General features: G+C 37.1%; 1 protein-coding gene across 1 annotated transcript; it reads left to right on the forward strand.

Annotated features, from left to right (window-relative positions):
• Positions 1-4,665: 4,665 nt before the first annotated feature.
• LOC149075446 (uncharacterized) lies at positions 4,666-38,397 on the forward strand. Its single transcript, XM_089245415.1, has 9 exons — positions 4,666-4,779; positions 11,834-11,877; positions 19,062-19,143; positions 28,184-28,282; positions 29,698-29,970; positions 32,802-33,044; positions 36,606-36,797; positions 37,506-37,757; positions 37,847-38,397. Exons 3-9 carry the CDS (start codon positions 19,083-19,085, stop codon positions 38,395-38,397), a joined length of 1,671 nt encoding a protein of 556 aa, XP_089101541.1. The 5' UTR covers positions 4,666-4,779; positions 11,834-11,877; positions 19,062-19,082.
• Positions 38,398-72,089: the final 33,692 nt, after the last annotated feature.

Here is a 72,089-nt window from a genome sequence, read left to right on the forward strand (position 1 = left end):
ATAAAACTGGTTAAATTAGTGATATTTCCGTATGATTTCTTTTCATATTTATGAAACTCATGAACTTCATTTGAAATTACCCCTTTCAGAACCAGTACCAAGAAACGGAAGGGACAGGCTAACACCAGCTAAAGCACCGGGCCCTGCAACTTGGGCAGGCCCGTAACTATTCTGAGGTGACTTGGGCGGTGCAACGAGCCGAATGGAGGGGGGGGGGGCGCTTGTAACTCTTCCTTTTTCTGAGCATAACCATTTCAAGGAGACTCCAAGAAAAGACTGCCCCCGAGAAAGCATGCTACGGCCCTGGGGAAGGGGCCGTATTATGCACTGCCCATCGGTTATTTTCGTTTCGAAAAATAACTAATATTATAAACACTCAAATCTTTGTTTTTTTTTTAATTCATCTCGGTCATTTTTTTCATATATGTTTTACAATTTTTTTATAAATACGTATCTTAAAGATATTTTTCTAGTAATGTATATTTAACGCGTTTCGGCGCCCCTTTTCATTTGGCGCCCGGTGCTGTTGCACCGGTCGCACTGCCCTAAGACCACCCCTGGATGTAACTATCAACGAAAACGTGAAAAAGACCCCAGAAACAGTTGCCTACAATAACGAAATTAAATAAGGAGTCGACATCGTGGATCAAATGGTGCGATTATACACCAATAAGAATGGAAGTCGTCGCTGGCCAATGCATGTTTTCGGAAAAAATTACGAACCTCAACAGATCCTTTTTCATGAGAGCGAAAGGGGAAACGTTTCCGGGAATAAATGACGAAAATTCTGTGAAATTTTAATGCGACGAAATTGTAATATTTAATACCGCCCCTCAATAGATCCTTTTTTCACGAGAGCGAAAGGGAAACGTTTCCGGGAATAAATGACGAAAATTCTGTGAAATTTTAATGCGACGAAATTGTAATATTTTATACCGCCCCTCAACAGATCCTTTTTCACGAGAGCGAAAGGGAAACGTTTCCGGGAATAAATGACGAAAATTCTGTGAAATTTTAATTCGATGAAATTGTAATATTTTATACCGCCCCTAAATAGATCCTTTTTCACGAGAGCGAAAGGGAAACGTTTCCGGGAATAAATGACGAAAATTCTGTGAAATTTTAATTCGATGAAATTGTAATATTTTATACCGCCCCTAAATAGATCCTTTTTCACGAGAGCGAAAGGGAAACGTTTCCGGGAATAAATGACGAAAATTCTGTGAAATTTTAATTCGATGAAATTGTAATATTTTATACCGCCCCTAAACAGATCCTTTTTCACGAGAGCGAAAGGGAAACGTTTCCGGGAATAAATGACGAAAATTCTGTGAAATTTTAATTCGATGAAATTGTAATATTTTATACCGCCCCTAAATAGATCCTTTTTCACGAGAGCGAAAGGGGAAAAGTTTCCGGGAAAAAATGACGAAAATTCTGCGAAATTTTAATTTTATGTAATATTTTATACCGCCCCTAAAGAGATTTGTTGGAAGAAGATATTTCATACTTTGCCTGGATTGTGTTTAGGCATTCTATAGAATGACTAGTCATTCTATAGAATGCCTAGGCAAAGTATAGAATAAAACCGGTATTTCATACTTTGCCTGAAACGACCAGGCATTGTATAGAATGCCTAGGCATTCTATACAATGCCTGGATTTCATACTTTGCCGGTAACATATACAAAATAGAAGTATTGTGTGGGGGGAATACATACAATTAGGGAGCACCCGTGGCATCTCGCTTAGCACCTTATTCGGTGAGCAACATGAATCCGACAATATGAGTACGCACGTGTGTTTTGGACATGAAATGCATGGACAACTTGAATGGAGGAAAGAGAAATACGCACATAGAGCTGCAACAACATAGAAATTGAAAATGCTTAAATAAAAAATATGTAGAAGTTATTTGCATATGCGGTATGTACATATGTGCGGATATTTTTCTTTTGTAAATGAATATGTATTAAGAAATAGGAAATATGTATACCTTTTAAAAACGTATCTGCTTTTTTTTGCATTTTGATTTTTTTAATTGAGTATTTTATCATTTTTGGTGCATATTTCGGAATTTTTAACTTTTCCAAACAATTTTTGTGCATATTTTGGGATTTTTTATTTGGATTTCATTTGTAACATGAACCGTCAACTCCGTCACCACCGCATTGCCTTTTATGGGCCTTGGCCAAGCAATATTGAATAAATTAATGGACAAATATTTTGGACATTTCAACTCCATGTTTGCATATCTTTAGAGCATATTTTGCCCCTTCGTTAGTTCGTGTGTAAGAATCACGTGTGTAATCATTGGGCGGTCGATAGTATCCCAACCTGTATAGAAAAAGTATAAAGCCAGGGATTTAATCTAAATCATAAAAAAACCACGCGGAATGAACATGCAAAATATAAAAATCATGCATGATTGACGGAATCAAAATGAATACAGCCAACGCGATTCGATCATATGTCTGAATAAATCACGGAAAACTTAATGCATGTCTGAGTCTGATTACACTGAGATGGAGTTTCGACGGATAGCAGGGACATAAATATATTCGTGAATTTGATTCGTGAAGTTTTGAATATCAAATAACAGAGATTGGAGATGATGTGCTCGACACCATCCTCAAAAATCTATCGCGAATGTCAAAAGTTTCAAAATGTAGGATCGATATCATGTTGTAAGAGAGAGGAAAAGATGAAAAAAAATAATAATAATAACTGCGCGTATGGTGCTCGTTGTACCGAGTTCATACAGCATGAATAATGAAAAAATAAATAAAATTACATTTTTTTTTTGGGATCACATTAATGCAAATTAGTAAAACGACACGTGCTAGGGAAATGGCGGATAAGCAAATATACAATACCGTACGAAATCACGCGAATTTTTTTTTTTTTTTTACCTGTCATCTTGCCAAAATTTTCTTATTTTTCTTTGGTGGATGCAAGAGGAAAAATAATGAAAATAATATTACATATGCGTACTAGGACCACCATACACACACACACAACTCGAATTATACATGTATATGTCCATAATGGAATACATGTAGTATGCATAAAAAGTTCGTCTACTTCATCGTGATTTTCGTCGTTTCGTACGACGAAATGAATTATTAATGATGAACGACCATAGTAACTTACGATATTTTTTTTTCATTTTTTTCAACGTTTTTTCCCATGAGAATCCTCCTCACGTACGACGTTTATGGCTGGATAGGAGAAAAAAAAAGGCACTAGTGTACATCTCTCGGGTTTTTTTTTACTGTTACGCTTCGTAGAGTTCCAGGTTTCGGAGGATATAAAACATTCGAAATGTTCTTCATGTTATTTAAGTTTCTTAAAGAAAATTCAGTTTTCCGAGAAAAAAATAAAAATAAAATCTACTAATTGAAGAGACGCTTTAAAAAATTTTTTCCAGGTAATAATTACCTCGTAACTTTTCTTTTTTTCAGGATAGCTCAGCATGATGAGCACCGGTACGTCACGCCATTACGCACTAAATTGGAATTTTCTCTTGTCTTTTTCTTCTTAATGTAGTCACGAGGCTGTGTATGCGAAAAACAACCATTTAAGACATTATCATGAACGCGTGTTTGGCTCCATTACCTGGAATTTGCTAGTGGTTATTGGATTTTACTCAGTCAATGATTGAAAATTTCTCGAAAAAAATATATAAAATTTTATAATACTTTTTCTTTTTCAACGTTAGGTGTAAAATAAAGATGAATATATTCTATGGATGTGATTAGCCCTAATGTTAGGAATTTTTCGTTGGAAACGTCATTATATCCGAGGTGCAGAGTCGGCCTTAGGAGTGTGCGACAAGTGAAGTTGCACCGTGTCCCGCGTTTTGGATGATTGAGAAACCGTAAATGCGGTTTCTCAATAATTTCTTTCATAAATTTTGAATTTTCATCAATTCTGGAATTTTGAATTTTCATCAATTCTGGAATTCTGAACTCTTCCATCAATTCTGAATTTTCACCAGTTCTGAAACCCTTTCTTTCATTTTTATTCGGAATTTTCATGGGTGCTGGAATTATTTCTTGCATTTATTCTGAATTTCCATGATTTTCATTTTCTGAATTTTTGATTCCCCCTTCATAGAAAAGAAAAATCGGGGATAAGGAGCCCCGTGTCTGCTAAGGGCAGTACTGTCGAGGTGGTTGCTTTTCATCGACGTTATAAGAAAAGTTCATTAACATTAATTTCTCTATGGGAATCAATCCGGAACACCAATTATTGACGTTATAGCCGAGGTGTCGTTACAGGCAAGGTCGTTATGACCAATTTTCACTGTGCCTTGGGAGTAAAGGAACTACCCAATGAAATTTTACGTGGATACAGCTTACCCTTACATTTCCCTACCCCGTTTATTCTACTGCTACCATATTCTGTCGTATCCAAAAATCTGATCAGAACTTAATCCCACCGTCAGTGAAACATCAGGATTTACTGCACGACATGCATGCATAAGAGCACAGGTTGCCAACCACAAAATAAAAAATAAATGAAAACCAACCCCAAGGACACCTGCGTGATGTATTTGACTTGTTATTATGCCCATGAAAATGACATAGGGATATACATACACGTGTATTTTTTATGTATTCTGTAGAGGAGGCAGGGCATTACAGAACCGTGTTTTCACGTAAGAAAATACTGCGTTGTCCTCTATCGATGCATACGTAATAACGGGGCACTTTAAGTCCGTAATTAAGTACAGAGTACGGCCGGAGCTGAATACTTGATTGGATCAGTTACTTTGGTACACGTGAGACAAAAATCAATTTCTCTTTTTAATAACCGACGCTTTGTTTTTGTGTAACAGTAGCATAAAAATTATTTTTATGAAACGACACGCAATTCGAAAACATTCGCTATTATTTGCATTGCACATTTAAATATCGATAAGTACAGTAAAAGTTCGTTATAAGGTATGGATCATAACTATAATCACGCTATAAAAAGTGATTTACAAGTGATTATCAAATAGCTAATGTTAAAGATTCAAAAATATTCGGTTATAGCGAGTTGAAAATTAGGAAGCATTCCCTATAATGTCCAAAAATTTAAAAAAACAAAAAGCCAGTTTTTCCTTCTCTTCCCCCTTCAAGAATTGAACATGATAACTTTGCGCACATTTAAGCATGTGTCCCTCGTAAAAATCACTCTGAGGTAATTGGAATAAAGAATGGACGCAGAAAAGCATAGGAGGAGATACACACGTGTGATATGGGATAATTTTATTCGACTTCAGTCTCTTTCAGTTACAAAGAGACCAAGGGACCAGAACGTGCAGTTTAAAGTCGTTCTGACATGTACCTATTTGTTGGAAATTCCTCAGAGGAACGAGGTGCATGTTCGGTTAAGTAGTAGTAGTAGTAGTAAATATTGGAGACCATACCTACAGAGGGACATAGACTTGGTTGAAGGGGTACAGAGAAGAGCTACGCGTGCCCTTATTGGCACACAGGGCTTGAGTTATGATGAGAGACTTCATTTTTTGAATATGTTTTCATTGGATGAACGCAGGTGTCGAGGAGATATGATCGAAGTGTTCAAAATTTTCAATGGGATGGATAGGATGGACCATGAACTTTTAGCACACCACCAATCGACTGCTTTTACAAGGGGACACCAGTATCGATTGGTGAGGGACAATGCAAGGTTATACAAACAAATACAACGCCACAACAGGCAAAATGCCCAACGAGGTGGCTGAGAAAAGGATGCCCATTATGGTGTCGCAGGGAATTTTTCTCTAATAGGGTTGTTAATAAATGGAATAGCTTATCCCCGGAGGTAGTCAATTGTAACACAATTGACACGTTTAAAAAGAAATACGATAAACATGATGGGGTAAATCGAGAAGCTACCCATTCTTTGAATAAGACAACCATAAGTATTCTTTATGGGCATTGTATAATATTTTATCATGTGTATATATTGTTTATAATTTGTGTTAATTGCATTTTTAATTGGGTTGCTGTATTTTTGAAATATATGACATCCATATGGGCATCTTTTTATCAGCCACCTCGTTGGGCATTTCGCCTGTTGTGGCGTTGTTTTTGTATTTGTATTCGTATTTGTAGTTTACAGTCGTTTCCGAATGACCGAAAAAATCGTGCTAAAAAAATTTTCCCATCAGTGAAAAGATGTATCCATACAGTCATGGCAGTTTGCAATAAAACTATGAGCAGCGATTGCTGAGACTTTTGATTGTTCAGTTGGTGGACTAAATCGCTTTGATAGTGCCGCCAAAATATCTTAGAGAGGAGCGTGTCTCAACACTTTCTAAACCCAAGGACCAGTAAAATATCTGAAACAATTCCACGGACCCACTCGTGTCCCGTATTATAGGACATTCCAGTATTTACAGTTGTTACGAATCGTTTTATACATTTGTCCAGTTTTTCAAAGATGCTCATTTAAACTTGTAATGTTTACTAAAATGGGGAATAAACAACGTTTTCATAATTATTATGATAATTATGGCTATAAATATATAAGTGTGATCAGCACGTATATATTCATTTTACGTATTTGTCAGGTGTTCAACGTTTTTTACTCAATTTTTGACCGATTTGAACTACATTTAAGGATTTTGCGGACTTATGGCAACGTCTCTGATGACAGTATCTTATTTTACAGTATTTAAGATCCCAGTTTCCCTTATTTGTCTTAATGAAATATGGTCATCTATTCATTTAAATGTTTTTTTCGTCAAATACATTTTTGTTTAACGTGATTTGCAGTCGCCCCCACTTATTCCCCCCCCCCCTTCATCCATTTTTTGCAGTAATTAGCAAATTCGCCATAAATTACATTTTTTGGCTACAATCAGTGATATCCCGTATTCATGATCGCAATTTTTTCCCGCATTTCCCTTGATGAGGTATGGTTAACCTAAGTATGAAGGTGCAATTTTTTATTTGAATTATCAAGTCTGCCAGCTGACAACCTATGCCATCGTCGTGGACCACTCGGACCATAGGTTGAGTAACCTAATCAACTACTATGAGACCAAAAATTCAATTTCATAACAAGAGTTCTGTTCATTCATTTATATTAGAACGAAACGATGTGAAAGACATTTCAATGCAGATAAAGTAGCAATTTTCTACAATTTTATAACCTGACATAGCAAACTATGGTGATTAGCTTAAAACGAGAAGTTCCTTATAAAACGACAATTTTCCTCGCGATCGTGAACTCTTAGTATAACGGACTTTTACTGCATATAGTAAATTGAAAATACCAAGTGAAAAAAATATTATTCTCTTAATATTATTTTGAATTACAATATTGTTGTCGTAAATAATAAGTTTACTTACATCAAAACAATTTCGTCCTGTTATGATATGGAATTTTTCTGAAGGAAAACTCATTTTATGTAAAACGCCACGTGTGTGTCTGTGTCAGAGTTCATTTCCCTAAAAACGGAGAGAAAAATATATTCATTTTTTAAAGCTAAAAGTACACAGAAACGGAAGAGAAAAATTCAATTTTGGTAATTCAGTTTCTCTGTTTCTGGTTTATTTTAATTTTTATCCGAGCGAGGAAAAATTTTCTTGTACAAGATGGGAAAATATTTCAGATTAATATTTAGAAAGGGAAGCTTCTAAAGCTTTCTTTTTTTTTTATAAAGCAAAAAAGAACTTATGTATACAGTAATATTTTGAAAAATGAATGTCCCGAGAGGAGGAAACCGGGGAAGCTGCTCATTATGGTTTCATAGAAAGGAGATAGAAAGAGATGACACAGTTAATAAAGGTGTGTTTACGAAATTGAATTTCGCTACGAATAACATGGAGTTCCAAAGAATATTCAGTATATAAATTTGATTATTTATCTGAAAAACGTGAGAAGATACGAATGATGCCTTACAGAATCTTGCACATCTAGAATACAAGTTTATTACTGTAATATTATATTTTTATAATGTATCTTTTTTTTTATCATTCATTTAAATTTTTGAAAATCTAAAGATATTTCAAGCAAAAATTTCTTGTTCAGTAATTTTTTTCCCGTTTTTCAAAATTATTATTTTCCGAAAGAAAATTAAAATTTTAAATATTTATGACAGATTCTCAAAAGTGGCCTAGGTTGCCAAGAGATATTTTGAACATTAAATTCAACGTACAAATACATATACGAGGCCACAACAGGCAAAATGATCGACTAGGTGGCTGCAAAAATATGACTCCACCAAATATGGATGTAATATATTTCTAAAATACAGGGTGTCCCATCAAGACCGCCAAAACTCTGCACAGCCAGATTCCTCGCTTGGAATACACAAAAAATGCTCGAAGAACTGTACCTGTAAGACCCATAGTTTTCGAGAAAAATTCGAAAGAAAAGTGCATCGTCATATCCTGTGCAAGGGAGAAAAAGCTTTATCGGGAACATAAATATCAGTATTTTCATATGTTTACATAGGAAGATATTCAAAATATCCATCGCGCATATCGAGACATGCATGCGCGCGCTGTGGAATGGCTGAAAAGTTTTTTTTTCCGTGCACCGGATATGACGTCATATTTTTATTTCGCATTTTTCTCGAAAACTATGGGTCGTACAGTTCTTTGGGCCTTTTTTATGTATTCCAAGCGAGGAATCTGGCTGTGAATAGTTTGTGCGGTATTGATGGCACACCCCATACAGCAACCCCCTAATTGAATGCAATTATAAAAACTATGTAATACACATGATAAAATATAATACACTGCCGTCACTGGCAGCCATATTTTGTCCCTCCATGTGCAAATAATCGGCATTATCTGAGAATTTACTCTGTTGACATCATAGGCGGAAAATTGCAGTATGGCATAAATAACCGGAGTTGGTAGGCGGTAAAGTAGTATGAAAGTGAGATTTCTCTTTGAACCTATAGCCTATTTAAACATATGGATACTGCTAATTGCAATAGATGAATAAGTTTTCATTCAGTTGGAGTTAAACCATCAGTTTAAATTAAAAATTACCATAGGTTGAGAAAAACTGGTATGCACCACCAAGCCTGCATGTTAAAGTGTCACATAAATGTCTTGAGATCTGGCAGGGGGTTTACTCGGAGATATTTTGAATATTTTAGAGAATTATAGAAATATCGGAAATAGAATGAATGTAAGTAATATCGGAAATAGAATGAATGTAAGTAATATCGGAAATAGAATGAATGTAAGTAATATCGGAAATAGAATGAATGTAAGTAATATCGGAAATAGAATGAATGTAAGTAATATCGGAAATAGAATGAATGTAATATCGGAATAGAATGAATGAATATAATGAATTTCGCCATTATGAACATTTTACTTATTTTAAATGATATCATTCGTTGCAGGTTTTCAATTTTCCAAAATAAATGCATGCCATCTACTCATATGGATTTCTTTCAAATAATTTATTTAATTTTTTTTGACAATATTATAGTTTGTTTTATATGCAGTGAATAAAAGTGATTCGAAATATATATATTTTTTTATATCTCATGAAAAATAAAAGTTGCTCAAAGCGAAGATACGGTGAAAAGGAAAACTAACGGAATTGGTCCTGAATAAATTGATTTCTTGAATCCGTACTCATGCGTCTAGAATTTAAGTCAGAATTTTTATTTTTATTTTCATATGCCAGAAATATCATTGAGACTTTATTTTGGACGTGTGTTTAATCCCAAAGGTAACTTAAATTTTAAAAAGTTCAAAATTTATTTGTCGAATAAAGTACTTCCAATATAACATATTCCGAATTTCAAAATTGATGAACATCCCACATTAAAACATTTAAAAAACAAAACTGAAATATCAAATTACTCAAACATACACAGAAATTTAATTGGTTACCTGATAAGAATGTGAAATAAACATTTATTTAAGCACGGGAAAAGATAGATATTTCTCGAAGGAGAACAACAAACAAAGGAAAAATTCTCCTTAAAAATAAAATGGAAAGGGTAAAACAATCAAAATCCAGTAGAAATTTATCATGAAAATTGTTTTTCAAACTAAAATAATCGGATAACTGAACGCATGAATAATTTAATCTAAAAATGGGAGAACAAATTTCGAATGTACATTCACTAAAACGCCTAAAATTTGAATCAATTCAAGATGGATTCAAACGGTTTAAAATTTACAAAAAGAAAAAAAATTTGAAACTCATTCATTTTATGAGCTGGAAATATGCTCAAGGGTCTCTTCAAATTTGAATTAAATTTTTTTTTTCAAATGTACCAGCGAAGGAATAACACGGTGTTCGTATCAAATGAGCAAATGTTTTTAATGAGAAAATTATTTACCGAGAGGAAAAAGATCGCTTGAAATGCGATGGAAACGTTCAATGTCCCATTTTCTTTTCGAATTTTTTTTTTTTCTCAGTTTAAAAGAAAATTATTTTTCTTTCTGGAATTCATCATTAAGTCGTTAAAACGTTTCAGGGAAAGACGATGTAATCAAAGGAGAAGAAAAAAAAAATTATATAAAAGAACATAAAAATAAATTGGATTTTTGGAATTCTTTGAAAATTTTTTCCTTTACCAACGCCTTTATATACCCCTTTAAGGAATTCTTTTGTACGTTTTACTCAGTTTAGAAATATAATAAATTTATGAGTAGGATGTATTTTTATGGGTTCCGTTTATTATACATATATTTTCTCTGTCGTTTACGTTCCTCTTCCATTTTTTTTTGTTCGAAATTTGGATGTTCATAAAAGGCATCAAATTATGGTGATTAGATAAAGTTTGTAGAAAAGCTTGTCAGGTCTTAACAAGGAGAGATGTTATTTCAGTTTTTCTTTCCAACTTATTTATCATTAAAAAAAAAGAAGATATTTCTCCCTCGCTACAAAAATCTGATTTTTTTTTTGCTTGAAATTCCAATGATGTTTTTTTTCTTGAAATTCCAATGATGTTTTTTTTCTTTAAATTAATGTGTGATATTATATCCAGTGTATTAAGAGACGCATTTACTGCTTAAGCTAATATAAGTTGGTCTTAGAACGGAAATTTCGGTTCTGACATTTCGCCTGCCCCGACCATGTGAGTGAGTGCGTGACCAAGTGAGTGACTGTATGAGTGACCAAGTAAGTGACTTTATGAGTGAATGACCTTTAGACTGAGCAAGTGAGTGGTGAGTGACCGTATTAGTGACGAAATTAAGGGGTGAGTGACCATATGAGTGACCAAATGCAGGGTTGAGTGACCATATGAGTGACCAAATGCAGGGTTGAGTGACCATATGAGTGACCAAATGCAGGGTTGAGTGACCATATGAGTGACCAAATGAAGGGGTGAGTGACCGTATAATTGATCACACACACTTGGTCACTAATACGGTCACTAACTTAATTACGAAAATGATCATTCACTTGGTCGCTACCTTGATTACTAATACGGTCACTCATGAAACGAATATTTGGTGATTTGTCTCCTCCGGGAACAAATCACTGTTCTTCCCAAATAGTCGTTTAACACCCAGAAAATTCAATTTCTCAGCATATTTCAGGCCGAAAAAAACAATCTCTTAAAACAATAGCATGGTTATTATTTGTCGATGGTTTAGTGCGCAAATATTTTAAGTGATATTTTTAGTTTGTTAGAACCTTTGTTCCAGATATTGTAATGCACAAATGTAGTAAGTGGTAAATAGATAGGTAAGCTCAGTTTCAGCATTCACTGATGTCTGCTATGTGAATGTATTTTTATGCAAAACTAAACTTTGAAAATGCTCTCCTGAAAAATCAGGAAAATGTCACTTGCACATGTGTTTTATAATATATAATCCAATGGTGTTTCTTTTTCTTTTACATAGAAGTGAAACATAAGAGAGACGAAACAAACTTGGTTAAACACTCGGTATGCATTGGTGTTTCATTAGAATTTTGAGATATTTTTAACGATTTTTTAAAAATCTCCCTGAAAACGTTGTAAACAGGGAAAGTTCTTTAAACGGGAAATCCCAATGTGTATTAATAGCAGTTGGGCCCACAGAATTAAATCGCACTAAGCGGGAAAACGTTATATGCTTGAACGTTATAAGCGGGATCCTCTGTAGCAGTAGCAGTCTAGAAGTCCAGGATCAGAGCGGCAGATATGTAGCGTAGCAGAGGATTTTGATGCAGAAAAAAAAAAATCGAAGAATATTCAAAATTGACCACTTGGAATTAAGCAGATATTCCAAATATTCCTAAAAATACGGAAATCCACTGATGCCAATTTCATTATTTTGAAGAAAAAAAACCCGCATATCGTATGATCCGCATATGCAACTTACATTCATCGATAACAAAAACTTAAGGAATGAAACGAGTTTTGGTTTGTTAAACCCATTATCTACATTGTGAAAAAATTAAATAATTATCATGCAATTTTTTTTTTATATTAAAGCCTAAAAACAAAAAAAGCAATAATTTTTTTCAAACTTTTCAAAAAAATCGGGAACGATTAATTTACCTAGTACTTTAAAGTACTGTCTGCACTTACAATAAAAAAAAATAACCAATTCATACACATGTATGAATATTTATTTATTTTACCACCAAAGGAAACCATAATTAGCATTCATTATATATTTGGTTAGGTAAAACTTTGTAGGGTGCAATGTTTTACTGCATCACACAAGGTATGACGAATGTCACTTTTACAGGGGCGAAACATCTATTTGAATTTTATTAATCACCATATTTAAAAAGCTAGTTGTCCCACACTTCTGCTGTCATCTGGTAATCGTAAAGTAGTTATGTAGCCTTTATATTTCAAAATACAAAAACTCAACAACGCAATGTAAGGGATGTTACGGTTGCCAAGAAGATAGTTTTACCTTTGAGTACCTTCTGATTAAGTTTATTGAAATCAAAGGGTAAAGGAATAGAAGGTCATGTTTTTGTAGAAAAAAATATTCGCTTTTATTCCTACTCACACTCCACACATATACGCCTTCTACGTGTAGATTTAAAAATATATAAACCTATCATAAGACCTGTAGATAATATGAAGCATATAATCTACATTCAGAAAAGAACAATGTTTTATTTAACGTATAATACGCGGATTATACGCAGGAAAATACGGGGATCTTAGAGAAAACTTTATGGATAAATATTTAGTCTGTGACATGCAAATGGTAGGAAACAAGATGAAACCAATTTCAAGGCTAATGGGTTTAACGTCCACTCTACTCACGAAACTTCTGCGGAAAATTATTCGCTGATGTACATGCTGTCATCAGCTACATAACAGATGACTTTTTTTTGGTCTTAAATTTAGAAATTCCTTCGAAAAATTAATTAAAATTGTTTAGAAAAATAGGGAATAAGAATGAAGTCTTGGTCTATATTTTCTTTGCTCGATAATTTACGAGGCAAACGCCAAGAGTTTTCGGGATTTCCGAATAACACTTTGAGGTCGAGTACAAACATCGGTCTAAATTGGTGTGGAATATATTTATTATAAATCTTTTTGTCATTAACATCTTGTCCAAATACACATCTATCTATCCCTCGATAAATACACGCGTGTATGAATGAATGATGAAAATTTTGACATGACAGTGATGAAAAGTAACGATACACAAATATGAGATTTTATTGGCTTTTTTCTAATACAATTAGTTCAACTGATGAAAACCCTCGTTAATACGTACAATGTCTTCTAATTAGTTATCTGTTACAAAGCTAAGAATCATACACACGTGATATTGAGTGCTGGATGATTGATGACGTGCTCGTGGTTAGTAACAACCGGCTATTATGCAATGAGTAAGAGAGGCTCATTCTTCCCGTTTAATTTTTACCGTTTTTCGCCTTCTCATTGTGAATGGACAGGATGGAAATTGCGTGTAATGAAACGGGACTATCTTTTCGCACCACGCAAAAGGATTAATGTTTTTTTATTGATTTCTGTCCGAAACTCAAAACGCAAAGAACCGAAAACTCGTGCGTTAAAGTTGAAAAGAAGATGCGGCTGGTGCCACCCACCAATGCTTTATCCAGTATTCCCAGCAAGTGAAACGGCCAAGTTTTGTGTCCAAAGCTGAAGTTGGTCGGGGGAAATGGGCATTGGATGATCTTCGTTGAAGCTCTTGACAGTGATTAATGGCTTCCATATCCAATGGGTGTGTTCCACCACTCTCCCCTTTTTGCTGGTTCTCTGTTAAATGCAGAAACTTAGTTAGCCTTAATGTAATAGCTCCGCAACAAGCGTGTGCAAGAGATAAACGACTTATACTGTGGAAACTGCCTGATCTCTCTCCACAACATGTTCTCCTAGTTTGTTATATATATATATGACTGCCACTTACACGAAAGTGTTTCTGGAACAAGGCTTTTACCCCGTCATCGTGTTCCTGTGTTCCTGGCAGGTTTTCACTTGGAATCGCAATCTCTGGCCATGGGTTCCGCGAACATCTCAAAGTCCCTTGGCATTTCAAATTCTTTCAGCATGGGATGCAGAAAGCGGCGATTCGTCGAACACTTGTCATTTCGGGATAAATCCCGAGGTTAACGAGAACTCATTAGCTTGGAAGAGTTTAATGAGCCTTGTATAATCTAATCAAGCCGGGGATTGATATTCATGAAATACAATCATTAGGCCTACATCATTGATGATGTTTCTCGAGTTTTGTAGTTGAGGATGTCTTTTTATGGTTACCCTTAAACGTGCTGCTCAGCCGTGTTCATCATCACATTGGAAAAATGCCACTCTAAGGCTAGAATCTGTTTCTTAGCAGCTCAACGAAGGGACTCAATTATTTGTCTATATGGTTTGCACTGGCTTCCTATCAACTATGGAAATTTTGGGACTTAAGTAGGTATAATCCGGAACTCGTTTGGTAAAAAAGGATAAAACTGATCACACAGTATGATCATCAATCGTCAGCATGACGATAACAGTAGTGTTTTATGACCGGGGTGCATTATGGTTTTATGCCCGCGGGCCGAATGCGACCCGCCAAAGGGTTCTATTCGGCCCACGAGAGATATTCTGGTAGGAAAGTATCAATACACAAAACATAAGGTAAATGCCTATGCATTTATTTTATACAAATCAATTTGTTCATAAATTATTTAATCCACACATGAAATATCGTCAACTACCCCTAAAAAATTGGCAAAGACAAATAAAGTTGCCAATTAGAGCAAAAAAATTGTCAGATGCAAGTAATGGTGCCAAACAAAATTCACAAAGACTAAAATTATTACCGCTAAAATTGTTGCAAAATCGCTAATGACAATAAATAGAGGGCTGCTAGAAGTCGCAATGGGTAAAAATGTAATTAATCAGAAAAAAGATGTGGCAAATATGAGATTAATATATTTTTATTACCATAATTAATCGTGACAGTCGTAATTATCATAATATAATTCATAAATCATGAAAAAAAATCTTAATTCCTTGATTTGAAAAACTCAAGTTCCCGTCATTGAAAATAAGCGAAAAAAGAGACACTTCACAAAGTCGGGAAGGCCAAAATTACGAGAATGTCCCGTAAAATACAGGTCTTATGATAACGCTATGTACAAGTTTTTGGCCCAGGTGCGGCAGAAACGCCGCATATCTGACCCGTAAACTGGAAAGGCTGAGCACCCCTGGTTTATGTCATAAAACAGTGAATTAGCCGGATGGCAGGGAGACAGGGAGAGCTGGATAATTGTCACCAGGACATCGCTGACTTGGCAACCAAGGAAATGGGATTATGAGTTTACATACAGGGTGGACGAGAAGTCCCAAACACCTTTTAAAAACTGACAACATACCAACCAATAAAAAGGCGCAGTTTGAACTAAAATACTTATTATGGCGTATAAAGTTTTCTTCTTTTTTTTATATACTTAAAAAAAAGAGTTCAAATTTCATTCACAGGTAGCGCTGTAAAACGAAAAACTCTACATAGCACATAAAATGCAACACAAATAGTGCGTAATTAATGTTTAGGACAACTTGCGTGGCATAAAACGACCATATTTCACCATAGCTTTTCTTAATACCCCCTTTTCAACCATTTAGATGTAGCCCAAGCTAATAAAAGGCACTCATATTAAAACATGATAGTCAATAAACATAAATATATAGGGGCATAAACAATTATTATACACTGTTTGTGTTGCATTTTATATGTTATGCCCAGTTCTTCGTTTCACAGCGCTACCCGTGAGTGAAAACTGAACTCTTTTTTTTTTAATTATTAAAAAAAACACACGCACACACTACGCCATGATAAGTATTTTAGTTCCTCGCCTTGTCATATCAATTGGTTGATTTGTCGTTCATTTTCAAAATGTTTCCAGGATTTCTCGTCCACTCTGTATATTTCGGCGAGGAATCGCTGTATTTGGCATAGGCTCCTGATCGTAAGTTCAGTTTAAGAAAACAAAGCCAGAATCTAGCTTGAATCAGTTTGACAAAAGGACTCAAATAATGATTGGTGTAAATGAGTCCCACACTGGCTCTATCAGTTGTAGAAATTTGTAGCTAAATCGGAGAAAAGGTTTGCAAAATTTGAATGATGTGACCAAAATTCCGCAATAGGGTGACATTAGTGAGCAAATACTCATTATTTAGCTAACTCGATTTTTATTATGTTCGCCAAATTCCGTCGCGATTTACCACAATGGTGATAGATAATAGCAGTCTTTCTTGTGTACAAATTGATAATAGTTTTTCATTTACATTAGCCGACAAAAACTGTAGACTTCAACGCACGCGCAAGCCATTACCAAGGCCCTACCTTCAAATTCCACCAAAATTTATATATTCTAACTTGCAAAAGAAAAAATTACATTTAACACGAAGTGGCAACAGAGAAATTCTTCAAAAAAATAACGAGCTTCGAACAATTTTCTGGCATTAATGGTAAAAATTGCTGACAGTTGTCACTGCTTAACTCGTAGAAGGTAGTTTAAAGTAAATACTAAAAATCCTTGGAAATTGAATCCCCGTTGTATGTGTTTACTATATATTTCCCTTCTACTAAACCGTCTCCTGTAAAAATGTTTGTAAGTTCCATTTCCTTATTTTCTTACCTCTCCAGTTTATACGCGAGCGTATTTCATGTTCTTATCCGTGAATACATTTCATGAAATGTATAAATAGCGGTTTCTTCTGCCTTTAAAGACATCGTATCAATAAATACGCTATACTATCATACATTTATGCCGTAATCGCTTAATATAAAGCCGTAACTAAACCAGATTCGTAGTATGGACGTGTATCCCCGATTTTTGGGCATTTGAAAAACCTCCCTGGGTCACTTGAGACAGTCCGGTGCAAATTCCACACTTGAAGGGAATTAAAGTAAAAGTAGTGTATGTCAATAATCCTCATTTTGAGAAAAAGAAGATTTTACTGAATTGTTGTTATAGAGTCCCATGTTAAGAATTTTATAATTTCACTATCTAGTGGAGAATTATTGAAGCTGAGACTTGGTTCATTTCTTCTTTCTATAGATCAGCACTTCTAGATTGCATTTCTAAACTTAAGTCAGAATTGTTGAGAATTGACTTACACCACTCTGACTTCAACTCCCTAATTTAGTACGCTATCAGTGTACAAGATGTTCAAGAGTTTGCGTACAATTAAACTGCTGAAATACTCTCCTGGATGACTACCTTCAGGAAAAACGGACCTTCGAGAAGAGTAGTCCCTTAATATAATAGATGAAATAATTTGTATGTGAGCAAAAAATTGGTCCCTATTACGTAGGTGGATCAAATATAATCTCGATTTTCGTCCTGAAGGGTGTTAGTGGGTATTATTGGCAGGTGGTTTAGATGTCTATAGTGTCTCGCTTCTTTTTTTTACTGCAGCAACTCGTGTTTGCGCTATGAAACACGAAGAGCGAGCAAAAGGTTCATACGTCCGGTGCGCAACTCATAATTATAACATTTCTGGCTAAAAAGAAGGTATAAAACCTTCTGACAAACTCCCTAAATTTTGAAAGGGCTCTGTACACAGTTTAGGAAAGAAACACTCCAAAACTCGAGTGTATAATTGACATAAAATTTGTTAGCAAGACGGGTGTTCGGAAACGAGCCCTATCATGGACGAGCATCACTGCAGAAAACATTCGCGCTCATCGAAGCAGATGACCACAAGAAAAAAAAAATCAGAAATGGCATCAACAATTACTTAAATATTAGCTATGAGAGCCTCAATTCATCATTGAAAATAGCCTGGAGCAGTTTTCTGGGTACGCCTATGCACTGCTATATATATGCAACTGGAGAAGCTGACGAAACCGCAAGACGCCCAGGCTCTGTCGCATAAAGCAACGTAAGCACTTTGGCTCCCGGAGGGGGGGGGGGGGCATCTCCGGCAGAACCAAAAGTTATTGAAATATATATATGCAACTGGAAAACTGAAGGCGGTTCATTGGACAGCTCCGAAACGCCCTACCCACAGTCCAGATTTTTTCGCCTGCGACTGCATTACTTGAATCACTTGGAGATTACAGTGATTTAATGACGATGCAGGGATAGGGTAGCTTTTGCGCAATTGCTGCTCACCTCACCCCCTTCTTCGAGGCATTGATTAAAAAAATTTCAATTCTTTGGGAATAGCTAATGTGTTTCAATTTCTAAAGATTTTGTAACAAATATATAATGGTGCTTTTTTAATTCTTTGAATTATATATTATTGTAAAATAATTCCGATTTATACCTTATTTACACTCGTAAAAAGCGGCCTCTTTATACAGGTTTGTCCTTCGAAAAGTTTCACAAACAAAGTATCTATTCACAAAAGAAACTGGGTATATGGTCTGTAGACTAATAGAACATTTCACAATGCAGTGTGACATGTGATTTCTTACAAATGATAATCATAATCAACTATAAACCGAAAGGAACATCACTTGATTTACCCCCGCTCCCATTTAAATTGGGTTCATTACACGAAGGTAGCGAAGCGACTACGATTGTTACCGACTCAAAATAATTATCATCGTCATCTTCTCTTTCGTTAAAATATAATATTACACAGGTTGCATATTATATATGAACATTACACGATACAAAAAAAAATGTTTGTTTCTTCTCCGACAGCGACGTGGTTTACCAGAATGGATGAAAGAGAAGTTGGGTCTGGTCGAATACTACAAAAATTGTCCCCGTGACAACCTAAAAAGTGAGTTTTTTTTCCCCATATGCATACTGTAATATTTCAAAATGTAAAATCTTCAAAATAGTTTTTCCAAGTCAGGGGACGCAATTAACAGTAAGTTTAATTAGAATTTGATTTCGAGTCCGTTTCTGTGCCTATTGTGTAAATAAAGCATTGCGGTCCAGTGGGGGACACCCGCTCAGGTGAAGTGATGCCAACAGAACACCGCGTGCTGTTGGCATCACTTCGCCCGAGTGGCATGGGGGTAAGATGCTCGTCTACCATCGTGAATGTTGTTGTCAGGGTCCCGGGCTCGAACCCAAGGGAGGATATAAATAAGATATTTTCCCTAACGAACTCGAGGCGACCACCGATAGACAGTGCCTTCACTTCCAACCCATCTCACTAATGACAATAAATTGCAATATAGCGATATGGCCAGAGTTGGTGTTTGGTGAAGTAGTGGGGGACAGACGCTCATTATTGTAAGTCACACCACCATTACAAAAGTTGTGATGCTGCTTTTTTGCAATGGGTACATAGTGTTCTTGCCTGCAAAGTGTAGTAGAGGTATCTTTTCAACGCAACCAACAACACTCAATGCAACTCTCTTCCTGATCAACTGATTGTCTCAAACGGTAGAAGCCAAAATTTTGAGGAAATCGTGAATTTGTTAATATTTCAATTTATATAAACTATGTTTATATAAAACTTTCATTATCAGATTTTTAACCTGCTGGCGATAATGGAAAATGCTCTTACTAAGAGACTGTAATTTCAAGGTTTAAACAACTTGCAGTTCAGAAATACCTTGAATGTGATTTTGTCTTATCCAGAAATCCAGAAATACATGTCTGGCGTGACAAATCGTGTTTAGAAGGACCTATACGTTTCTGAATGGTTTCACGTGGATAGGGTTTCACGTGATTCAATATGCAAATACTATATTACCATAAAGAATTTTTTTTATAATATTCACCAAGGGTATATGCATGCAGGGCTGTCTTAAGGGCATCATAAGCCCCCGGGCTGAGTGATTTTTGTGAGGCCTCCTGCTTAGTAGAAATATCAACCTTTCAATTTGCATAAGTTATCCTGATTGATACAGATATGATTATTACTAGGCCCCCAGAACTGGGTGGGCTCATGCGTTAAGACGGCAGTGAGATCTACTTATATTTTCGTCAGAATTATATATTTTTTTCATTGAAGAGATGAAGTTATACAATCACCGGCTAAAGTTTTTGATCAGACACCCTACAAAATTCGACTGCCACAACACACTTCGGCGGTTTGGACAATGTATTTAAGCTTTTGATCTGGTTTGGTTAGAGAATTAATTTTTAGGTTTGTTTTAATTTGTGCTTCGAGATACTTGAAAGTTATCTGTAGCTGGTGTGCGCCTTTGGTTTATTTCGACAGGTCTATTTGCCTCTACACGGTTTTGAAGGTGGTCATTGCTGTAGTCTGCATAACTACGATTTCTTGGCTATCGTTTGCATTTATAAGCCATCTTCTTAGTCTGGAAACAAAAACATGGAATAGTATAGACATTCAAAAAAATGAACATAATTAGTCAATGCATAATATTTTTTAATAATGTGATCAGCACGTATTCCCAAGATACCTTTGACCTTTGAAGACCGGATACACCCCGCTTCCCATCTCAGAGAGATATCGAAGCGTTCCCGAAGGATGGGTGTATCCGGAAAGTTTTATTAAAAACAACGTACATGACCACCTCAGACGAAGGCAGCAAAATAAAATAATTTACATAAAAATTGATCGCCAACTTCTGAAGTCATATAACAAATAAATAAAATCTAAACAATCAACGCCAATGGGCAATCAAAATTATAAACGGGATTATAAGATGCTTGTGTATAGCCGTCCATCCCATAAGAATCCAGTAATCGTCAATTGATCGAATGATTGCCGATAATCTTGGTATATAAAATTTCGAATCACTGTGAATTAGCCGCAGATCATCATCGTCTAAGCCGCCAGTCGTTTCCCGAATCGTCACCGGGTGAACTGAGATCAGCACAATTCACTATATAGCCGAGTAAATAACACTTAATTCGTCCTTGCCATCGATGACTTGATTCGTCTCCTTGCATGTGAACTTGCTTCTGTTTTCCATTTATCGGTTACTTTTGTTGACGCCGACGTGGTCGAAGATCATATTTCCTCTTAAGATCAATCGCTGGGGCTCTTGCCGGTTTGAACTCGTCATCGCTCCCACCGCTCAGACGCGCACTTCCAGTCTTCTTAGTATGTATGCGATGTAAGTTGCTATCGAGGAACAATATAATCCACCGCACCCGAGCAAGGCCCATAGGGCTCTTCAAAACTCTTTTTTTGAAACACAGTCGACCGTTTTCGGGAATAGCACCAAAATGAAATTTTTTTGTATATGGGCAAGATGTCAGGTAATGCCATAAAGATCCAATCTCACCACACGCGCACATGGCGTTGTCCGACTTCTTGAAACGTTCTAGATACGTCGGTAATGGGCCGTGCTCAGTTATCATGATCACTTTCTCTCTAGACCAAATGGAACTATTCCAACGGACGTGTTTCTGTATCTTATAGGCATCTTTATGTGCATTCTTGTCCCATAGCTGTTGCCACTTTTGTAACAGGTCACTTTTTAGCACGTGTTTGATGTGACTGCGTGGTAGCAAGAGTTGTTCTTCCGTTGGGAGATTAAGAGCATCTTTGGCCAATCTGTCCGCAATTTCATTCCCCGCTATTCCTGCATGGCCTTTGACCCATTTGATACTGATAGACGGATGGTCGTATAAATGCTTGCGTATTCGCCGAGTATTTTCATGTGGAGTGCGCTGATCACGAATCGCATTAATACTAGACGCGCTGTCAGTATATATCGTCGTCTGCTGATTTTGCTTAATCGCCCATTCTACTGCAGCTAGTATGGCCAGAACCTCCGCCTGAAAGATACTGTTCCCTTGACGCAACCGTCGACTCCAAGCCTCTTCAACAGATCCTTCTGCATTCATAACTACGTATGCACAGGCAGTGGATGTCTCTGTTTTTGAGCCGTCCGTGAATATACTAATAGCTTCATCCGATGAGCATTGTTCCGTACCAGGCAGCGGAACTTGATTCTGGAACAAGTCCACACTGGGATGATGAAGCCAACTCCTATTGTTCCCTTCGTAGGCATCAGGTGTTATAAGAATTCCGTCCATCCAGACCTCCTTACCCAAATGCAGGATTGTAGATCGACGAGCGTCATATTCAACATATAGGCTGAGCGGAGGGTTTCCCGTAGCAGTATACAGAACATCATTGGCCGTAGTTCTGTATGCACCAGTTACATACAATAAGAACGGGCGTTGGGCAACATCTAGTAATTTACGGAGTCTCTGTGTCGGGTTTTTATACCAGATGGCGCTTGCGTATGAAATCTGCCGTTGTACAACCGATCTGTACAAAATGTTCCTAAATTTTTGGCGTATACCCCACTTTGGACCTGCTATGCGTCTCAATTTTTGCATGGTGTCTTGAGCCTTATCAATTTGTTTCGCCACATGCGTCGTGAATTTGAACTGATGGTCAATATGCACTCCAAGATATTTCATGCATTTAGATATTTGCAGTCGAACACCATTGATTCTTATGCAGGGACGTTTTTTCTTGGGGTGTGGCCATAGTAATTTAGTTTTAGTCACCTCCATGCTGAGACGATTATCGTCTAGCCATTTTGACAGTTCGTCAAACGCGGCATCCGCAGTGCTGCCAATGTCGTTGGGAGTTCTCGCCGAGATCACAAACACCAGATCATCGGCGAAAGCTTGGACATAGACATCCGGTCCCCAATTCTTTTTCAGCAGTGAGTCAAGCACGATAGACCATAGTAGCGGACCGCTGCATGAGCCTTGAGGACAGCCCATGGCCTGATGCTTTTCCGCGTCTCCTCCATCAGTTGGCATCACAACCGTTCGATCTTTTAGCATGTTCTCCACTATACAAATGAGATTGTAAGGAATTGGTAATTTTCGTACAGTATTGATTATTATCTCATGGCGGACCGAATCAAAAGCACCGCGAATGTCTATGGATACTATGGCCGTTACTTGACCTCGTCGATGTCTAGTCGTGATCTCTTCCATCAGTGATGCTATTGCTTTTTCTGCCGAGCCACCTGTACGAAATCCGAACTGTCTTGGGCTAAGCCAGTCTGCCTTCTCTAGATAGTAGGTGATCCGTTGCACCACCAATTTTTCTAGGACTTTACCCATTGTAGAGAGTAAACAGATGGGGCGATACGACTGCAGCACCCCTGGATCCCTATCTTTCTTCAGGAAAAGCAAGACCTTACCACGTTTGAAACACTTTGGGAACACCGACAACTTGACTAAACTATTGAAGATATCTGAGATAACATGACCATGGGCTGCGACTAGGGTTTTCAAAAGAGGAATATTTATGTTATCAATACCCGGAGCTCGTTTATTGTTCAGTCTTCTGACTATTTGATTGATCTCCGTATGAGTGAATGGTGGGTCCGTCATAATCATAGATGGCGTGTATGGAGTCAAATTTATAGTATCCGGGAGGTTCGGAAAAATCTCCTCCAATTGTGCTTGGGCCGCTTCCAGCATCGTGGCACCAGTATGTGGACCGTTGGACATCATTACCTGTGGTGGTAGACGCTTCGTTTTGAACATAGATTTGTATGCTTGTCCAAATGGGCGGCTTTCCTCTGTGCAAAAGGCAATCCAACTAGTCGTTTTTGCCTTGTTTACGGCCTTAATATGCCCTGCTCTGAATTTTCTAAACTCCATCCTCGCCTGTACTCTATCATCACCCTTGGCCTTAATGAAACGACGCTCTAGTTTACGAAGTTGCCTGCGTGAAGCTGCTAACTCATCAGTCCACCATTTCAAAGAAGCGGTAAGACGCGGTTGTGCATAGCCCAACACCTGGATACATCGTTCTTTCAGCCGCTGCATTGAGGCGTCAAAGCATGCATTAACCTGATCCTCGTCCAAAACCATATGAAGTTGTTCTTGGAGGTCCATGAAGATCTGCTCTGTAGCAGGCCTGATCTTTGCTAATCGTCTTGCGGTAGTTCTATACTTCGTAGGTTTTTGATATCTAGGCGTAATATTGAGTTGTAGATGGATATATTTGTGCGCACTATACGAATCTTCCGTACCTACTGACCAATCGGGACGCCTGTAAATATTTTCTGACGTTGTAAAAGTAAGATCTGGCCATCCTTTTGCGTCATAAAATTCGTAGGTAGGTCTTGTCCGTCTAGAATTAAACAGAAACAAGTTCCTGCCGGTGAGAAATTCCTGCATCGCGCGCCCTCTTGGATCCGTCTCTCGATAGCCCCACCACGAAGAATGACAATTTGCGTCCGCACAGAAGATAATGTCGATACCTGGTGCTGACTCGCAAAGATCATCCATCTCCTCTATGGCTTCGTCTACTTCTTCGTACGGAGAAATGTATACACTAGCAATTATAAGTTCACGTCCCGGCAGACTTATCTGAACAGCTACCAGGTGGCGGCCGATCTTGTACGTGGCCGGTCTAATATGAGTCGATGGGACCAATATAGCACTTTTGCATAGTTGCGCCGTCCACGACTGCCATGATTAAGTAAAAGACCTCTATTTTGCCATGGTTCTTGAAGTAGAACCACATCTACTGATTGTGCTCTTACGAAAGCCTCCATATGTTCGATACAGATCTTAGCTTTGTCTGCATTTAATTGAAGGAGACGAAGTCCGTGTCTTACTTGGTTGTTTTTTGCCGAATGTGACGTCATCAGTTTCGTGTTAATTCACTGCCTAGATTCAGGCCCATAGTTAGTAACTTACTGTTACACCTTTCTTTTCGACCATCACGCCTTACCAATCTCTGCGTCGCTGATTAAATAACTGGCGAGTCGACTGCAGACCTATTGTGAGGAGAAAACTGGGACATTCTCTGCTCCTCGACCTGTGGTCCGTGTTAAAGCGGAGGTCTTGCGCCATGTTCATGAGCACACAGTCAACACATCTGCCCGTTCTGTCCACATGAGTGTTGATCGGTTGAGTATACCCGGTCATCTGCATTCGTCTCGTCGATACGCCTCGTATATTTTGCCAGTTTCGATGGCGATGGCGTCCGAGTTCACGTGTGTCAACATATACCCGCCTTTCCTCACGTACTACTCCTTGTGAGAGATGGTATTTTCTTCGTCGTTGGTCTTGTCGAAAGTGTTCTCTCGCTGTACCCAGTGTGCTGTCCCTATAGTCGGAAGTCGGTCAGACGTAATGTGTTTCCGTCGGTGTGGTGGATAACTGTCACGCCCATGAGGATCATAATCAGACCTCCTGACATTTCTTTCAGCATCAAAATTGGGAGGGTTTGTGGCCTTCCTACTTGACGGCTGAGCCAACTGCTCTTCTGCGTGTTGTACCTGACTACGTCTATATACCTTGAAAGAGTCTAATTTCGCCGCACCGCTGCTAGTGTTGGTTAGGTAGCTCATTCGCTGGTGACGAGCCTGGGGGGTTTCTGTTGCGTAAGTGTTTTTGCCATGCCGACTATTTTTACTGCCCTGAAGTTCTTCTCTCAGTTGCTTACGGCTATGTGTTGTTGTTACGGTATCAGTCCCTTTTATAGTTCGGTCATAGTCTTCACATCGTTCAGCCCAGGAGAGTGGGTTGGATTGTCTCTTTTCGTTCACGTCATGCGATGAAATTACCTCGGCTTGTACATCTGATTCCACTGGGTTTGACAAGTGTAGCGAGGAGATGTCCACGCCCTTAGTCCTTTCAGGTGCAAGCCGCCTGCCCGATAATATTTGATATTTGGACCACTTTTGGCCACTGTCCACCATTTTTACAACTTCTGCCCACGTTCTCTTTAATCCGAGGGAGGAAGGTGACAACACTTTTTCAGCTGGAAGCGCAGTGCTATTCTTCAGTTGCTTATTCGAATGCAGTTGTGGCCAGGCGTCCACCTTTTCAATTTCTATCGAAGGACTGTTCGTTTGCCTAGACCTGTCAATTTTGGCTTTACGTTGTCTCTGAGGTTTGGGAGGTTCCCAAGGTAAAGTGGTTTCGTTGTTCCAGCTATCCTCAACGTAAAATATCGAGGTTGGCAGTTGAGAGGATACTGTCGTCGTTGGGCTAACACAGGCGTTCCTCTCTCGTGGGGCGTCTGGTCCCGTACCATTATATTCTGTATCACTTTGGGAAGCTACAACAAATTGAAAGTTCTGTTGCCGCTCGTCGGTGAGAAAATGATGAAAATGAAATGAAAATGATGAATATGAAAATGATTTCGTGATATTTTTTTTGAACATGATTATTTCGCATCTGAAAACCAAATTTTTATTTGTCATTTTTTTGCTTATAATGTTTTCAATATCTAATATGTTATTCACTACACCAGTGGATTCAAATCTCTTGAGTATTCCCTGGAAATGTGTGTAGAAAGATCGCGTATTCCCCGATATGAGCAAGAATCATGCGTTACGTACCTCATAACTCCCATGTAATCAACTGAAATACACGAGAGGCTCTTTCTCTTAGAAATACGTTGGTGCATAGAAAGCTTGCGGTCCCTAAAAATACGTTGGGGGCCAGCTTGCTCCTAACATGCATATCTATTAAAATGTATGAAAATCATGGATACCCCTTGAAATATGTATAAGTCTTCCCCTTACCCCTTTTAATGCGTCGCGTCTGAGGCTTGCACAACATTAGAAATACGAGGAAGGTGTGCATATCTTTACAAATACAAATACAACGCCACAACAGCCAAACTGCCCAGCGAGGTGGCTGACTTAAGAACAACATGGATCCCCGAGAATTTTTTTTTTTTTTTGAAGGCCCTACCTACTACTGCTATACCACACATGCACCCCGCCCACACACCCCTCCCCTCCCGCGGAACCCCCCAACGAATCGGTACATGCGGGAATGTGCGTGTAGTGAAACCTGACGTGAAGATTTTTGTTTCTCTGTAGTGCTTGTTATCAGTAGTACTGCCATCTGCCACCAGTTTTTCAAACTATGAGTGAAGTGTTATGATTGAATGATTTATCGTTGTAGGACTGTTGCTCTATGTGGCGAGACTTTTTAACGGGGAGATCGACTCGCATTTGCGCCTTGAAGTTGGGAACCACAGAAAACCAACTTCAGCCGACCACCACTGTGGGGTTCGAACCCGGATCCTCGCATCGCGAGTCCGTCACTATAACCACTCGACCACCACAGCGGCTGCCAATGCATGAGATGCTTGTTGAGCCCCAGAATTACACAGATGACATGCATACTCCTTGAGATGCATTAGAGGCTTTATTACCCAAATAGACGTACGCAGAATTTTTTCGGGGAGGGGGGGGGTTCAAAATTGTTTTCCTCTGGAGGGCGTGCATGTTTTCTCCTGCCAAATTACACAGTGACTGGAAGGGGCTGAAATTTCAGCTCGGGGGGGGGGGTGGTCTGTGCACGCCAATGATTACCTATAGAAATGCGTTAAAGGCATGACCACTTGAAGATGAATACAAGGCTACCCCCTGAGAATGTACGAAAGGCATACGCCCCATCTCATTTATTAGTTTCATAATTAATGTTTTGGAATTTTTTTATTACAATATTTCTTTTTTCCCCCGCTATTGCCAATTATGCTTTCTATCCCACTGAATTTCCTCGTCATATACCTCCAGAGATAACGAGTGTCCTGGCTTAGGAACCACTGTATTACACGACAGAAAACTGCACGAGCACTTATAAAAAAAGAGCATAGATTTTGCAAACTGTCCCAGTACCACCCAGTACCAAACCAATACAGTACACACTGGGCTGTAAATAGAGGGAGGCAAGTGGGGGTGGGGCAACTGCCCCGGATGTCAAAATTTAGGGGAGGGGCAATTTTAGTTGGGAACGAAAACACCGTTATAAAATTATCGAATTTTAAAGTTGCGGGGGCGGCAAAAATCCTGGTTATGGCCTTGAGTACACTCGCATACATTTTACATTCTTTCCACTAATGCTGATTAATTTGAGGCTGAAATTTTACTTTTCAGTGATCGAGAGACAAGCCGATTCGCATTACATCGAACCCCGTGGAACGATCAGGTCACCACCGGAGGTCGATAAAAATCATGTTGTCAATCAGCATCAAGGTAATTTTTAATGAATCATGTTTAATACTTTCAATGTGCCTAAAAAAAAACATACTTGACATGTAAAATAAAATTATTTTCCCAATGAAATATAATTCAAGCGTATTTGAAGAAAATATTTACAGAAATTGTCACGCTAAAAATCCACAAAGAAAATTGGTCAACATTTCGAAATTGAATTTTTCAAAAATTTCTAATAGAAATATTTGCGCAGGAAAACTTTTTCAGACAAGATCGTTACGGACGAACGGAAAAATAAATGGAGTTTGCCAGATAAAACTCGTTTTCCGCTTAAAGTTTTCCTAGAGAGCAAATACAGCTTTGGAGAGCTTTTATTAAAAGCAAACAGTCTTTTTTCCCATATTTTGAAGTAGAAATGCAGCGGAACCAGAGGAATCTTCCAATTGTAGCATTTGAAGCTTTGTTATGTATATTTTATCGTCATTTTAACAACTAAACTGAAGATATAATTCATTTGAGTATTCACCTTACCGATTCTCTTTGTTGGCATAATATAATAATATTTTCAATATGTATTAAATAAATAAATATATATATATATTAAATATTTTCAATACATATTGAAAATATTAAACATTTATATATATTAAATATTTTCAGTTATGAGTACAGAATTATATACAGCGTGTCTACATAATTGATTTTTACCTGTTCTGAGTCATCTGCAGCCGTAACTTTTCATGCAGCGAGCTATAAAACTCTGAGACCGTTTTAACCCTTTAAGCGGTTTTTAAAATTTTCCCGATCCGCATTATAACTGCCACAGTAGAAATCACTAAATCCTTTAGAAACTTCCTCCTATTTTCAAGAAGAATATTTTAGAATAGAAGGGCACAGAATGAATCAAACGAAATCGATGTTCTCTCTCAGCACCTGAGCATGAAACGGTACCATCACGCAGAAAGAATTGAAACGGGACAGAATTAATCGTGAGACATCTTGTTTAGGTATCCTGGCAGGACAGATTGAGGCCGAAGTCTTCAAAAATGAGCGTGTTTACTACTATTTAAACAAATAAACGTTTGCCAAAAAAGTTCGAAAATAATATTTTCTTCTAGATTCTTTTGTCATCTTTTACTTAAGTTGTTTCTAAAGCCGGGATTATACTATAAAAGTTTTGGAAAAGTTATAAAACTTGTTATAACTTAAAAAGTTATAAACCATAAAAGTTTATAAAACTTGAAAAATGCAGCCAATAAGCGCATCCGCTGCAACTCAGTGGGTTTTTTTTTTCTCAAGTTTTGTTAAAGGTCTTTTATCAGAGTAATCCCCTCCTAAGAGTCTATGCATTCCAAATGAATAGTTAGGTTATATGCTTGACTGTATATGAACATAGAACCCATATGCATTGAACCTGTATATTCATTCGATATTACTGTACAACTCGTATACAGTTGCTCCGACACCAGAACGTAAGAGTCTCGCGAACGAAAGCGTAGCTGCTGGTATAATAGCATTGCCATCGTGCGATAATTCTCCGACCGCATCAGAACACCCCCACCAGGAACAGGATCACCGCCGCGAGCAACAAGATCACCGGCAGTCGTCCATCGTTAACGTTACCGATGCTGGTCTCGATGCAAGTCGTTCGACGGTAGCTCAAAATAAAGATAGTGACGACGTCAGCAAACAACAGCAGCGGCAAGTTTTGAAAAACGATGACGAAGGTATTTTTTTTACTTCCATTCTACATCAGATGCCGGATAATTTAGGATGTATAGTTTATTCGAACAAACTCATCGAAAAAATAATATTTTAAAAGTTTTCTCGTGAATTTCGATTCAATAAGTTTCGCTTCAGATTCGAGGTGTTTTTTTTTTGTCAGATTTCAAGGAAACGGATATTTTCTGGATATCATGCTGAAGTGAACTCGGAAAGGGAAGTCATCTCGTCTCCGCCGGGACTCGAACCCTAAATTAGGAGGGCAGGGTCGTGTCTCCAGTGGTGTAGATGGTAGGAAGATTGTCCGGTATGCAAGAGGGCTTGGGCTGGAGTCCCGGTGGAAACAAGATGACTCTTCTTTCCGACTTCACCTCAGCGCATTATATCCAGAAAATATCTGTTCTCTAGATATCTTGGGCTGAGGAAAAAGCCGTCTATCTCACTGGTCTTTCAGATTGTTCATGTATGAATGACTAAACCCCTTTACGAAGCCATTGGAATAAATTCAATCTAGTTCTCTGTGTTTTCTTTGCTATCTCTTCGTCATCGCAAACCTTTTATCGTAACCCTATTGCCCCGTTCACATGAGAAATAAAAAAAAACTGGTTTAAAATCCGCTTCAAGACAAAGGGAAAAAAGTCGTCAAGCGGGTGCTAGAACTCCCAATGCTACCACAATATTTGCACATGTGAACGGGGGTTGTGAACCGAAGTTGTTCGCTATGAAAATCGCCACTCTTACGATGTGTCTGATACATGAAATGAATAGGATATCTGGATAATTATTCCGAGATGAACTTGGAAGAAAATTTTTCTCCACATCGGGAACTTATTAACTTCATGTATCTTTAGCCGCGCAAAAAAATCATCTATCTCTACTGATGCCGCCTGGAAGCCATTAACTGAGTTCAAGAGAAGCTGCAATGTCCCCTCCCCCCTATTCAGCAAGTCACGCTACTGTGTGTGGGTTTTTTTTCTTTTATTCAATTTAAAACAGCACACATAAATACATGAATACAAAATAAAATAAAGGCAACAGAACAAAAGACAAAACATACACTATGCAGCTCTTAGGGACCCATTTGGTCCGTCCTAGAGCAAGAAAATAGGTTATGAAGAAAAAAAGGATCGTCTCTCTATGGCAGGGGTTCTTAACCTATGAATCGCTGAGTCTTCCAAGATGGGTCGTTCAAATCCACTTGCAACCAGGAATTCTTCAGCTATGTGTTACGATCCAAACTTGATTCTCACGGGGCTTCCGAGAGAGGTAATTTAAATTCACTTGCAGCCATTGATTCTTGAGCTGTCTCAAGACCCAAACTTGATTCGCAGAAGCTTCCAAGAGAGGTCGCAGAATTACAGTCACTGCCAGAGATTCTTAAGTTATGAGCCACGGCCTAAACTTCACTCGCAGGGGGTGCTTCCTAAATGAGTCTTAAAGCTTTATTTATTTATTTACAATAACCCCAGAAGGCATGAAATGCACTTATACTGGAAGAAAAAAAAAAAAAAATAATAGTCAGTACGGGAAGCACTTCGCATACGGAGCCAGGTCGAAATCCCCAATAGTGGAAGCAAATCTTGCGTAGGAGGCACATACAAGTTCTGATGGAAGACTGTTCCATATTCTTGCCACACGGCATCTATATCCGTGGAAAAAGCAATCCCTTCTAGAAATTGGTATTCTTATTTGGAAGCGATGCCTACGTAGGTTAACTCGCCTGTCTATGATCTCAAAGAAAGGCTCTCTCGATGGTAGATAAACAATTTGGTGGACTAGTTTGTAGCACATCTTCAGATCTGCAGCGATTCTACGCCATTCAACCCAGTGTGTGTAAACCCAGAAATTGAAGTCTCTGGCAATAAGATAGACCGCTCATGCCAAGTATTCGTTTAGTAAACGACCTCTGTGGCTTTTCGAGGAGCTGTATGTCCTTGATTTTGTAAGGGCTCCATACTTGCGAACAGAACTCCAGAGTCGGGCGAACGTACACACAGAAAGCATATGACAACGTGTGCGCATCACACTTACGGTATGCCGTACGTAACATATATGAAATTCTATTAGCTTTGCAGACTATGGCATGATAATAATCAGTGAAATCCAGAATGCGGCTCATTGCAATACCTAAATCCACGCATGTATCCAATTGCTGTAACGTTTCATTACCTAGTTGGTAATATTCAGGATCGGTGCGTCTACCTAAATGCATTGATCCACTTTTTGATGATGAAATAGGTCAACTTCATTTACGGTCCAGTTATAAATGCACCTATTGGATCACTGGTCTCAGTAATTTCGAAAAACAAATAGTCCCATGGGTCGCGAAGCTGGTTCTATTGTTGATTTCGGGTCTCGGCTAGAAAAAGGTTAATAACCCCCAGCTCTCAATAGTATAATGGTCAGTGCGTTTGCCCAGTATGCAAGAAGTACTGGATTCGTTTCCCGTTGAAGGGAGAGACAAGTTCACCTCGACATGATATCCAGATATCCTATTGATTTCAACATCAACAAATTTTTCGACTTAAATTCTAGCAATTTTCATATCAGAGTTAATCGAATTTCCTCAGTTCAGACTTTCTTACTTTCTCTTATTTGTAGTCTTGATTGTTTGAGCACCAAGTGGTAAAAAACTGACTGACCCGTGTCATGCCAGTAGGAATGCAAATTTTGCACCATTGCCCCAATCTCGAAAACGCCATCTAAAGACGTCGTAGCCGCTAAATTATGTTAGTGATAAAATGAATATATATAATCTGAAATACCTCTGTGAAAAATATGTGTAACTGAATTTACTATATATATATAAATAATTCCTTAAATTTTCTACTTGCAGCCCAAAAAGTTAAGAACGTCTCGATGACGGTTCGCGGAGCAACTCAAGAAGGCGATCCTCGGCCATTTCTGGATATGCCTGCGTACGACGTACCCGATGAATCGGTGGATGATATCAGGATTTGCCAGTGCGGTTGCGTCATTAGGAGGAATCATATCTCCCGCAGGGATCCGGCAGTCGAACGACCAGGGTTTTACGTGTACTGCAGAGATGCTACTTATGGCGATTCCGCCTTTCGAAATGGTAAAATTTCTCCTTCACAATGATAATTTTGTCATTTCCCTAAAAGAAAAAAAAAATTATTATATGAGTGATATCTTATCAAACAAATCTTCAAATATTTCAAGAGTTAACTGTTTCACTGTCTGAAGAAATATGATAGATACTAGTTTTTTTTTTCAACCCTTTGCTGCGAGAATAGTCGGAGAAACGCTTCTATCTATGCGGGAGCGAATTTTTTTTTAATTTTTTAAAAAGATGACAATGAAACGCAGACGTTACAAAGTGAGTACAATTGAAAAAAGAAAAGTGGTGATACAATCACGGAAACTAAGATCGAACCCACTGTCATCCACACGTTAGTAATTGTAGGAAGACACTTCACCGCTGCACCAGCCCTTGTAAACTCATTCTTTACAATACAAGCAAGCCTGCCAAAAAATAGAAAAATTCAAACAAAAAGAAAAAAAAAACCCTAAAACGTACAATGATGTTCAAAAGTTTATAGCATATGTATGGTTTGTGTATAGATCACAGTTCCTCAAACTTTTTTTATTCATCACCTCCCCACCACCAGAAATTTTTTTCTCTCATCGCCTCTCTCCCTTTTTCTGAGCCATATCCTACATTGTGTCCGTAACTACACTGGCTCTAAATTAAGAGCATTTGCAGATTTGGTCGATTATCTCTAGAACTACTGTACCGATTTTAATGAAATTTGATATGTACATACATTGATACAATACAAAACAAATAACCATTCAATAATTGTAATACACACGCATGATCGGGCGTAACACTCGTTGGAGTCGGAAGGTATGAAACAGCAGCTGCAGAATAAACAAAAAAATGGGTTAATAGGGGGTATGGTCCCCTCTTACAGATATACAGGTCTCGCAGCGTGATTTCATACTTGAAATAAGGCAGTTTATCATTTCCTGAGGCAATTGGTCCCACTCGTTCAGCAACGCTGTTTTCATTCCCTGGATAACCATCCAGGTTCCCGGAGGGGGGTTGCGAGTTGCAATTGCCCTCCCCAGAGCGTCCCAGACATGCTCTATAGGGTAAAGGTCTGGAGATCTGACTGGCCAATCCATCCGGCGAATATCCTCAGTCTCTAGAAAATCGTCGAGCAGAAGAGTTCTATGTGGCCTCGCGTTATCGTCCATTAAAATGAACTCAGGGCCAACTGCACCCCTGAAAAGGCGAACATAGTGCTCCAAGACCTCATCCCTATACCTCACACCAGTCGCAGTGTCTCTTTCAAAGACATGGAGAGGTGTGCGGCCATCCAACATGATGTCTGCCCAGACCATTAAACCTCCTCCGCCATAATGGTCGATTTCGCGGACATTGGAGGGTAGGTAGCGGGTCCCTGGTTCTTTCCATATGAATATACGTCGAGAATCGGTGCTTAGACTGAACCGGGACTCATCAGTGAAGAGAACGGTCGCCCATGGATCCATACTCCAATCTCTATGCTCTCTGCACCATGATAAACGGATTCTCCTGTCCGTAGAAGTGAGCGGGTCTTTTTGCAAACAACCCGCTCTAATGAAGTCTTTTGGAAACAGCCACCCTTGATACACGGGTTCCTGTGGCTGCATACAAGTCACGAGAGAGCTGAGAAGCTGTAGCACTCCTGTTACGCCTCGCTATAATCAACAAATGGCGATCTTCTCTGGCCATTTGTCGTGGCTCTTGGACGACCTTGCCCAGGCTTTCTTTCGATGGATCCGGTATCCCGGAACTGTTTCCATAAGTTACACACGACGCTGGGCGTTAAATTGAACTCTCTACAAATCTGGACTTGAGATTGGCCTGCTTCTAGCCTCCCCACAATTCGCCACCTCATTCCATCATCTAAACGTTGGTGGTTACTCATTTTTACTGTTACAATTTGAAATTAACCGATTGCTGCAAAATAACACCTAGAAATTCGCCGAGGTGTGCTAGCGAACGAAATGCGTCTTAACTTACGCGCGCTTATAAAGCCTGTTTCTCTACTGGCTCCGCCTACACACACGTGTACGCTTACGTATTTTACAAGATTTGCATTTTTGTCTAGAAGCAGTGGTTTTACATTCAGTTCAGTTCTTTTCATGAAATTCGATAAAATATGCAAATTCTCTTAATTTATTTCACCAGTGTATTATCCTGACGCAGAGTGCGTTATTGCTCACTTTTGGAAACACTGGTGTAGATAAAGTGTTTTTGGTGATTTCCTGTCTGAATTGGTGATGGCGTGGCCATAGGGTATTCAGGAAGGGACATAAACAGGGGAATGTGCTCCTCCCCAATGCGATCAAAAATTGAAGAAATTTTTGAATAGTTTTGTGAAAGAAATTTTGAGATATCAACGGAAAACACCTCTGCATGCCATTTTCATCAATTTCTGTTGATTTAAATAATTTTTAAAATGGTTTGTAACTCAAAATTTCTCAGGAAGAGATATTTTTTTGCTCACCCTCCCCAGATCTTGCGTGTCTCCATACCAGAAAGTCGATCCTGCGTATGCCTCTAGACGTGATGGTTTGTGCATTATGCTTAACTTTTGGAACTCAAAGTATATACACATGTTATCTATACTTTGATTTTAGGAACTTGATCTTCAAAATAAATCATTTCAAATCATCACAGGATGATTGAGCAGGCTACTACGCTCGTGATCTGTGGATGGTGAGAGCTCTTTAAAGAAAGGTTCAGGGGAAAACGAATTGAGTTCGACAAGGTGACTCTAAATTGATGGGACAAACCGAAACTATTGATATGACACATGAAAAAAAAACATTTTTGATCATAGAACGTACGGTCGAATCACAGTAGCAGTAGTGCGTGATTTTTAGAGATTGCGTAATAGCACTTCACGAAACAAAAATATCATATTTTTCCGACGGATTTGCTGCAATAAATGCTATTAACCATTCAAGAGTACATATGTATCTTCGGACTGGATCAGAATTTGTTTTTACAGTCGAATCCCGTGATAACGAACGCCAAGAGACCGGAGGAATCACTTCGATAAAACGAAATTTCGTTATAAAGGAATTAAAGGTTACCTAGCATTTTTCCTATGTAAACTTATTTGAAAGATTAGAAAAGTGTCCATTAAAACGAGATTTTCACTATAGCGGTATTCGTTAAAACGGGATTCGACTGTATTATTGGTGCAAGAACAATCAAGCTTATGCTGCGCCAAACAATGATCAAGCGGTATAATGACTTGTGGTAGAATTTTCATTACCCAGGTTTAACCATGAGTAGGCCAACCTCATCACAACTTCCCCCCTCCCCCTTCCCATCCTGCACCCTCGAACGAATGATTGCACTTATTGCAGCAAATCCATCAGAAAAATAAAATATTTGCTTTTGGTGAAGTGACGTTGTGCACTCTCTAAAAACATCCTCTACCGCTTTTGCTGTTGTGATTCGATCACACATTCCAGGACTAAAAATCATTATTTCGGTGTTTTGTATCATCTCTTGAAGTTTGTCCCATGAATTTAGAATCATCCTGTATAACAGACAGTGAAACTCGCGACATATTATGCGATTGTAAGAAAAATAGCTTTGATGTTTTTTCAGCGAGTATGAGTTCTGACCTACGAGACCTTGAGTGCATGGACAGGACGGATACTGATGACCACTGTAAGCAGAGGCATTCTTTCAACGTGCATGATCGACCCCTGATCGAAACTCATGAGAGGTACGGAGGTGAAAGACTACATTTCAGCAGACACAAAAGAACCCGAAGCCTCAACCACCACGTTGGAAACGGTAAGAGAGTCTTCTTCGTGAAGTTTTCTTCTATCTCTTGGACACATCGTTTTCTGACCCTGTTGAATATCGCTTTTGTTGGCTACTTAATTTACACTACCAGAGAAGATTGCGAGACTCACACATTGATGAATAACATACTCATCTCGTACCGCTTACTCATTTCATATACACGTGTGTGTGTAATGCTGATGTTCAGTATGTTGTTAGCACATCAATGTGTGAATAAGAAATCGTCTCACAGTCCGCGGAATAGTGCCGCTGTGGTGGTCGAGTGGTCATATTGATGGGCTCGCAATACGAGGATCCCACCGTCTCTACAGTGGTGGTCGGCTGAAGTTGGTTTGCGTGGTTCCAAACTTCGAGGCGCAAATGCGAGCCCCGATGTCCGTTAAAATTTCTCGCCACAGAGAGCGACAGGCCTACAACGATACAATTATTCAATCATTACTCATAGCTAGAAAAATTGATGGCGGATGGCAGCACTACACATAACAAGCATCACACAGAAACAAACTTCACCTCAGGTTCACTACACCCACATTCGAAGATGGACCAATTCGTTGGATGTTCCTCAGAGGAATATGGACGAGGTGCGTGTGTGTTTTAGTAGTTGTTGTCCACGGAATAGTGAGCCCTTGTGTCACTCTTGAATTGTATACATATACACAGTCCGAAACATACTTATGATGATTTGTTCAATTCTAGGAGACGTGTTCTTCGAAAGAAGGTTCGAAGGCTCAAACTACGATTCTGAATCTATTTTCTCGGGCATCGGGAGAGTTTCTTGCTCTAACGTGACACATCAGCGTCCACAACAAAAGTACAGAAGCATGGATAACCTGGCGATGAACCATTCTTACAGTGAAGAGCTGAATAGAAGTATTAGGCGTCCCAAATACGACCGTGATTATGAAACTAATTGTTATGAAAAGCCTTCCTGGATACCGAGTGCACCAGGCAAGAAAAATTACATAACTAACGGCCGTAATCTAATGATTTTACGAACTACAGTATAAGTTAGGTAAATTTCTCTGGGTATATTTCAGATTCCACATACCGAAGGTCCGGAGTGGTGAAAAAGACGCCAGTGAGAACATCCAAGCAGGTATTCTCGACGCCATCGTTCAGAGAACGGGACGCATCAGCGGAGAAGCTTCGCCTGTCCGAATCAGACAGCGACTACCGCAAGTACGCCTTCCAGAAATACCGGCGTTACAGGAAAGAGGTCAACACGTCCAACAGAAGGAGGTTCGAAGGACGGTTCCAGAGCGTGGAAGAGCGCCGGCAATGCATCACGGCCCTCGTCCGGTTCGAGGAGAAATTCAAATTGTTCGCCAAGTCCAGGAGCCGGGACGCGGTCGGTCTGACGATATCCCTGCATAGCCATCTGTGCTGGCTCCGACTCGCTGGCATCTGCAACGACGACTTGTTCGAGGCCGTAGCGAGGCTCGCCTTCAAGAAAGAAGCCGGCGTCAAGACTGTGATAACCGTGCACAGTTACAAGGTGGTTCTGGCGGAAATGGCCAAGCTCTTGCACATCGATTACTATAGCATGTTAGTGAGGCTTTCGGAATACGTACAATCAGTGGAAAAATGATTCGATTTTATGTACATTATTTCTCAATTCTTTTTTTCGTTGTTATCTTCCTTCGACAGACTTGATATTCCTGTCGTTTCTAGATTTGGAAACACGAAAAGTAACAGTAATTTGGGAATGTAATAAAACCTCTGATATATATTGATTATGAACACAATCTTTTCTTTTCTTTCTCTGTACAGTCGACGCTCATTTCAACGACCTTGCATTATCGGGAGCTTTCCATTGTAACGACCGAGTTCGAGAAGTCTCTCGAATATCTTCCATATTCATCCCATGTTATTTTTCGTCTATTGCATGCAGGGCCGCAACTAGAAACGTAAATCAATTCTGTCGCTCCGAGCCGGTATTCATTCTGGCATTCAGCCTTCTCCTCATGCCCGTAATTTGCGATGTGGAAAGAGCAGAGGCCGATTTAAATTTTTTCCGCCTGTGGGATACTCGAATTTTACCGCCCTTCTCCATTCTAGTCTAATTTTCTTGACTACTCCTTCTTCAAATTTTCTGTCCTCGGCTAAAGTTCACTTGGTTTTGCCCCCTTTTTTTAAATATACGCCGCTGTCTGCAAGTCTCCTCATTCCTCCTAATTCACCGATCTGTTCTATTACCCACTTGCCCCCTCCCAGTTACATGCCTGTATTTCTAAGCCTCTCTTTTGGTAGCTCACTGACCCGTTACCTTGTTCTCTAGGTCACTCTTTTGGTCAGTTCTATGCTCACATCCGCTCTATATCAGATTTGATTGATTATTCGCCATACACCCCAGGTCACTTTTGATTATTCCCATACGCTCTTGGTCAGTGCTTTGGCCATTCACATGATTGCACAGGCTCTATAGGTCACTCTTTTGCTGATTCGTCACGTGCATGCACTCTTTTGTACACTCAAATGCTTGCAAACTCTCTAGATCCCTCACTGACCTATCTCTCGCTCTCTGACAAAGGTGAATTTATGATGGGCTAGAAAAAATTTGCCGCCCCCGAACTTGCTACCTTGGGCTATGGCACGCCAAGTCCCCCCTAAATACGCCACTGGAAAAGAGTAAACTCAACGCCCTTCCTCGCCCAACACCCGGGGCAAGAGACCTTCCTGCCCTCCCTTAGTAGAGGACATGAATGCATGTACAGTCGACGCTTGTAATTACGACCGCGCCATCGTTACACGAATACGTACTTTGAATCGAAAGTTTAAGAAAAAGCGTAAGATTCTTAAGAGAATTCCACATTTGAAAAAAAACAAATGGTAGTCATTTTGTTATACGTGTTACTGTCAAAGCCCGAAATCTACCAGTTTGCGGAATGACCGATTTCGTTGAATATTGACCGGCTAATTTCCGAATTTCGGTCTTTGGCCAAGCAGTTCGCGAGGGCCGGAGATCCCTGGCTGAAATTAGATAACAAAAGACATGATTCGAGGTGATCGCCAAATTGGCGTATTTTTTCGTGATAAACATGCCTACGTTAGCTATGGCAACTCACCAAAACGCAGTCATGATGCGGTTATAATTTTATTTTCAAAATTTGACAGAAAAAAATGTCTTTTTTAAATAAATAGTATTTCTCTCAAATTTTTCTTTTTTCTCTTTCGCCACATGGAGTTAATCCAATACTATATGTAGCTCTGTGTCACACGTTGGCAATGAATAAAAAATGGATATGGCGCCGATAGGACCGTCTTACATCAGCACATCGAACTTCAGTAATGATCTACGGCCACTCCTCGGGCTTTCGCCGAATTGGCCAACCAAAGTCCGAATCATTTCTGAAAATCAGACGTTGGTTAAACTTCTCGGCTAGTTCGCGAATCGAACGCACTTTGGGCTTTGGCAGCAACATGTATAATGTAAGCAGTTGTAATGAAAATGTATCAGAGTTTTTACGATATACTGTAATAATAAAATTAATAATTCTTTCAACAATTTCATACACGCATAAAATAAGTTAATTTCTATCTCATTTTTTCAGTACAGTGACTATTCATACACATGTAATTCAATGTACAATGGCATTGCTATTGTTTCAGACAGCCCCGTTGGAATAAATTTAAACAAGAAAGTGCTGGTTTTTCGCATGAAAACATAAGTCCTCTTGTCTGTCTTCGTTTATCTGAAAGAAAGTGGTACATTATGAATGCCTAACGGACGGCATGTCCTGATGCCGTGGCCAGGACCATCCATACCCTTTCTTCTTCGATACGGATTCTGAGAAACCCCCGACCTCGAGAAATTTCGCGGCCTGTCATGAAACAGTCACACGCAGGTACTTATCAGACACCCTATCGTATCTTTCGCCATTATGAAAAGATTACATCAGAATCTATAATATAAGAGTCCCTTCTAGTCTATTTCTCTACGAAACAGGGCAGGATAGAGTTCGGATACCATGTGGATAAAAACCACATGGTAAGTAAAAAAGTTGGGACTTGTACAGGTCGTTGAAAAAATGGAACGACAGCAATGATGCATGGTCATTACAACAAGCGTCGACTGTATGATAACCCTGAAGATAATTTAATCCAATACCACAATAATTCATTTTTTATCGCCCCCTGGCGAAGTTAACTCGTATCATCTTATGTTGTATCTGTAGCGCTTCTACCACCCGAGATCGTTCCAGCGTTTTTTTTAAAGGTTTTTTTTAAGAATGAAAATTCACAATCAGTGGAGCTCTTTCACATGCTGTCGAAATTCCTGAACGAGTTCGTCGTGATGTTTAGCACGTTTAGCACGCCATTTTCACTGCACCCAATTTTCTAAAGTGAATTTATGAAAAATACCGAAGATAACCCATAACTTGGATAATAGGGGGCCCTGCTATACTACAATTTTATTATTATTATTTTCTAGCGTGACACATTTTCATTGTAACTGTCTATATTAGGCTATTGCATGAAAAAGTGAATAATACTTTTTATTCAATGTAAATGTGAAATTCTCTTAACCCTTACAGTGTCGATCCCGAGATATCTCGTCTATCTTGATCCGCTTTTATTTCGGTAATCTTGAAATATCTCTGGTTCTTAAAACGCTCTCATTTCAGCGTTGACGAGGCCAGCTAGCTCGGCATAACAGTCTCTCCCTGATAATATGTTTTCCTTCCTCCCAGTCCTGTCGATCAGCGGGCAGTGGGCAGAGTCAGCTTTTATTCAAAGTCTGGTAACCCTTGTTTTTCTAATTATTATTTTCGGTGTTGGGGGGGGGCATTTATCAGCTCAAGGCCAATTGAAAAAAAATTTCTTCTTGAAAATAGGTGGTGATTTCTAGAAGGTTTAGTGTTTTTTACTGTGGCAGTTATAATTTGAATCATTTTTAATTTTAAAGCGGAAAATTATAGACATCGCTTAATTTTCGAAGCAAATTTTTTATCTCGCTTCTTTCGATATAATAACTTCCCAATATTACGTCCGTGCTCCGTGGGACGATGAGAATCGTTATAACGAGTGTCGACTGTAATAAAGTTGAACCTCGATAGCTCGACGTCCCAAAAAGTATCGATAAACATGTAGATTTGAGCGGATGCCAAGTTAGTGGCGTTTCATTTAATCTTGTCCTCACGATTTTTAAATATCAGTCATGGATTCACATGTACTTATTTACAGGTGAACAGTTATGTTCCATAATCTTCAAATCAACACAAAAAAAATTCTGTAGTTTTCTGGGAAATGATTCTGAATAATGACGAATTTGAGTAGAAAAATCTTTTCGTGCCGAAATATCTGTTACTTGTAAATGAGCTGGGCAAATTTTGAAAATAAGGAAAAATTTCCATCTGGCTTTCTCGACAATCCCTCACTGAAAAATTGCACGCACACACACACAGGTATCATTCACACCCATATGTGATTTTTGTAATCCCGGGATTGAGTTTTCCGGATCCAATGGGTAGTGACACTATCCAAAGATGTGAGGGAGAATCTTCATTAACGAAAAATATGAAACGAAATATTGCTGAAATACACGTCATCAGGAACAAACAAAAATTTATTAACTGACTAACGCCTGAGCAATTTCGAAAATCTGAGTTGTGATAAACACAGTGTGAATCGTAGTCGACTTAAGATGGATTTAGCCATCTCGTGTTGGGTTAAAATGAGATCACCGGTTGCATTTGCTCGAATTCGCTTATTGGTTGATTTTTTAAAGTTTTATAAAAGATATTTTATTAAACTTTCATAGTGTACTTACTCTATTATACTATAAAATTTTGATAACAGTTCGTTTACAAAACTTGGAAAATGCAACCAATAGGTGGATCAGTTAATTTCGCTCGAATGTAACAGATGTAATTACTGGTTACATTTTTCCAGTTTTATAAAAGAATTTTTATCAAACTTCTATAATACACTATAAAAGTTTGATAATAGCTCTTTTATAAAACTTCAAAAATCCAACCAATAAGCATATTGGTTACATTCGAGCAAATGTAACCAATGATCTTATTGGTTGCATTTTTCAAGTTTTATAAAAGAACTTTTCTAAAACTTTTATAGTGTTATGCCGGCCTTAAACAGGTTTCTTCCCATTGAATTCAGTATTATGTCAACCAGGAGAATTATAAATATCAAGTTACCGAGGTTACCTACCCGCATATGAAGGTTCGAATGTGATTCTTTTTATAACCTACAAATATCTATCTCAAAGTCATAACATTTCAATAAGAAACACATGACCTTTATTATTTTACTAGCTATAATACCCGGCGCTGCCCGGGTTTTCTTCCATGAGGCTGTTTGGATCACGTGATATCTCCCTCTTTCTTTGAGGGACATGCAAACCGTGTCTAAGTTAACCAATATGACGACTTCCTGAGCGACTTCATGAAATAAACAAATCTAGATTTAAAGAAACATAGAAACGAATATATTTTTTCCCCTTTTTTAAGGGGCGCTAGGTATTTCGATCCCCCCCCCCCCTGAACTTTAATTTATCCATCTGCCTGTTTCAGCTTTCAAAAATGCTTAATTGAAGCTGTGAAATTTCTTCGATGTATTTTATGGGCCCATAATTAGTTTTAAAACATCCTAAACTATATGAATTTATGCAGTTGAATATTAATAGACAATACGGAGATATTAATTTTCATGCTTCAGAAGACATAAATAAATGGTTGAAATCAATGTTATTGCATGAATGTCTAACTCAAAAGTAGGTCCGGGGCTAATTACTTCATTTTTAATCTCCTGGGCTTCGTATATCTCTAAGCGACCTCAATATTTCAAAAATTGAGAATTCAATACAATTTTTAAAATTATTGATGGGGCGGAAAATCCTACTAATTTCCGCATTTCTACAGTAAAATCGACAATTTTAGCACCGATTTCTATGAAAATCACCCTTTTCCTGACTTTCAAAGCGATGCTGATGATGATTATGACGTCTATTCAAAAAGCCTCATTACTGAGAGTATTGAAAATGTGGCAAACCATTATAAAGGCATAAACTATTATACATATACTAACAGGATTAAAGAAGTGACAAACCGTTGTAAAGGCATATACACGTCTGAAACGCATTGCTAGGGAACCACGGTAACCAAAGTAAACGTTTGGAAAGTGATTGTTGAGGCCCAAAAACCATTGTTGCCGGACAGTTTTTTTGCCCATTTGGGGCATTTGCCCTGGTCTGACGAAATTTTAAAGTAGCCTATCGTTCAAGTCGGGTCCCATTTGGTGCATATGCAAAATTTGGTGACGATCGATCTAAAATTGTAGATTTGTATAGAGAACATACACACACACACAGAAAATCAATTTTATATATATAGATAGATTAAATCAGTTTCCCAAACTTTTTGTTCCACCGCTCTTTCAATCTAAAAATATTTTCTCTCATCGCCCCCCAACTCAAGTGCACCCATAGGATCCCACGTTAAATCCGTAGCTTCCATCGCCCACCAGGGGGCGATATTGCCCACTTTGGGAAACACTATTAAACGAAGAAACAATATTCTTTTTGCAGCTACTATTAATTAATCAAGACTTTTTTTTTCAATGTGCGTGGGTGTTTCGACGAGTGACACATTCCGACTGAATTTCCAAATAATCATGCTCGAACGTGTGACTTTTTTTTCGTTTGATAAAAAGTTAATCTGTGTGTGGCTCTAGGAAGTGAAAATGATAAGGTTGGCCGCGCTGTACGTTTACACAGCTGACACGTGCGTAAACACATGAGCTGTGTTTTTTAAGATGAACGCGAGTTGAAGTGATTTTTTATTATTATTATTATTAAATTTTGACAACTGATTTTGAATTTCATTTTGACAGAAGTTGCTTATCCCTCATATTTGTGCTGAATGTAAACTGAGGAAACTAACTCATCTGTCTGTGAGATTATGCAGAAAAAAATATCAAAACAAAAATGATGAAAAATTGTGCAAGTTTGGAAGCCCAAAATATGGGATAGATAGCAAATTTACATTAATATGGAGAGAGTAATTTTTTTTCAGTTAAACTCTCTTTCACATAAATTGTGCGAATAAATCTTCGGGAAAAATGGATCAAAGAGAGAAGAAATGCATGTTGAACTTGAAATAAGGTGGCGTAATAAAAAATTTGATGCTATAATTAATAGTACGTAATGTGTTCAACTAAGAATACACACCGTCAAACCAAAAGATACCCAAGCCACACCGTCATATGGCAATATCGGCTCATTGTCGTCACGGACTGAATTACCACTGGCAATTTATTCATCAAAAAAAACGTTTTTTTACATTACAAAATATACATAACAATCTTAACAACTATAAAATCATAATCTGAATATAAAATATAATCCGAGTATAAAATCAGTTGGGAGATCACACAATCTACGTATACAATCGGAAATCAAGCATATAATCCTATATTCCATATTAAATCTTAATTCGAATATAAAATCCTAAATCGCATATTGAAATCGATAATAAATCAGATAAAATTCATAATCGATTTCATCCTCAATTTAAATCGTTCGATTTCCACGGCATTATACTGTTCTTGTGCTGCCAGACAGTCTTCTTTATAGTTGATTAGTTTCGTTTTTCTTTGTGAACGGTGAGAAGAATACACACCCGAAAATTTTACAGTACGGTGTTTGCTTTCTCCAATACCAGATTTCACTTCATTTCAACAGGGAATACTCGCATCACCGTTATGTGCTACGTACCGTTATCGTAGTCGCCCGTGTATTGTTTTTTTTTTAATCGCTCATAGATAATAACACTCAGATAGAGTTGAATTCTGGCGTCACCGTACTGTTTGGCTGAGAATGTAATTCATAATAAATAAAACCTTGAAAGTTTACGAACAATTTTCCATCCACAAAAAAATTAAGATTCCTTTGCAGAAAAAAAATTAAATATTGTGGGAAAATCTAATTTTTTATGTCATAAGTTGGGGGACATTAAGGGTGTTATCCATAAATTAAGGATGTTATCCATAATGTCGGTTTTCAATTCAAAGCACCGGTTTTAACTCTGTGTTGAAATGTATTAATGAACAACTTGGTTATAACGAAACGATGAACCTCTCCGCTAATTGTACATATAGAAAAATCTTCCCAGTTATCTTCGCTTGGTATCCAGCCATCTGTACTACGGGTTGATGTAGTTTATATATGTATTCAACATCCATATTTTTTATGGGTATCTTTTTCCAGCCACCTTGTTGGGCATTTTGTCTGTTGTGGCCTTTGCATTTGTATATTTACTTCCTTCGTAATTTGGTTATAGTCATTTTTACTTGACCTGCGGCCAACAGCAAAAAATTGCCCGTGTACTCTTATACATATATACCCACCTTTCGCCTACAATAAATATAAATACAACAAACCATTATAATTATTGTAGAACTGAATAGCTGTTGTGTTAATAAATGTCAAAAATGCATACTTGAAATTATTTCTGGTTTATTAGAAGATGCCGTAAAAATTTTCTTCGATGCAAAATGCTGTCTATAATCTCATATTTCGATCATGTTTGTCACATAACAGTCATTTGATGCACATGAGGGCTGAATTAGATCAAGAACTAGAAAATACACACAAGCTAATTCGAAACGTTTCCTCTACGGTTGGTACAATAACCCCTCGCAGAATGAAGACAAGACTACATATGACTTGTAACATTCACATACTTCAGAGGTCACGTTGGTGTCATCTTTTGCGATAAGTGTAAGTCTGTTTGATAGTGATTTGTACTGGGGTTAAACAGATTCATGTCATGGGCAGTAGCACCTTTGAATGTCCGTTAGTCTTATCGACCTAAGCTTTCTCTGACCAATGCTGTGATCAAATACAAAGTGATGGACACAACAGGAAAATCTTTAAAAAAATTGAAGAAAAAAATGGAAAACTGAAAATAAAAAGGGATAATGTTCATAAAAAATGTGGTTGTTATAATTTAAGAAACGATCATTTCTAAATCCTTTTATTTTAACAATGACAGACAAGCCCAGATATTTCGTGAAGCTAATTTCTCAATAAAACACACTTTCTTATCCCCCCCTTACATTGCACCTGCTGAAGAAAGTGCAACTTCATTAAAGGAATATATGACATGACATTAGATTATATGATCATGCCAAAAAATTATGACATTTTACAGGAGGTTTTGCTGTACCGGTTAAAACGTGTCAATCGTGGTAGAATTCACGACAACCAAGAGTAAGCTACACCAGTGGTTCTCAACCGGGAGCCATATGACCCCCTAGGGATACTGGGATACTTCAAAGGGCCCACGGAAGAAAATGGAGAAAGGGGCCACGACAGGTGGTTTGGAGGGCTGCAGAGAGCTGAGAAGAAAAATTAAGGTGTGCAGAAATAAAGCTTTTATATTAGTGAATATACACTTGCAGAATCCAACAAAACCACCCATAAAACCAGGACCGTCTTAGGGCATGGAACCACCCGGGCCTCACCGCCTACATTTTGCAACAAGTTCCGTAGGATGGGGTTTTTCGCAATCCCTTGCTAGATTTTTCACAGACCCTTTTCTATATTAAATTTATAATGTGAAAAACAAAAAATGATGAAAACCATATCGTGCCCCAGGCTGCAGCTCTGTTAATCCCACTCTTGTGAGGGGTCATGCCCGGGGGGGGGGGGGACTCATGTCAATCAGTGACCCCACCTTATGATATTTTGTATAGTCCAATTAATTTTGAAAATAAATAGGAAATATGTAGTCTATTTATTTCCAGCTGAGTAAGGGACTACCATAGTATCTTTTTGCCTGGGGACCGCATGTTGTTGAGACGGTCCTGATAGAACTCGGAGTAGCGAGGAGATCAATAAATTCTGGGCCAGTGGTCTGGAGGCCAATTTTCGTTCAGTATAAATTCACTGAAAAAAACCATTTCAATACGTATAAAGGATTTTGCTTCTAGATGAGAGTTGAAGACTCTAGGTAAGACAGCGGAGCCACGAGAAAAAAAAATGGTTCAAAGGGGGAAACGGGCAAAGAAAAAGTTAAGAAATACTGAGTTACACTATTTACTGAAACCCTGTTTAAAAAAAAAAACTCCCTGCTACATCATAACCCGGAATTGACCCTCACCAATCTGATCAATCAACTCATAAACTACAAATGTAGAAAGATTAAAAAATTTTAAGTGATAGAAAAAACAATTTTTTTTGGACTAAATTCAATTTAAAAAATATATATAATTCTTCCGAAAATTTTCGAAGAAAAACAGATAAGAAAAATCAACATGAAAAACCCATTAAGTAAAAATTACACCAATTTTTTCAAGTTCTCTCAAGATATTATCATAATGTATAAAGTATATAGAGAGGAAAAATACATATTTTTCTTATCTTTTCTATATTATATAGTCTCATATCTTAAAGAATTAATAACTATCGTATCTGCAGCCATCCTGAAATTTTCATTCGTTCTACGTTCAAGCAGTATCGCCAACAAGAGAAACATAAAACTGCCGGATAGAGCAGTTTTATTTTTTGTCCAGGAGAGGTCTTAAACCATCCAGAGAATGTTTACTCTCCTCTTGAAGGGGGCAGTATAAAGCTCGTAATCTTATTTCTTTACTTATACTGTATGTATATGTATGAATAAAAATTTTATTTTGTTTGCAATGTAAGTAGTATATAGTAGTATTTTCTTTTCTGTCGACAAAGGAAACAAAAGACGGACAAAAAAATTCACTTCTTTTGGTAGAAACGGAAAGACTTTCTCATCTCCCGAGACATAAACTCCTCTCTTGCCCAAGGAAATAGAGGATTCTCCTTGTTGTGTGACATGGATTTGAGCTTGATTGAGCAACTGCAAAAACTGGTGGACAACGGAGATCATAAAAAAATATAAAAAGAGGAAATATCGGGAGACTGTATTGAGACAAGACTCCAAGAAAGATATTTGATCCCCTTTTCTTTTAGATTAGGGACGAGGTTGAGCAACCATTACGATGGATATTAGAGGAATCTTAAGGTCTTGTGTTTGCTGAGAAGATTATCTGTAATAACTACTGTACTCTCATGTGCTGATGATTATTTCTATGAAGATGTTTCTCAAGAGGATTTTTCTTAACTCATTTCTTTTTGGATTTTAAAAGAATTTTTATATGGAATGCTTCAAATCCGAAAATAATGTGCTGTTGAAAAACTTACATATTTTTTTATTAATCTAGACAAATCCAATGAGAAATAGGGCTTGGAAAATATTCAATAAACAATATATACGCTGCCATTTAAATTTTACATACAGTGAAACCTCGCTACAGCGATACTCGATATAATTATACATCCATCTACAAATATACTTTTTCACATCTTGTTTGGAATCGAAAATAGTTTAATTAAACTCCTCTTGATATAGCGATATCCTTTATCACCATAAACCCTCTGTAACGATATTTTTTGAGGTGATTTTAAAACCGCTGCAACGATATTTTTTTTGTATTTCTCTCTCGAAATATCCTTCGATATATATTCTTGAACTCGTCACATATATTTGTTCTCCCGAGACGTCTAATAATATCGGTATTTGGCATCACCTAATCACCAAAAGTGTTGATGAAGTTTTCAGTATCGCTACTTTTTGTGTGACACACTAAAGTGCATTGCGATAAACCTCTTTACAGGGACAGCACATCTAACTGAATTTATTTTGTCTACTAAAAATCAATCAAAATATAATTTGCTACAAATAAAAATTAAATTTTTTTTCCGTCGAATAAATACTCAAAAGCGCATTTTTCGGTGGTACGAACAATTTACAAAAGATGCCAATAGCGGCATGAATTTTATGTCACGTGATGATATAATGTTACCTCTCGATATAACGACAATTCCACCGATATTTTTTCTAGGTTCACAGTATATCGTTATATCGAGGTTTTACTGTACACATGTTATGCAGAGTGTTTACTCTTCTTTGACTGTTAGTCTCGAAATAAATTTTGAATAATAAAAAATATTTCAAATTTTATAGGAATTTACCCTGGAAAGTTACGAAATTTAATTTTTTTTCAGGGGTCCTTGTGTTTTTAGTCACATTTAGTATTTTTTTTTTCATGCAATGCACTGACGTGTTAATAAAAAAAATATTTTCTTACGGTCGAAATTGACTTATGAAATGGTGAATTTTGCGAATTTCAGGTAAATTCTTTACCAGAACACACATCATTTCAGTCAAGTTTAAGAATCTGCATAAAAATTTATATCTTATAGCCAAGATAGTTTTCTTGAGATTTCAGTCGATGTCCATCGGAAGTTTTTAGGGTAATTCCAATAAAAAAAATTTAATTAGTGCAAATTAATTGCCTTAATATATGTTGCGTATGGCCCCCATTTCCCCACAAATTTTTTTTTTTCCACACGATTTTTCAATATAACTAACCAACAGATATAACTCGATCTATTTCGGTTTTAATAGAAGAGATTCCTTGTGCCCTCCCCCTCCAAACTTGATGTGCCCTCTCTGACGGTCGATCTTGCGAACGCCCCTGAAAGGTACCATTGGAGTTCATGAAAAGTCTACGTTCTACGATGCTCCTTATTTGTGTGAATACGTTTTATGTTTACCAGACCGGCTGCCATACTAGAAGGAGGTGTAAAAGATGTGTCGACGAGAGAAGATGACATACCCCTTTCCCCCCTTTATTTAGTCAACTTCACATGTTTTTAAAAGTGCAAATCGTGCGTCAGAGAGTGGCTTGAACTTTCACAAAATATCCTCAAATTGGTAGCAAATACTCATTACTCGACCGATATCCACAACAAAAGAGGGGTAAAATCACCAATTGCATCAAGTTTCACTCGATCTTTTTTCATTCAATTATTTTATTTTCATTCACTTGAATCTGTTTTTATTCAACTAAATTAGTCCTAACTGATGTTATGAAAACATAATACGTATTTTCCCGCATCATTCGGTATGCCGTAAAAAAAAAGACATCAGCTTTTTGAATGTTGGAATCTGGTTCATTCCCGACATGCCTGGAAAAGCGATATTTAATAAAGATAACGGAATTCATTCTAAAGATCGATATACTACGTACTGAATAAATAAGAATAAAAAGATGTTTTCGCACTTGTATTTTACTTAGAAACTTGACAACGATAATGAAAACTGAAAAATTTCACTTTAATTACCGTCAACCCAATAAGAAATACAGATACCGTATTTAGCAAGTTTTTCTGCAAATTCAGATATTGAGGAAATGTACTTTCATTTTTGTATCACATCAACATTCTATATGCAGTGCAATTATTTACTTGCAAACATGATCATGGAATAGAAATTATATCTCTACATGACTCATCTAACTTACCGGAACGAGTATGCATAGTTAGTATCAGCATTTTAATCACTTACCATTTCCTGCACATGAGGGCTAATTAGACCGGGACCTACAATTTATTGCCGATTCCGAACGGCAGGCTTGTTTTTTATATACTCGTCGAGATATTGGTGCGCTAACCCCTCGATGTGGGGCTCCCTGCGGTAGCAATTACTTCTGCTGTCGTGTCACCGTTTCTGTTGTATTCTTGTGTCAGGAAAGTTTTCTGACAACGACGAACCGGGTATCGAACTTGCGACACCTCTAAACATCCTTTGGTACTTTGGGCGAGTATCTTATCGACCTGTGGCCCCGCGCCCATCAACATTTTAATAAGCATTAAGGATTTGTTGTACCAAAGTCAAGCATAAAGCTCTAAGTATCTGAACGTAATTCGTAAAACAAAAGGATTTTCCAATGCTGAGAGTAGACAGGCTTCGAATTAGCCAATTCAGTCGATTCTTACAGCTCAGATATTTACAAATTACCGGAAGTTGTGACTCGAATTTTCCGACATACCGGATAATACGGCATGCTGGTATCCCTCGCTGTTTTTCAACATGCCGCAAAAAAGCGTAATTTCTATGTAACTAATATATTATACATTTTATAACACACTGAAAATTTAATTTAAATTTGTTTTCTATCTTGATTTCCAAAAGGCTTTCGATTCGGTCCAACATGGTAAACTCTTGTAGTCGGGGAAGGGAAGGAATATTCAACTGCTCCAGGGAAACTAAAATAGGATAGCGGCATAGGCAAATGAATGGAGCATGACTTTCATCGTTGACAAGTGCATGGTCACTCAATTTTGCTCGAACAACCAACGTTTCATTTACGAGCTGAATGCAAAAACTCTTCCGATAGCAACTAGAGTCACCGATTTGGGAATTTTCAGTGATGATCAGTTTAGGTTTTCTGAACATTGTTCCGCTGTGGTCAAAGAAGCTCGGTGTGATTCTTGAAATAGTCTCTTCGTGTTCTCTTGGCCTGTGATCCTTCCGCTTTTCCGACTTAATTCGTCCTGGTCTAGAGGAGTATGTCGTACATTTTTGGAGACCCTATCTTCATAAGGATATAGACTTTATTGAAGAGGTGCAAAGAAGAGCCATTGAGATACTGGCGGGTATGCAAGGCTTAAGCTATGAAGAGTGACTTCATTTGTTGAATATGTTGTCTATGCAACGATGTAGTTGTCGTGGAGATATGATCGAAGTATTTAAGGTTTCACAAGGGAATCGAAACGGTGGGTCATGAAATATTATTACGTGTCTTTCAAATTCTTCGATTCGGGGACACCGGTTTCGATTAGTTAGAGATAACTTGAGGTTGTTGTATCGCAGGGAATTTTTCTCCAACAGGAATGTAAATTCAATAACTTATCTTCTAATGTGGTGAATTTTCTCACGATAGACGCTTTTAAGAGGAAATATAAGATAGATGGGAGTAATCGAGAGGCTAATTTAAATTAATGACAACCATATTTCTATGGGCAGATATGTTCAGTTATTTAGTTAGTTTTTCTGGCATATTGTTTTTGAGTAACTCTAACCCAATCATAATTTTTTTAGGCTTTTTTAATACTATTTATTATAATATATAGATTTATTTCCTAATTTTTCTTTCTTTCTAGCCACCTTGTTGGGCAATTTGCCTACTGTGGTTTCAAATTTTGTATGTTTTGGAAAAAGATTAAATTTTTAAATCAAATTCTAAGTTAATAAAACGGAAATCTACGGTGTCTACGAACCATCTTATATTATTGAGTGAAACATTCGCTTTTTTAACTTTTTTAAATCATTTTTCAGAAAACATTTACTACAAAGCACACTTAAAAATAAAATTAATAAGAAAATCACGCAAAACATCATGTAAACGCAATCGTTACAAAGTTACTCAAGGGATTTGATAATATTCTTTTAAAATACAGTACAGTATAATGAAGACGTTTGCGTGTTTGAATTTAAGCCTCGTTATTTTAGAAGATGCTTGAGAAGTATCTAGAAAATACAGGTGGAAAAAAAATTGAAATTAGAGGTTGCTTTCATGCGAGTTAAAAGATTTAAAAGGAGTTTTTTTAGGTGTAGAACTTTCTAGAAATACTTTTATTCTTTTTTCTCCCGTTTCTTCCACTTCGAATGATGTTCAAATCTCCGTTCAAGAGAAGAGCAAATTCCTCTGTCTTCAATCAGAATTTTTTTTTTTTTTTTTTTTTGCTATTCAGTGCATGAAAGTGATAATAATTTCTTTTTATTTCCCTTGCTAACAAAATAAAATTGAATTAAAATTAATAAATAAGAAATTTTAATTAAACGCTCTAGGATGTAGAGATATCTTAAGTGGTTCCAAAGTATTAAGGAACAAAGAAAAACTTTAATGAAGAGCAAATATGATTGCGTAAGAACGCGTATATTTTCCTTTCCAGGGCGTTGTAAATCACCTCATTACGGTATCAAAAGAAGGACAAATTAGGAAATAAAATGGGAATTTTTGATCCTGAACATCCGCTTTTTTTCTTTAGCTGTACATCTTTTGTGTGTGTATATATATATATATATATATATATATTTATAGCTGGAGTATTCCACTTCAATTGCCATATACTCGAGTTACAGTAAATTTGGCTTCTCTTTTGTATTAAATCAAGAAGAAAATAGCTATTTCAAATGATTTAATTTTACTTCGATAAAAAAGTTGCTATTGCAACTGTTTATGCTGTTATCCTTATTACACTAGGGGGGGAGGGGGGACTTCAACCTTTCAGACACATTGCTAGCCAAATTAAGACTCTCCAAGAAGCCCGTGGGACAACAAGTCATACAGTGGTATTACTCGTTATTAATTAGTTTAAATTGAAATTTGTTTTAATTTTTAAGTTTTTTTTTCTTTATTCTCTCTACAATCAAACTACACTTATACGTGTTTCGTGTTTGTGTATTTTGTTTTGTTTTTATTTTGCATGTTGACATGTTCAAGCTGAATTCTTTAGGAATTCTTTGCAATCACCAACATGGTCCATATGATTTCATGGTGATTCGAATACTTATTGATATGTAATTATATGTCTGTAATTGATATTAATAAAAAAATAGGGTTCCCACACACACACACACACGCACACAAATGACGTTTTTATTCACTCTAAAATTATTTCTTTTATAAAATTTGAATTCTTATTTTTATTTTCAAGTGACTTCTTCCATTTGATTCAGATTTTTCATTAATTATTTCTTTGATTAATTCCGAAATTATTTTTTCACTTATTTTAAAATTTCATTAACTACGAAATTAATTATTTCCCCAATCCTTAATTTTTTTCACGAATTAATACATGAGTGTGCTTTAAAAGAATGCGGGCACATTTTCATTGGTTGAAAACGTGTCGCACCTCAAAGTTGGGAACTACAGAAAACCTACTTCAGTTGACCACCACTGTGGTGCCGGTGGGGTTTAAATCCGGGTTTTCGCGATGCGAGTCCGTCACTATGGCACTCGACCACCGCAGTGGCAAGTAAACTGCGTATGGCTGATAACAATCGATGACTCGTTTTCGTTTCAATGAAATATAGCAGAAATAGTGTTTGTATTTCATGAATATAAAATGTTCAGGTTTTTGTCTTCTTTAGCTTTTCAACCTGAGACCTCAAATTTCAGCTTTCTTCATTCACAAAATACTCTGCACATCATTCAAGAATCCTAATAATTCTTAAAAAATACCCACATTTTATTCCAAGATTTGCAACTTTTTTTTGCAAAAAATTACTTTTCTGACGCTGTGAGCCGACGCGTACAAACTTCCAAGCAGTATCAGACTAACAGGAAGAGAGATCTCAACACTGGGTTAAGCTGAAGATTCTTTCTCTCCTATCATCAGCAGTTAATATGCAGAAAAAAAATAGAAATAAATATTAATGAATATTGAGTAATTACTCAAAACTCCTGAACACCAAATATCGTATAAAATTAGAGGAGTCATCGGTTTTTCAGAAATCTTCCAACTGAATGTGAGCCAGCTTCGACGCCGGAATGCGAGCCAGTCTCTCATTTGTCTGTCCGCAGAGAGCTGGCAGACCTACAACACGATATTGACATAACATGAAAAATTCAAGCATTTCCACCTTTACTTCAGAAAATGGAAGACAGATGGCATCATGGACACAAAAGAAGCGCAACTCGACAACATAAATACGTTAGGGCCACACATACACTCAGAACACACATTCGGGCATGCACCGGTTCGTTAGAGATTTCGTAGAGGAATGTGTGCGAGGTGCATCCGCTGTTAAGTAGTAGTAGTTGATTCATCGTATTTTTAGGATTCTTATAGTTATTCTACTAATTTGTATAAAATATTACTGTTGCGCTGGAATAATATTTCGAAACGTCATTAAAATATTTAGGTGAAACATGAAGTATATATGTTGAGATAAATGTGATAAACAGGTTATTATATGCATAACAACCGGTTATTATGTATAATTGCCAATCGGTTCGTTGTTTGATAAATTTATCAATTTTACCGATGCTTATTCATAACAATCAAGCGTCGTTTGTAATTTTAATAAATTTGATATTGAACTGGTAGTTATACATAATAATCAAGCATCATAGTTTATATAGTTAAGGCTCTTAAGTGAGAGCTCGAACACATCATATCGAGGAGAAATCTTAAAATTTGACGAATAAGTTAAATTTTATTCGTTATATCGGGGATCGATTGTGAAATTCGTCAAATAGGAGTAAATTCGTTAAATAGGTGTTTGTTATCGGGGTCTGATTGTGTGCGCTAAAAACTTATAAAATCCGTTAGATTGAAGAATTTGTTAAAAGAGAATTCGTTATATGGGGGTGCGATTGCAAAATTTGTTAAATAGGAATTCGTTATATAGGGGGTGCGATTGTAAAATTTGTTAAATAGGAATTCGTTATATAGGGGGTGCAATTGTAAAATTTGTTAAATAGGAATTCGTTATATAGGGGGGTGCGATTGTAAAATTTGTTAAATAGGAATTCGTTATATAGGGGGTGCGATTGTAAAATTTGTTAAATAGGAATTCGTTATAATAAGGCTCGATTTCAGAATTCGTCAAATAGGAGTTGATTATAGGAGTTATTTTCGGGAATGTTCGGGCAAAACTCATGAAATCAGAGCTCATTATATCCGGTACAGTCTCTAGTGATAAGTACGGCTATCTGAATAATAAATCTTATCACCGCAAATGGGTCCAATTTATCATATTTACCAATATGAAGTAATGAGTATGCATAATAACTGGCTAATCCGATGAATTTAATACGATTTATCATGTTCAACAACGACGCTCGGGTATTCGTAATCGCCGGTAAAAATGATAAATTTAGGAATACTCGTCAAACTTTAAAATGGTCTGTAATTATGCACAAAAATCCGGCTTATTATGCACAATAACCGTATTTATCACATTTACCGTAACATATACATACTTTAAAATCCAGTGAGAACGAGTACATTTGTACTTTGAACAAATACGTAATTTTATACGAATATGAGCAAAATATAGTTTAGCATGATATTATCCTTGTTTTTCAGAACACATGAGATCCAAATAAAATGCAAACACGTTCCAGGCGGAACTACTCTATATACAGACACACACACGCAATATTCAAAATCAACGTAGGAGAAGAACATGTGTCAGCGAGCCTCATTTTACTTGAAAAACAAGAAAGAAAGTTTTTATTTTCCTCTCCGTATGCATTCTTATATTCAATTTTTCTTTTTCCTTTGCCCGTGTACCTGCTTTGGTTATTTTAATATTTAAAATCGCCGGATCCGGGGCGATTTCTGCGAGATTTCGGCATCATGCCTCGGAATCATACCGTTGAGTACTGTTTGTTTTTGTTCGGATCATGCCGAGTGGGAGTTTCGGTGATAAAACCCGAACATATAACGCTTTCTACGTATATGCATAGAACAAAAATAATAATAATAAAAAAAAATAGAGCTTGAATTTTAAACTCTCTTCTCTCCAGGCCAAGGTAATCCTGTTTCCGGTTCTCGTGCGTGTTTCTACACTTTTCCCTAAAACATAATTTTGTTTTTTCCTTCGTTTTTGAAAAAAAGGACAGATAGAAATACACGAGGATATTCGTATTGGAATTTTTCTCAGAGAAGCGATGTGAGCCCGTTTCAATATACTTTGAATGGTTTGATCGATACCCATCGCAGCTGACACATCTACTTACAATAGAGAATGTTTGCAATAACGTGAATCGGCTCGACACGGAATTGAAATTTTTGTACACTCTCAATCCATCCGTGTATGAAACTGTAAATTTTCATTTATTTTTAATTATACAGGGTGATTTTATAATCTCCCCTTGCCGAATTCAACTTACGATCGACCGGTGAACAATGGATCGTAGAGGCATACTTCCAATTAGAAAAAATATTCGAATAACGTGAATAGAACTCATATATATAAATACGTTAGTTACGTCGCAAAGGGTTCTCTAGTCCTTAAAATTGAAATAATAATAATAATAACTTTTTATATGGACAACCTGCCCTCAAAAATTCAATTTGGAAGTTGTTGCCTTGTCTTTCGAACCAAAAAAAAAAAATCCCCGTTTCTAAGTGCAATATTATTTTCTGAGATATTTGAATTAAAAAAACGAAAGAGAGCTGGGAAAGAACAGCATAAATCAGGGCCGCTGTGATAATCAAGTGGTCATAGTGGCGGACTCGCAGGGTGAGATCACGGGTTCAAACCCCCACCGTCGCCCCAGTGGTAGTCGGCTGAAGGATATTGTACTTAGAAACAGGACATTATTTTAGTTGTCCTCAGGAGAGACAAGGCAACAACTTATTAATTGGGTTTTTGAGAACACGGTGTCCGCATTAAAAGTTAATCTTTTTATTTCAATAACTATGCAAAACCCCTTGCAAAAAAGAATGATGTATCCGAGGTCTTCTTTGGATGCTTTCTGTAATTGGAAGTATGTCTTTAAGATCAACGGTTCAGTAATTAAATGCGGCAAGGAAAATTATGGAATCACCCTGCATAATCACGGATTGATTTTCAGAAATTTTAAAAAAAGTAATAATGAAGTATCCTCAATAAACGGAAAATTCTCTCGCAAAAATTATGAAAATTATCAATAAATGGTAACTGGTGAAGTTGAGCTGGAGGATAATGATGATAACCATAAAAAATGACTTTGGGAAAAGAAATTCCCAGCTTCTTGTGCTTCTACGATTATGTTGACGCCGTCTACTTAGGCATTCAAAAAGCATTTGATGGTGTCCGCCATGGCAAAATCTTCAACACTTAGACCTACTTGAAATATGGGTAGAAGAGAACTATCTGAATTGGATGAATCCGTAGTTGCGAGGTATGTCGAATACGTGAGTAAAGGACATGAGTTACTTACCCCGACCCGGCGAATGTGATTTGCCATACGGGGGGTTCCCCGAAGGGAGCATTTATTTTCTCAATCAAAAAAAAAAAAAATATTACATGTTAAAAATATATGTATACATTCTATATCACCGGAGCACCATTGGTCCGAGATTAACAATTCACCTTGAAACAATCAACATCGCAATAAGCAATTTACCACAATACGCAATACAGACTGCATCGGACTGCATTATAATAAGCAATACAGCATGCGATGCACTAAAATCAGCATTGTATTGGCAGTGCACCACAATAAGTAATACAGAACAATAGCAATACCCACTGCATTACAATAAGGAATACAGCACAATGCGCAATACAGTGCACCACAATAAGCAATGCAGCACAATAGCAATGACCACTTCATTAGATTTAGCAATACACTACAATACGCAATGCATTACAATAAGCAATACAGCACAATACACAATGTACCACAATACGGAATAAGCAATACAGCATGCAATGCACTACAATACGGAATAAGCAATACAGCATGCAATGCACTACAATACGGAATAAGCAATACAGCATGCAATGCACTACAATACAGAATAAGCAATACAGCATGCAATGCACTACAATACGAAATAAGCAATACAGCATGCAATGCACTACAATACGTGATGCACCACAATCAGCAATGCACCATATTGCAGTGCACTACAATAAGGCCTACAGCACAATAAGCAGTAGACATGGCATTATAATAAGCAATATGGAACACGATGTACTACGTAATGCATACAATACGCAAATCTCCACAATCAGCGGTGCACCCCAATACGCAATACACCACATTCACCATATTGCAGTGAACCACAATAAGCAGTAGGCATGGCATTATAATAAGCAATACGGCACACGATGTACGTACAACACGCAATGTAGCACAAAACGCAATACGTACTGCATTATAATAAGCAATACAGTACGCGATGCACTACAACACGTAATGCATAACAATACGCAATACACACACACCATAATAAGCAATACAGCTCAATACGCAATAAAGCACTATACATCGCAATAAGCACCACAATACGCCATAACCACTGAAACACAATAAGCAAGCGATACACTATAATCAGCAATGCACTATAATCAGCGATGCACAACTATTTGCAGTACACCACAATAAGCAATACAGCCCAATACGCAATCCGTCACAATACGCAATAAGCACTGCATCGCAATGAGAAATACAGTACTATAATGCGTAACAATTAGCAACGCACCACAATCAGCAATGCACCACAATATGCAATACAGCACGCGATGCACCACAATACATATAACTATATACAGTACAATACACGATGCATCACGTAAGCAAAGCACCATAATAAGCAATGCATTAGAATAAGCAATACTGCACCACTATTTACAGTGCTCCGCAATACAGCATAAAACATAATGCACCACAATACGCGATGTAACGCAATAAGCGAAGCACCATAATATACTCGAGAAGTACTTCAAAAGTGTTACAGTAAGCAATATATCACGCGATGCGCTGCAATGCGCAATGTACCACAATAAACAATACAGCATAATGCGCAATGCTACATCATCGGCGATTCGGTGCAATAAGCAATGCACCATTTTAGGCAATGCAGCACAATAAGTAGTGCAGCCTTATATTAAGGGCACCACAAAAAACAATGCACCACTATATCAGGGCACCACATAAAGCAATACAGCACAATACTTAATGCACCTCCATCGGCAATACAGGACAGTGCTTATTGCACCACCATCGGCAATACAGCACATTGCTTATTGCACCACCATCGGCAATACAGCAGAATAAGCAATGCGCCAGCACAGGCAATACAGCACAATAATTAGTGCGCCACCACAGGCAATACAGCACAATAATTAGTGCGCCACCACAGGCAATACAGCACAATAATTAGTGCGCCACCACAGGCAATACAGCACAATAATTAGTGCACCACCATATTCAAAGCACCGAAATAAGCAATGCACCCCTATATTCAGTGCACCACATTAAGCACAATACGCAATACACCACAATAAGCAAAACAACACAATGCGTAATTTACCGCCATCAGCAATACAGCACAATAAGCAATGCACCACAATATACAGTGTACCACAATACACCATAATCACTGCATTAGAATAAGTAATATGGCACGTGATTCACTAAAATATGTAATGCATAACAATGTGCAATATTTACAGTGCATCACAATAAGCAATGCAGCACAATACCTCATACACCGCAATACCGCATAATATGCGATGCATCGCACTAAACAAAGCACCATAATACGCAATGAACCACAATAATCCATAAGCACTGCATTACAATAAGCAATACAGCACTCAGTGCACTACAGCACGTAAAACATTACAATCAGTAATGTAGTAATGTGTGTAATTAGTAATATTGTACACCACAAATAAGCAATGTAGCATAGTATGCAATGCATCGCAATAAGCAAAGCATTATAAAAAGCACTATAGTATGTAATGCACCACAATACGCATTAAATGCGGCATTACAATGGGTAATGAGTAATACAGCACGTGATGCACTACAATATGCAATGCACTGCAATCAGTAATGCACCATTATTTTTGCAGTGCCACAATAAGCAATGCAGCACAATGCGCAATGAGAAGCAAGTATTCATCCTCGACTCAAAATGAAACCTGTCAATTTCCCCATAAAGTAAAGAGATCTGTCCAATGCCCCGCCCTGGGTACCCGGACCGTGAGTGTTGGGAGCACTGGTGATGTATACATACTTCTGGGTACACGCACAAAACTGGATATCTACAGGTCAAGCGGTTCCCGATGTCCTCAGGAGTTAAATGAAAACTCGACCCAAAATCGTAACCGACTTCCGTAACACAAAACGTAACAGATTTCCGTCACTCATTTCCGTAACATAAAATCGTCACTAATTTCGGTTGCTTAGAAACAGGCCCTTTTCGAGTTTGTGATTTTATATTATAGAGTAGATATGAAACATTTATTCCCACCTTCCGGAACAGCCATTTTCAATTGGAATTTATTTTGACACCACACGTTCGAGGCTTGTTATCACCGGCTATTGTGAAAAAGAAATAAAAAGATCGTTATGAAGTCACCTCAATTAACATCCCATAGAAAGTCCTGTAAATTATCATTAAATGGCAACTGGTGAACTAAATGGAAGATTTAATTTCAGATAACCAGAATTTCTTTGAGAAGATTACTTTGCGTATATCCAGCACTTCTGAAATTTTGTTAGTGCCCACCAAGGCTAAATCTCGAACATTTATATGAAATGGTAGGTAGAAGGGAACTGAATTGGACGGATTCATAGTTGTGGAATAGGTCTCGGCGGATTATGATGAACAAAGAATTTTCCTGACTGAAGAGACGACAGAAATGTGCAATTTCTAGTATTTGCTCCACGTAAATATTCACACGAGCAACTGCTAACGAGTTGGTGAATGTCAGAATGCTTCGTGTACCTAACGTGAAATTTGTTCCCGAGGAATTCTTGCGAGATATGCTCAAGTAATGGTAACAAAAATTAAATACATATTCCAATATTTTCATAAAGGAATTAAATTATAGAAAGCAAATACCTTTTGTATGCTATTCTAATTGATTTCTAATTATTTAAGTGCTTTTTGAAGGTTGATAACTCTCTGAATAATTTCTTTGGAAAAGATTCCTTGTGACCCCTTCGGAGGTCAATCCTGCGTATGTCCTTGCTCCATACCAACACGAATTTGGCCGAAGTATAGACAAATAAATGGAACATGACTTTAAAGAATCAATTGGTTCTTTTCAATCCCAAGCCTATAAAATTTACCTAGAAAATTTGTTTGCTGCTGGAGTTATATTCGTAATTAGTATTTGCAATTTTTCGGCTAAAAAAAAGGAAGCTATAAATTAGTTCACGAAAAGTTATTAAACCAGTAAGAAGAACGAACCTAAACGGTTCTAACTTCATTAAAACATTTAAGAAAAACTATAAAAAAAAGCAACAAATAAAAAGCGCATACTTTTGTTTAACTCTATTTTTCGTAAGTATCTGTCAGTGCACTGTGAGAAAATTCCGGAAAACTAGTTGCTCTCGGAGAACAGGTGTTTTAGCTGCTACTGCATTCTGAGCTGCAACAACAACTATTATAGGTGAGGCTTTAGCTCTATCTCTTACAGGAGAGAAGCGAATTTATGGCCATCAAAACTAAACCCTCTTCCGTGACAAACTGCACTAGAAGTTTTCTTGGGCGAAACTTCTCGAGGTCTGAGAGAGAGAGAGAGAGAGAGAGAGCAATCAAAGTCGCTTAAGAACAGAGGTTTTAACATGTTACATCGTATTTATTTGGAGAGCTTGGAGAAGAAGAGAGATAGGAAACTAATTTTCTGGAAAGAAATCTCGCAAGGCAATAATTTCTTGTCAAATTTCACAGAATTTCTCTTCAAAACAACGAAACACACTAACACAATTTCCCGTTTTCGCGATTTCCCGATTCTAAATAGACATTCAAATTGTACGTACGATACATGGGAATGAAACAGATGAGAGACACCTAATTTTATCCAAATTACCTGTAATTGTGTGCATCGTAATTAATAAATTACCAATTATCATAGACTATAAACAATTTTTAATTACTGTATAACTTTGCGAGAACTTATTCTGATGACATTATAATCCGAAATAACTACCAAAATGCTTGATTTATAATCACTATTACTTACATAATTTTTATTCTCATGGTGGTCTCAAGTTTCGTTTTAAACCATTTAGTTCGCATGTCGATAAAATAATAAAATATAATGGGTCTCAAAACTCATTCATCCTATTAGAAAGTGAAGAGACAACTGAAATCACTAATTCATTATTGATAAATCAATGCTAACCTCTTCTAGTACAGAGGCGAGGTATCTCGGCCTAGACCATATGGAACAAATTCGAATAAATGGAATAAATTCCCTACCCTTTTTTTCTCTTATACGTTTCATTTTGGGAACTCTATAAATGAGAATTGTTTTTCCCCTTGATTAGTCTGAGTAGAACAGTTTTATTTTTTTCTCCTTCGCTACAGTTTTACGAGTGGAAAAAATATATGTATTACATACAGCTCTTTGACTTCCTCCTAGGCTGACTTGTCAGACATGTTTGAGTAAAGTGTGACGTCAGTGATATCGCTGTAGCCAATCCCTGTTTCCTATCCTGCTACACAAAAGTGTAATGCAGTCAAAACGTTTGCAAGGCGGAACATCTAACTGAATTTTATCAACCATTCAAGTGGTTTTTAAAATTTCCTCGATCCACATCAATTGCCATTATGGAAATCACTAAACCTTTTAGAAATTGCCACCTGTTTTCAAGAAGAATTTTTTTCAGATCTTTTGTGCAGTGATAAATGCTTTTCCCCCCGAATCCAATAATGGCGATAATAATAAAAACAAGGAAAAAAAGTAGTCTATCTCTTTTCTATCATTTATTCTGTACGTATATTTCTATACAACTCCGAAAAAATGGGAGAGAGAGAATAAAACACTGTCTTTCTCCCGTTATCTAACTTTCAACAAAAGCTGACTTTCGCCCATTGGCAGTTTATTGACAGGACGGGGTGGAGGGGAGCATGTTATCAGGTAAAGATCTCTGTATGGAGTTATCTGGGTTCGAGATAACCGAAATGAGAGGGTTTTAAGAAGACAAGATATTTCATGATTGCTGCGTAGCTGTAAGGGTTAATTCACGCAGAGCATTGAAAAAACTAGTCTTACACTTGCACTGTGGTCCTCTGGATACAGCCTTTATATACTTCAAAGTAACGACAACCAACATCGTATGAGAGAAAAAAAAAAAGAAAGCGACACTTTTTAAAATACACTGTCAGCAAATAAAAAGGGTTAACTTACCTTTCCACTATTATTTGAAAATTTTGTTGTTACAAGATATTAGAAATTATTGTGGAATAAAAGTTTAATTTTGTAAAGTGTATTAGAAACAAATACATAGAAGAATATCCATAAGAATTAATTAATTAATTAATTAAGAGTGTCACTCAAAATAGAAATAAAAAATTGTATAGGCCACACGACATTGAATTAGACAAAAAGGCTAAACATCATCAAGCCGCAGCTTCATAACGGAAAACTAAGGTCCGGATTATATGTTATTGTGCTTATGCATTTGCATATTTTTGCCTTTTTTTTAGCGTTAATGCATATAATAATGCACATAAATGCATAAAATCAAACAATTGTCAGAATAAGTACATATTTTTGAAGTTCAGAATCAGTGCATATTTTTTTAAATACTTTTAGAAATAAATGGAATCTTTTACAATGATTTGAAATATTCTCTAGTCCACCCCATATGTTAAGCAGGAGAGAGGGATGATTTAACAAATTACTGAACAATATCAATACTTTCAGTTTTCCCAAATATAATTGAAAAATACGTAAAAAATGAGCTTCTTGATTCCTTAACAATAGACAAAAAAAATTTCTCAACTAGCCAAAAAATAGGGATTTCAAAATAAAAAAAATAATTAATTAAATAAAACGAGAAATATAGCACTACTTGATCTAACTAATTGAACAATGGATTCAACAATACTAAATATTCCATAACTGTATTCCTAGATTTGAAAAGAACTTTTTTTTGTGTGTATTCGGACATTTGAACAAATAAACTATTTGCAATAGGAGTCACAGGAAACATACTTGAATGCTTTTAATCATACTAGTATTACAACAGGAAACAAGCAGTTAATATTCAAAAAGAAGTTGGTACTTTTCAAGAAGTGAAAAAAAGGTGTACCTCAAGGTTCTATTCTAAGTCCCATATTTTTGTTAATATATATAAAAATAATTTATGTATCTTGCGATTAAATGGAATTCATATTATTTTTCGTGTGGTTCATTGAGGGAAAAAGATTTAGTATTTTAGGAGCAGTAAAATAAAACTTCTTGTAAATAATGTTTTATTGACCCTTGGCACTTGATAAATATTTCTATATCTAGTTGATGTCCTATTACTTCTCATTGTTGACATTTTTCAATTCTTTTTGACATATTTCTAGAAATATATCAAAAAGTGTTCAGTTTTTTTTAAGAACTATCGTTGGAATTCTTTTGTTATTGGCATTTTATCACGGAGCACCTACAACGGACTAGAAACTAAAAATTCCCGAATTAAAAAATTTAGAACTTATTCGCATATGTGGGGATATTTTTTTGTAAATTAATACGTACCAAGAAAATATGCATTTTGAAAACATATCTGCTTCTTTCTGCATGCTGATTTTTTTAATGCATATTTTTTCATTTTTGGTATACATTTCGGAATTTTTAACCTTTTATGGTTTTTAGTGCATATTTTGGGCCTTTTACTACACACTTTTTCATATGTTGGCATTTTGAAGTGCACATTTTGGCATTTTGAAATGCACATTTTGGCATTTTTAAATGCATCTGTTGGTCTTTTTTTAATGCATATGTCAGCCTTTTTTAAATGCATATGTTGGCATTTTAAAGTTCATATTTGGAAAGTTTTAGAGCATATTTCGTCACTTTTTTAGTGCACATTACCCAGACTCTAGTAATAACAAAGACATAAGAGACCCACTATTTTACTATATTCAGATTCCTTAGAGACTTTAGTCGAATCCAATCCCCTCATGGATACCTACCCTACAATTGTATTACCCCCCCCCCCTACGTATTGACGCAGTAGAAAATCCACAGAAGTAATAAAAATACAGGATTAAAAAGTAACAAAAGGGAGGTAGAGACGCGCGTAATATAAGACGCAATGCTCACACAAAATCACAGCGTGTAGCAGAATAAATGAAGCGGAATCTTTAAAAGCTTCTCGAGAGCATACATAACGTGAAGATTCCAAATTGCCTGTTGCTATCGACAGGAAAATCACAGATTAGCATATTTACCCAGAGAGAAGAAACACAACTCTTGCAAATCTCTCTCTTCCACTTACTAACATTGGCTCATGTTCGAGTCCTGTCCGTGGCAATTAGATCGGTGTATCGAATTAATTCTGTAGCTGAGTTCTTTGCATAGCAGTAAGTACGATCCCCACCGTCTCATGGACATATATTACAACGTAGTTGCTTCCGGAAAGCGCTTAGTTTAATTGAATTCGCTCCTGGATCTTCCACGGGAACAGGTGCCGTGAAGATTAATTGCCAGACCCCTTAAAAGCTTCTTTTCTTTTGCATTTTATTTGTGTATCCCTTCCATTATTATTATTAGTTTTCATTCTCCTCCCGATTACCTGGAAACGCAAACAGTACGAATGCTTATTGAGAGAAAAAAGAGTTTTTGTTTTTCCAACATTATCTATTTAATTAAAATTGATCGTTTTTTAATATTTTTATTTAGTTTTAAATTCTGGGGAAAAAAAGTGCGATAAAATGTATATATTTCCGTTTTTGTAATTTTAGTTATGGGGACTTTTTTTTAATTTTGGAATAAAAACTAATTGAAATTTAATGGTTTTTATGTGTTTTTTTCCGTATTTTCAGAATGTTTTAATTTTTAGAATTTTTATTGTTGTCGTTTTAAAAGTTTTCAGCGACTTTTTTTTTTTTTTGTTGGCACGTGTTTGTAATTTTATCATATTCAATTAAGAAGTTTTGCGGCTACACGAGGAAATTGATAGTCTACTTTCTATTTGCTCAAAACTCGCTGACCAAATGTGGTCCTTAGATTCTTCTGATGTAGTCCGGACCTCAAATATAATTCTGTAAAAATGAACCAAGTGGCATATTTATAGATACAATATTTATTGAAAGAATGGTTATTTGTGGATTTGAAGATTACAAGGAAGAAAATTCATCTCTGCCCCCACGAGTGCCGGACGAGTGTGCTACCAACCAGGCTATGGAAACAGAATATTTCAACCTTGGAGGGTATATATATATGTTGAAAGGCTCCATACATGGACGGTGGCAGCAATTAACTAATAGCTCGTGAATGACATAGGCCGCCAGATGGCCACATGCATATAGAAATGTCCTCTCCACTTGTTAATACAAAATTCATTGAAAGACTGGTTATTTGTGGAGATGAAGATTACAATTATTGGCCACCTGGTGGACTATGTCATTCACGAGCTGTTAGTTGATTGTTGCCGCCGTCCATGTACGGAGCCTTTCAACATATATATACGCTCCAAGGTTGAAATATTCTATCTGTTTCCATAGCTTAGATGATAGAGCGCTCGTCCGGCAAGTGAGAGACCGAGGTTCGAGTTCCCGTGGGGGAAGAGATCAACTTTCTTCCTTGTAATCTTCATCCCCACAAATAACCAGTCTTTCAATGAATCTTGTACTAGCAAGTGGAGAAGACGTTTCTATATATTCCTAGATCACTCACATAAAACCCGTGGCACATTTCTAGATCGCTTAATTGATCCGTGACTATTTTTATAGTTCGAGTAGTGACACAGTTTCAGAGCACTTAAGCGGCTAGTGAGTATAGTTTCTTATCATTCAAGTTGCTCGCGGCATATTTCCAGATCACTCACGTGACTCGCGATATAGTATTTACAAATTTCTTCAGTTCCAAAGCACTTACGCTGGCAGCGGTGCAGTTTCAAATCACTCAAGTTACCCGCGGCACAATTTCGGATCCCTCAAGCTGCCTACAGCATATTTCCACGTGACTTGAGTGGCTCGCGGCACATTTCTAGATCATTTAAGTGATCCGCGGTGCACTTACAGACTATTTAAGGGGTGTCACGACCCCTGAAGTCGAATTTTAAAACATTACTTCAAAAAAAATTTCATTCAATCGCAAATAAAATACTAAAAATTTCGTGTCAATCGGTTAATTTGTTCTTTCATAATAAAAGAAATAAATAATGAATTATAGTGTAAACGTATATAACAAAAAATACTTTGAACGCGATTTTCTCACAATGCAGTTTCTGAGCTCAATTAAAAAAAACTACTGCCCCAAAAATTCTGAAATTTTTCAGAAATATTTATTCAATATGCGTTAGTAAAATGAACTTCAGCTTTAGCAATTGACTGGTCGAAAGTATTTTTTAAAAATGTCGAATTTAGATTTTTGAAATTTATATATTTTCTCAAACTTTAAATGTTCGAGGTTCATTTTACTAACACATATTGAATAAACATTTCTAGAAAAATTTCAGAATTTTCGGAGCAGTAGTTTTTTTAATCGTGCGGATGAGCTCAGAAACTACATTCTGAGAAATCGCGTTCAAAGTGCTTTTTCTTGTATGCGTTTACACTATAATTCATTATTTCTTTCTTTTATTATCAAAGAACAAATTAACCGATTGGCACGAAATTTTTAGTATTTTATTTGCGATTGAATGAAGTATTTTTTGAAGTTATGTTTGAAAATTCGACTTCAGGGGTCGTGACACCCCTTAAGTGGCCCGTGACACGTTTTCTGATCAATGAAGTGGCCCGCACTCTCCTAATGGTTGAGCACTCTTGGTCTACGGTGATGTGTAGTCTGGATTCCATTATAATCGGTGTATTTTGAATATTTTTATGCGGTGATTAATATGATTGATGAAAAGTTACATTTTAAGCGCCTAATATTATTCCTTTATTAGAAGGAAAATGAAAATCCTCAAAAAATTTTGTATCAATAGAAATGTTCTTTTCACGGGATCAAAAGATAAGTCCTTTTGTTTTGCATCCAACAATTTTTTCTTGGAGAGCACACACAATACACCACATAATGAAACTAACTTCTCTCTCTCTCTCTCTTTAAATATTTGCTATCATTTTGAAAATTTTTGTGGAGAATATTCAAGTGCCACACTTGGCAGAACAGTGTACCATAGGTTGGCCAACCTTGATCTCGAACAGGGGTCTTCATCCTTTCTTGAGTCGTAAGAAATATATATATATATATACCTATGCTTGTCATCAAACAAAGAGCACCCTAACGGAAGCGTTAACATGGTATGCCTTTAATCAGCATAATTGTGATTCTTGAATGCAATTTTTACGGAATGTTTAATTGAAGCGTTGATAGAGTGCTCGCAAGCACGAAATCAGACACGAACATTGAGGGGGATTCTTGCTGCTTCATTGAGCACAATGGTGCTCATGAGCAACGGGTAAAAGACAGCTGATCTGGAAGGTTGGGACCAGAGTGTGGATGGCCCTTTATAGTGGCAAAGTCTTAAATAAATGTCAGAAATGAAATAAAAACCCAAAACTGACCACCCATAACTTAGCAGAGATTCTAAATATTCCTAAACGTACAGTTTACAAGTATTTAATGCAACTAATTACGAAAGAAAACTATATGGAGATATGTGAAAAACAACAAGAACATAACCAACCGCGCCCTTCGGCCGTTGTCTTCTATTAATTTCTGACGTTTTACCCGAAGCAGTAGTGGATCTTCAGAGCGCCCAAATGAGGTGCCCTCTTTGTGATTTATTTTTTATTTTTTTTGGCAATACCGTAGTTTGGCCTCTGTAGTTTGCTCTGATTGGCTGGTACTTGAATGACGATCAAGAAATATTTCCGTACTCGGCAGTAACTTCTAGTTTTGAAGATACTTGTCACACAAATGTTATAAATTAATAGAAGACCCATGGCCAAACAGCTTCGTAAGGTCCTGATACTTTTCATACTTTCAGACGTCGTAACTCATCCCAATTTCATTCATATCGCTCTTTCAGAACTGCCCGTAGATGTAGGTACTGTTAGAAGCCAAATAGATGGGGTATTTTTTCTTTTCAAACAAGCTAAATTCTATGAGAAAAAAATTCAAAAATACCGAAAAAATAAATTGAGGGTTTTGGGGGGACACCCCCCCCCCTGAAGAATAGAGATAAAGTTCAAAGTACATTCTCTGTCAAAAAACTTGCGAAAAACCCGTGAGATATTTCGGTTCGTCCCTATACTTTAGTACTCATGTTAATTCTATAGGAAACAAAATTCCGTGCAGCGATAAATTTCAAAGATTCCGGTGTTTTACGGCAGGGATTCTCAATACATGGTCCGCGACCAGAGGTGGTCCTCGATGATGACAATGTTCGTCCGCAAGAAGATTTGATAATTTACAAATCAATTATAAAATTGTGCAACTGGAGTAATTTATAATTGATACTAGTAATATATCCTCTCATGGGTTTAAAATAAAAATTACGGCTTCGCACATCGCATCGCGTCACCATATCTCACAGAGAAAAATGAGAAAAATTCGGGATATCACTAATTGTGTAGCCAAAAAAATGCAGTTCAAAACAAATTTTCGAATTACTGCACAAATTGCTGAAATAAAGGGCTGCTGCAAATCGCAATGAATAAAGATCTATTTGTAGAAAAAAATAATAAACATTTGTCACATAACGTGATAACCATATTTCATATTAAGTGAGATACGGAAAGCTGTGGTATTAAATACGGCTAAATACGGGACATAATCAAATGCCGCTAGAAACATCGCCATAAGTCGGCAAAATGAACAAATGTTTCTAAAATTGCTGAAAAATTACTCATGGTTAGGAAATGAAGGACAACTGGAAATCGCTGTGAATTGAAATGAAGCCCAAATTATCATAATATGATGTATAAGATTTTTCTTGCTGTTTTTTGTTGTTGTTGTTTTTTTTTACCTCACGAAGTTAAGCCCTTACTTTTAAAGGATCGTGTAAGTTTTTAGTTAAAAATATGGCGAATATGAACTTTGAGGATTTTCATCAGAGGGCAGCAGATAAAGTTGAACTTTCAGGAGGTTTCTAGGATGACTTCCAAGACAAAGTGCCTCCGGAAAAAGTGATTTATTGCATAAAATATGGCAATAAAATTTTGGAAAAATGTGAAGATGAATTTATCCAAAAAAAATTGATAAAAAAATTTAAAAATCAAACATTTACCAGCATTTATGTTTTTAGTGTTTTTTTTTTGCATGAAAACTACAAAATAATTCTGAAAATTCCAGGTGAATGCTCGTTTGTGAAAGGGATAAAATACTCGGAACAGCTAGGAATCTGGCCGCACCGAAAGTCCCGTGAAATAAAGGACATTATCATGTTGTAAGTTTATGATCCGTTGAATTATTTCATTTTACTGGTCCTTGAATTCAGTAAGGTTGAGAAACGCTGTTTTACGGTAATGGCGAGAAGTCTCGATGAATATTTTAAACAGAACGTTTCTAATGTGGTTATATCTGTGGTGTAAATATGAGAAAGAGAAGACAAGCTAATATATGTATATTCCCTTCTCGTTTGGTTTCCTCCAAACTGAAATATGAGAGGAGCTTTTGCCTTTCTTTATCTACATGTCAGGGTCGATGAGGTCTTTGCTTAATTAACACGAAGCAGACTTCGGTGAATGTTTAAAACTGCATGGCCGATGAACTCTGTGTGTGTGTGTGTTTGTGTGAGCCTTCATTTTCCCATGCGCAAACAAATACAGAGCGGTTCTGAGCTAATTGTGTTTCCGCCGAAAGAAAG

This window comes from Pholcus phalangioides, unplaced genomic scaffold (assembly GCF_987345545.1).
Source record: "Pholcus phalangioides strain wild (caught in Gottingen) unplaced genomic scaffold, Ppha-v1.0 ptg000015l_1, whole genome shotgun sequence".
NCBI lineage: Eukaryota > Metazoa > Arthropoda > Arachnida > Araneae > Pholcidae > Pholcus > Pholcus phalangioides.

Bases quoted from the DNA above. Each gene is read 5' to 3' on its own strand.
- LOC149075446 (XM_089245415.1), top strand. From the start codon at position 19,083: ATGAAAGAGAAGTTGGGTCTGGTCGAATACTACAAAAATTGTCCCCGT. The intron at 28,283-29,697 runs GTAATTTTTAAT...ACTCGTATACAG, and splicing joins TGTTGTCAATCAGCATCAAG to TTGCTCCGACACCAGAACGT. The intron at 33,045-36,605 runs GTAAAATTTCTC...ATGTTTTTTCAG, and splicing joins CGATTCCGCCTTTCGAAATG to CGAGTATGAGTTCTGACCTA.